General features: G+C 45.2%; 2 protein-coding genes across 3 annotated transcripts; one reads left to right on the top strand and one right to left on the bottom strand.

The window, feature by feature from the left end:
• Positions 1 to 31,396: 31,396 nt before the first annotated feature.
• Positions 31,397 to 35,687, top strand: LOC123150058 (nucleoside diphosphate kinase 3). Its single transcript, XM_044569849.1, has 7 exons — positions 31,397 to 31,692; positions 31,830 to 31,970; positions 32,065 to 32,102; positions 32,233 to 32,283; positions 34,668 to 34,835; positions 34,927 to 35,039; positions 35,297 to 35,687. The coding sequence occupies exons 1-7, from the start codon at positions 31,581 to 31,583 to the stop codon at positions 35,418 to 35,420; spliced, it is 747 nt and encodes a 248-aa protein (XP_044425784.1). The 5' UTR covers positions 31,397 to 31,580; the 3' UTR covers positions 35,421 to 35,687.
• A 495-nt stretch (positions 35,688 to 36,182) lies between these two features.
• LOC123150041 (uncharacterized) lies at positions 36,183 to 40,636 on the bottom strand. 2 transcript variants are annotated; one of them, XM_044569846.1, is made up of 4 exons: positions 39,782 to 40,636; positions 37,641 to 38,147; positions 36,820 to 36,978; positions 36,183 to 36,722 (listed from the first exon to the last, which is right to left on the bottom strand). In XM_044569846.1, the coding sequence occupies exons 1-4, from the start codon at positions 40,043 to 40,045 to the stop codon at positions 36,627 to 36,629; spliced, it is 1,026 nt and encodes a 341-aa protein (XP_044425781.1). In that variant the 5' UTR covers positions 40,046 to 40,636; the 3' UTR covers positions 36,183 to 36,626. The 2 variants fall into 2 exon arrangements, with proteins under 2 accessions (XP_044425781.1, XP_044425777.1); XM_044569842.1 differs by having other exon boundaries at positions 36,820 to 36,981; positions 39,782 to 40,437.
• Positions 40,637 to 72,089: the final 31,453 nt, after the last annotated feature.

Below are 72,089 nucleotides of genomic sequence, written 5' to 3'. Positions count from 1 at the left end.
TTCCTTCTGCTCCTCGTTGGGTTCGACACTCTTACTTATGGAAAGGACTATGATAGATCCCCTACACTTGTGGGTCATCAAGACTCTTTTCGGGCTCCGTTGCCGGGGAGTGTAGCGCTTTTGGTGAGTGGAACTTGGTAAGGAAACATTTATATAGTGTGCTGAAATTGTTTGTTACTTGTTACTATGGAAACTAATCCTTTGAGGGGCTAGTTCGGGGCATCTTTGCCCCGACCAATAGAGCAAAGAGTTGCTCCTCAACCTACTGAAAATGTTCACTTGAAATTCCTTCGGGTATGATAGAGAAACTGCTAGCTAATCCATTTGCAGGAGATGGAACATTGCATCCCGATTTACACCTTATCTTTGTGGATGAAGTTTGTGGATTATTTAAGCTTGCAGGTATTCCCGATGATGTTGTCAAAAGGAAGGTCTTCCCTTTATCTTTGAAGGGAGATGCATTGACATGGTTTAGGCTATGTGATGATACGGGATCTTGGAATTATAAGCGATTGAAGTTGGAATTTCACCAGAAGTTCTATCCTATGCATCTTGTTCATCGTGATCGTAATTACATATATAATTTCTGGCCTCGCGAAGGAGAAAGCATCGCTCAAGCTTGGGGGAGCCTTAAGTCAATGTTATATTCACGCCCCAATCATGAGCTCTCCATAGAATGATTATTGAATTTTTTTATGCTCGGCTTTCTCTCAATGATCGCACCATGCTCGATACTTCCTGTGCTGGTTCTTATATGCTGAAGACTATTGAATTCAAATGGGACTTATTGGAAAGAATTAAACGCAACTCTGAAGATTGGGGTTCCGACGATGGTAAGGAGTCAGGTATCACACCTAAGTTTGATTGTGTTAAATCTTTTATGGATACCGATGTCTTTCGTGGATTTAGCGCTAAATATGGACTTGACTCTGAGATAGTAGCTTCTTTCTGTGAATCTTTTGCTACTCACGTTGATCTCCCTAAGGACAAGTGGTTTAAATATAATCCTCCCATTAAAGTAAAAGTAGTTGCACCTATTAAAGTTGAAGAAAAAACTATTACTTATAGTGATCCTATTGTTCATACTACTTATGTTGAGAAACCACCTTTTCCTGTTAGGATAAAGGATCATGCTAAAACTTTGATTGTTGTTCATAAGAGTAATACTAGAACTTATACACCTCCTGAGCAAATCAAAGTTGAACCTAGTATTTCTATGGTTAAAGATCTCTTGGATGATAATTTAGATGGGCATGTCATTTACTTTTGTGGTGAAACTGCTAATATTGCAAAACCAGATGCTAAGATACATAGACCCGTTGTAGGCATGCCTGTTATTTCTGTTAAAATAGGAGATCATTGTTACCATGGTTTATGTGATATGGGTGATAGTGCTAGTGCAATACCCTATGATTTATATAAATAAATTATGCATGACATTGCACCTGCTAAGTTAGAAGATATTGATGTTACTATCAAGCTTGATAATAGAGATACTATTTCATCATTTGGGATTGTTAGAGATACTATTTAAGTGTTACTGATTTTCTTGTTCTTACTTCCCCTCAAGATTACTTTTGTCCCATTATATTTGGTAGACCCTTCTTGAAAACTGTTAAAGCTAGGATTGATTGCGAAAAGGATGTTGTTACGATTGGCTTGGATGATATGACTCATGAGTTTAATTTTGCTAAATTTCATAGACAACCCCGTGATAAAGAATTACCTAGTAAAGATGAAATAATTGGTCTTGCTTCTATTTCCATGCCTCCTACTGATCCGTTAGAACAATATTTACTAGACCATGAAAATGATATGTTTATGAAAAAAGAAGGGAAATAGATGAGGCATTCCTTAAACAGGAACCTATTCTGAAACATAACCTTCCCGTTGAAATTCTAGGGGTTCCCCCTCCACCCAAGGGTGATCCCATGTTTGAACTAAAACCATTACCTGATAATCTTAAATATGCTTATCTTGATGAAAAGAAGATATATCATGTTATTATTAGTGCTAACCTTTCAGAGCAGGAAGAGGAAAGATTATTGAAAACTCTGAAGAAGCACCGTGCTGCTATTGGATATACTCTGGATGATCTTAAGGGCATTATCCCTACTCTATGCCAACACAAAATTAAAGTGGAAAAAGATGCCAAACCAGTTAGAGATCCTCAACGAAGATTAAATCCTAAGATGAAAGAAGTGGTAAGAAAGGAGATACTAAAGCTCCTTGAGGCAGGTATAATTTATCCCGTTGCTGATAGTGAATGGGTAAGCCCTGTCCATTGTGTTCCTAAAAAGGGAGGTATTACTGTTGTTCCTAATGATAAAGATGAATTGATTCCGCAAAGAATTATTACAGGTTATAGGATGGTAATTGATTTCTGTAAATTAAATAAAGCTACTAAGAAAGATCATTACCCTTTACCTTTTATTGATCAAATGCTAGAAAGACTATCCAAACATACACATTTCTGCTTTCTAGATGGTTATTCTGGTTTCTCTCAAATACCTGTATCAGCGGAAGATCAATCAAAAACTACTTTTACTTGCCCTTTCGGTACTCTTGCTTATAGATGTATGCCTTTTGGTTTATGTAATGCACTTCCTACCTTTCAAAGATGTATGATGCCTATATTCTCTGACTTTTGTGAAAAGATTTGTGACGTATTCATGGATGATTTCTCCGTTTATGGATCTTCTTTTGATGATTGCTTGAGCAACCTAGATCGAGTTTTGCAGAGATGCGAAGACACTAGTCTCGTCTTGAATTGGGAAAAGTGCCACTTTATGGTTAACGAAGGCATTGTCTTGGGGCACAAGATCTCCGAGAGAGGTATTGAAGTTGATAAAGCTAAAGTTGATGCTATTGAAAAGATGCCATGTCCCAAGGACATAAAAGGTATAAGAAGTTTCCTTGGTCATGCCGGTTTTTATAGGAGGTTCATTAAGGACTTTTCTAAAATCTCTAGGCCTCTGACTAATTTCTTGCAAAAAGATATTCCTTTTGTCTTTGATGATGATTGTGTAGAAGCATTTGAAATACTTAAGAAAGCTTTGATCACTGCACCTATTGTTGAGCCACCTGATTGGAATATACCTTTTGAAATTATGTGTGATGCTAGTGATTATGCTGTAGGTGTTGTTCTAGGGCAAAGACTTGATAAGAAATTAAATGTTATCCAGTATGCTAGTAAGACTCTTGATACTGCCCAGAGAAATTATGCTACTATTGAAAAAGAATTCTTAGCAGTTGTGTTTGCATGTTGCTAAATTTATACCACCTAGTTTCACATACCAACAAAAGAAGAAATTCTTTTATGATTTAAGACATTACTTTTGGGATGACCCACACCTTTATAAAGAAGGAGTAGATGGTGTTATTAGACGTTGTGTACCTAAGCATGAACAGGAACCGATCTTACGCAAATGTCACTCTGAATCATATGGAGGACACCACACTAGAGACAGAACTGCACATAAGGTATTGCAATCCGGTTTTTATTGGCCTACTCTCTTCAAAGATGCATGTAAGTTTGTCTTGTCTTGTGATGAATGTCAAAGAATTGGTACTAGTAGTAGACGTCAATAAATTCCTATGAATTATTCTCTTGTTATTGAACCGTTTGATGTTTGGGGCTTTGATTATATGGGACCTTTTCCTGCCTCTAATGGTTATACACATATTTTAGTTGTTGTTGATTATGTTACTAAGTGGGTAGAAGCTATTCCAACTAGTAGTGCTGATCATAACACTTCTATTAAAATGCTTAAAGAAGTTATTTTTCCGAGGTTTGGGGTCCCTAGATATCTTATGACTGATGGTGGTTCACATTTTAGTCATGGTGCTTTCCGTAAGATGCTTGCTAAGTATGATGTTAATCATAGAATCGCATCTCCCTATCACCCACAGTCTAGTGGTCAAGTAGAGTTGAGCAATAGAGAGCTCAAATTAATTTTGCAAAAGACTGTTAATAGATCTAGAAAGAATTGGTCCAAAAAACTTGATGATGCATTATGGGCCTACAGAACTGCATATAAAAATCCAATGGGTATGTCTCCATATACGATGGTTTATGGAAAAGCTTGCCATTTACCTCTAGAACTTGAACATAAAGCATATTGGGCTATTAAAGAGCTCAACTATGACTTCAAACTTGCCGGTGAGAAGAGGTTGTTTGATATCAGCTCACTTGATGAATGGGGAACCCAAGCCAATGAGAATGCCAAATTATTCAAAGAAAAAGTCAAACATTGGCATGACAAAAGAATACAAAAGTGTGAGTTTAACGTAGGTGATTATGTGTTATTATTCAACTCCCATTTAAGATTTTTTGCAGGAAAACTTCTCTCTAAATGGGAAGGTCCTTACGTTATCGAGGGCGTCTATCGTTCCGGTGCCATAAAAATCAACAACTTCGAAGGCACAAGTCCAAGGGTGGTGAACGGTCATTATATTTCAGGTAATCCTATCAACGTTGAAACTAATATTATTGAAATCGTAACCCCGGAGGAATACATAGGGACACTTTGCAGAATGTTCCAGACTCCAAAAAGGAATAGGTATGTGGTACGGTAAGTAAAGTGACTCCAAAACAATACTAAAGGCAACTTTTATCAGTTTTGGAATATTTAAGAATTTTAGGAAGAAAGAAGTAGTCCGGGGAGGACACGAGGCCTCCACGAGAGTGGGGGGCGCGCCCACCCTTACTGAGCACGCCCCCCTGTCTCGTGGACACCTCGTGTGCCTCCTAGACTCCGTCTTCTTGCACGTTACGTATTCTGGTCGGTAAAAATTCATTATATAATCTCCCGAAGGTTTTGACCACCGTATCACGCAAATATCCTCTGTTTTCGTTTCGAGCTATTTTTCTGACAGATCTAGAGCACCATGGCGTCACCCTCCTTCAACAATGAAGACAAGGATGCTTGGCTATTGAAGATAGAGCTGAAAAGAGAAGAACCGGAAGAGATCAACAAGGATGAAGGGATCAAAAAGGCCATGGAGGTTCAAGCTCCGGCAGTGAAAGAAGAAGACATCCCTCAACCCTTACCTAACCTCTTTACTCCAACTGAGATTGAAGCTTTCAATATGATTGAGTTAGCTCGCATACAGAATAAGTATCTCACACAGGAGAATATTTTGTTGAAGGATCATATCGCCGGACTCAAGGGCATTATCCGCAAGTTGGAGGAGCTTTTACGCTCAATGTGCGATTATCCACCATCATCATCACCACCTCCATCACCTCCGAGGACATAATCACATGGGTATGGGCACTCCCCTTGGCAACTGCCAAGCTTGGGGGAGGTGCCCCGGTATTGTATCACCATCACACTCCTATCTTTACCGTTTTATTTAGTTCGATCCTTTTAATAGTATCTTGATCTAGTAGATTGAAGTTTTGATATCAAGTAGTTTTGAGTTTGCTTTGTGATCTCTTTATGTAATTGAGTCCGTGAGCTTTCTATAATAAAGATTAGTGTTGAGTCAAGGGCTTTGCTTTCTTGCTATGATCTTGAGAAAAATAAAATGAATAAAATGAATAAAAGAGTTCCTATGGATCTTATGGATAGTGATAACTTCACACATAGAAAGTATGAGGCATAAAAGTTGTTGGAGGTTGATAAACATAGTTTTGGTCATCGTTGCAATTAATAGGAAGTAATAAGGAAAGAGAGGTTTCACATATAAATACACTATCTTGGACATCTTTCATAATTGTGAGCACTCATTAAGTATGACATGCTAAAAGAGTCGATGTTGGACAAGGAAGACGACGTAATGGTTTATGTTTCCTCACATCTCAGTTAAAGTATATTGTCATTGACCTTCCGAACATGTTGAGCTTGCCTTTCCCCCTCATGCGAGCCAAATTCGTAGCACCAAGTAGAGATACTACTTGTGCTTCCAAATATCCTTAAACCCAGTTTTGCCATGAGAGCCCACCATATCTACCTATGGATTGAGTAAGATCCTTCAAGTAAGTTGTCATCGGTGCAAGCAATAAAAATTGCTCTCTAAATATGCATGACTTATTAGTGCGGAGAAAATAATCTTTATACGATCTTGTTATAGAAGCAATAAAAGCGACGGACTGCATAATAAAGGTCCATACACAAGTGACATATAAAGTGACGTTCTTTCGTACTAAGATTTTGTGTATCCAACCCTAAAAGCGCATGACAACCTCTGCTTCCCTCTGCGAAGGGCCTATCTTTTACTTTATATTCCTACTTTATGCTTTTTAGTTTCTGCTTGAGTCAAGGTGACCTTCACCTTTCCCTTTTTCATTTTATCTTTTGGCAAGCTCCTCGTGTTTGAAAAATCATGATGTATATATCCAATTGGATGTTCGTTAGCATGGAATGTTATTTTTGACATCACCTAAAGGTGAATACGTCGGGAGGCAACACAATAAGCCCCTATCTTTCTCAGTGTCCAGCTGAAACTCTATAACCACAAGTATTGCATGAGTGTTAGCAATTGTAGAAGACTATATGATAGTTGAGCATGTGGACTTGCTGAAAAGCTCTATTCTTGACTCTTTGTGATGTTATGATAAATTGCAATTGCTTCAATGACTGAGATTATAATTTGTTAGCTTCAATGAAGTTTATGAACCATGCTTGACATTGTGAATTGATTGTTACTTGAGCATAAGAATTCATATGACAATATATATATGTTGCTGTTATAAGAATGATCATGATGCCCTCATGTCCGTAGTTTATTTTATCGACACCTCTATCTCGAAACATGTGGACATATTTTTCGATTTTGACTTCCGCTTTAGGACAAGCGAGGTCTAAGCTTGGGGGAGTTGATACGTCCATTTTGCATCATACTTTTATATCAATATTTAGTGCATTATGGGCTGTTATTACATATTATATATCAATACTTATGGCTATTCTCTCTTATTTTGTAAGGTTTACCATGAAGAGGGGAATGCCGGCAGCTGGAATTCTGGCTGAAAAAGGGAGCAAACATTGGAAACCTATTCTGCACTGCTCCAAAAGACCTGAGACTCCACGAAACTTATTTTGGGAATTAATAAGAATTATTGAGTGGAAGAAACACCTCAGGGGGCCCACACCCTGTCTAGGAGGGTGGGGGCGCGCCCACCCCTACTAGGCGCGCCCCCTGTCTCCTGGGCCCCCTGGTGGCCTCCCGGTGTCCATCTTCTGCTATATGAAGGGTTTTATCCTGAAAAAAATTGTGGGCAAGCTTACGAGATGAAACTCCGCCGCCACGAGGCGGAACCTTGGCGGAATCAATCTAGAGCTCCGGCAGAGCTGTTCTGTTGGGGACACTTCCCTCCGGGAGGGGGAAATCATCACCATCATCATCACCAACGACCCTCTCATCTAGAGGGGGTCAATCTCCATCAACATCTTCATCAGCACCATCTCCTCTCAAACCCTAGTTCATCTCTTGTATCCAATCTTGTATCCAAAACCACAAATTGGTACCTGTGGGTTGCTAGTAGTGTTGATTACTCCTTGTAGTTGATACTTATTGGTTTACTTGGTGGAAGATCATATGTTCAGATCCTTAATGCATATTATTACACCTCCAATTATGAACATGAATATGTTTTGTGACTAGTTACGTTTGTTCCTGAGGACATGGGTGAAGTCTTGCTATTAGTAGTCATGTGAATTTGGTATTCGTTCGATATTTTGATAAGATGTATGTTGTCTTTCCTCTACTGGTGTCATGTGAACGTCAACTACATGACACTTCACCATTATTTGGGCCTAGAGGAAGGCATTGGGAAGTAATAAGTAGATGATGGGTTGCTAGAGTGACAGAAGCTTAAACCCTAGTTTATGCGTTGCTTCGTTAGGGGCTAATTTGGATCCATATGTTTCATGCTATGGTTAGGTTTACCTTAATACTTCTATTGTTGTTGCGGATGTTTGCAATAGGGGTTAATCATAAGTGGGATGCTTGTCCAAGTAAGGGCAGTAACCAAGCACCGGTCCACCCACATATCAAATTATCAAAGTAACAAACGTGAATCATATGAGTGTGATGAAACTAGCTTGACGATAATTCCCATGTGTCCTCGGGAGCGCTTTTCTCGTTATAAGACATTGTCCAGGCTTGTCCTTTGCTACAAAAAGGATTGGGCCACCTTGCTGCACCTTATTTACTTTTATTATTTATTACTTGCTACAATTTATCTTATCACAAAACTATCTATTACCTACAATTTCACTGCTTGCAGAGAAAACCTTACTGAAAACCGCTTATCATTTCCTTCTGCTCCTCGTTGGGTTCGACACTCTTACTTATCGAAAGGAGTATGATAGATCCCCTACTCTTGTGGGTCATCACTCTTCCTTGGTAAGTTCACCTGCCTCCAAATACACCAGTCCAATATTTTTGAGAGAGCCAAATCTATCATCTGGTTGAGCCTTGAGTTCAATGTGGTAGAACCAAAGCCCTTCAGAAGCGCTCCCAATGTATTTAGCAGCATGGTGAGATTGTTGTTTAGCAGGGCAACCACTAACCTCATGTCCAGTACTCTTGCAAATGAAGCAGACTTTTGGCACTAAGCAAGCAGTCTTGTGATGCCCAGGGTCACCACAATTGTAGCAAACTACATCAGCATAACCATCAACCTTAGGCAAAGAAACAGGTGCAGGCTCATTAGCTTTAGGGGCAGCCACTTGACTACCTGTAGCATCAGCAGGATGCTTAGGTTTTTGCTTCACCGGATTGTTCCTACTGTTCTTCTATTTCGCCTGTTGATGATGGGATTGCTGAGCGTGTTGCTGGTTTTGTTGCGCCTGACTAGGGAAGAACTGTTGTTGCCCTTGCCCAAACTGTTGCTGCTGAGGCGGGTACCCAAAATCCTGGTTCTTCCATTGAGACACACCCTGGATCGATTGCACAGGCCAATTCCCTTATAGGTAGGGGGGTCACACCTCCTGGGAACTGAGGGAATCCCCAAGGGGGTGCTGGACCCTGGAAGCCGAAGGCAGGGTTGAAGCCAAATGGCACCCCGGGATGGCCTGCAAGCGGTGGGAACTGCGGTGGCTGTTGAAGATCACCACCTTGGGAGCCACGGCCTTCTCCCCCACACCCTTTCCCCCTCCCCCTACCTCCCTCCCCCATATCTGGAAGGTTTTGTTGGTGAAGTGTAGGCGATGGGGGTGTGGCTGGGGAGTCGTCGACGATTGTGGCGGGGGTCGGGGTCACAATCAGATCGCGAGGACGGAGCAACTGTTTCTGCGCAGCTATAACCCTAGGCACCGGGGTAGTATAGCAGTGCTTCTCGGAGGCGTCTTCTCCACAAAGTACGTCTTCGAAAAAGTGGTTGAAGCTAGTTTTACGAAACGCGCTTATGACGTCACCACAATTTTGAAAATCCTCTGCTCCACGGCGGTGTTGGCGGTCCGGCGGGCTCGGCAGGGGCGAATCCTCAAGATGCAGCAGCAGCGAGGGTGCTGAGACCCGGAATAGAGCTCTTCTAGCCGCTGGTGTCCTGGGAACCGCACTTGTTGCTGCCGAGCCCCGCTGAATCTCCTCAGCCAGCACACATCTGATCGAGCCAACGAGCACCTCTTCTCCCAAATCAGACGAACTCACCAATGTACATGAAGGCATCTCTCCCTCTCTTCGCGGATCTGATTTCAGCATTTCTGAGAGGCTCTGCAGCTCCCCATCAATGGCACGGCGGTTGAAGAGACCAGAAGGCCTTCCACTTGGCCCACTGCTCCAGAGACTGTGAGGTTGTTTCCGCCCGTGCCCACACAATAATCTCATCGGCTGAAGTGTTGTCCTCCGGGCACGCCCTTGCCAGTTCCTCCTCTGAGGCCTCGACGCAGATCCTGGTCACCAGCTTCCGCACTGAATCCCTATTGAGCCTGGGAAGCCTCATGGTCCTCCGCATCCTCTGCTGGTGCATCTCCGTCCACACCTCTTCCACCGAAAGGGAACGGCCTCCGCTTCTCCAATCCATCACGTCGCCGCGCGGGGTGAGGAAGGCAAGCATCGAGGAGGCCCTCCTTGTAGGTTACGAAGCAAGGGGAGGGGCGGCGGATGGAAGAAGTGGAGGAATGGCGGGTGGCTGTCCGGCGAGGGGTGGGTGGTGGTGTAGATCTGCCGAGCGAAGCGGTGGAGCGGAGCGGTGCTGTAAGGGCATATTTATCCCTAAGGTGTTTTGGTGATTGATGACAATGCTTTTGTGGACTAATCGTGTGCCTTGAGTATCTCAGACAATTCGTCACTAGGCACAAGACGGTTTGGTGCTTGAGGGAGTCCCGGATTAGGGGATGTCCGGATGACTGGACTATGACCTTTGGCCGGACTCCTGGACTATGAAGGTACAAGATTGAAGACTTCATCCCGTGTCCGGATGGGACTTTCCTTGGCATGGAAGGCAAGCTTGGCGATACGGATATGTAGATCTCCTCCCATTGTAACAGACTCTGTGTAACCCTACCCTCTCCGGTGTCTATATTAACCGGAGGGGTTTTAGTCCATAGGATGAACAACAATCATACCATAGGCTAGCTTCTAGGGTTTAGCTCTCTCATCTCGTGGTAGATCTACTCTTGTACTACCCATATCATCAATATTAATCAAGAAGGAGTAGGGTTTTACCTCCATCGAGAGGGCCCGAACATGGGTAAAAACATCGTGTCCCTCGTCTCCTGTTACCATCTGCCTAGACGCACAGTTCGGGACCCCCTACCCGAGATCCGCCGGTTTCGACACCGACATTGGTGCTTTCATTGAGAGTTCCTATGTGTCATCACCTTTAGGCCCGATGGCTCCTCCGATCATCAACAACGATGCGGTCTAGGGTGAGACTTTTCTCCCCGGACAGATCTTCGTATTCGGCGGCTTTGCACTGCGGGCCAATTCGCTTGGCCATCTGGAGCAGATCGAAAGCTACGCCCCTGGCCATCAGGTCAGGTTTGGAAGTTTGAACCACACGGCTGACATCCGCGAAGACTTGATCTTCGACGGGTTCGAGCCAGAGCTGAGCGCGCCGCACTATCACGATGGGCATGACCTAGCTTTGCCGCCGGACAGTGCCCAAGAGGCTGCCCCAGTGTCCGCTCCGACCCTTAGCTCGGAGCCGACTGTGCCAATCGAGGACGGGTGGCTGGATACCGCCTTGGGGGCTGCAATCTCTACAGCGATCGAGCCTAACACCGGCCTTGTCCTTCGTGAAACTCATGACTCCAAGGTGCCGGACTCCTTTCCAGACTCCGAGCCTTCCGCACCCCTGCCGATCGAACCCGATTGGGCGCCGATCATGGAGTTCGCCGCCGCGAACATCCTTCAGCACTCGCCCTTCGGCGACATTCTGAATTCACTACAGTCTCTCTCTTTATCAGGAGAGCCCTGGCCGGACTATGGTCAGCAAGGTTGGGACGCGGACGATGAAGAAATTCGAAGCCCACCCACCACCCACTTCGTAGCCATTGTCGATGATTTAACCGACATGCTCGACTTCGACTCCGAAGACATCGAAGGTATGGACGCCGATGAAGGAGACGACCAAGAACCAGCGCCTACAGGGCACTGGACAACCACCTCATCTCATGATGTATACATGGTGGACACACCTAAAGGAAATGACGACGAGGAACAAAGGGGCGCAACGAGGGATCGTTCCCTCGAAAAGCAATCAAGGCGGCGGCATAAGCGCCGCGCCAAACCCCACCTCGACGGAGACCCCACCATAGAGCAGGGCGAACCGGCGGACGACGAACATGCCATCGAGCAATCGTCCGAACAGGGCAACTTGGGTAAACAAACCGAACAACCCATCCCCGGCGAAGATAATAGTCTGGACGACCTCACGCCGGACAAGTTGCTGGAGCAGAAGAACCTCCACCAAAGGCTCTTCGCCACCGCGTGTAGCCTGAAAAAGCAGAAGTGGAAGCTCAAAGCAGCGGAAGATGCACTCAGAATTAGATGGGGCAAAGTACTCAACACCGCAGACAAATACGGTGACAGTCGCCACACAAAGAGCTATCTGAAGCGAAAATTACTACCGGAATTTGATGAGGAGGCCTTAGAGCCCCCGCAATCAAAGAATAAGGAAAACACCCGGTCGGATAAACAACCCCACGGCCAACATAGAGTGGCAATGGGCGCCACACTCAAGCCGGCACGCGATCCGCACAAGGACTCGCATCAAAAAGACGGCCCAGCCAGATCTATCTACGGGCCAAGAAAGCAAGCTCTAGTAAGCAATGCAACATAATAAGTATCCGAACATCACGGCACACCCAAATACAGGGGTGCCGCACACCCCCTATGTTTCACTGATGAGGTGTTGGACCATGAATTTCCAGCGTGATTCAAACCCGTAAACATAGAGGCATACAACGGAACAACAGACCCTGGAGTCTGGATTGAGGACTATATCCTCCACATACACATGGCCAGAGGAGATGACCTCCACGCCATAAAATATTTACCCCTCAAGCTCAAAGGGCCAGCCCGGCATTGGCTTAAAAGCCTTCCCGAAAACACCATAGGAAGTTGGGAAGAGCTCGAGGATGCTTTTCGGGCAAATTTTCAAGGGACTTATGTCCGACCTCCGGATGCAGACGATCTAAGTCATATAACTCAACAACCCGGAGAGTCAGCCCGGAAACTCTGGAACAGATTTCTTACTAAAAAGAACCAGATAGTTGACTGTCCGGACACCGAAGCCTTAGCAGCTTTCAAACATAGCGTTCGAGACGAATGGCTCGCCAGACACCTCGGCCAAGAAAAGCCAAGAACAATGGCCACATTAACAAGCCTCATGACCCGCTTTTGCGCAGGAGAAGATAGCTGGTTGGCAAGGAGCAGCACCAGCGATCCAAGTACATCTGAATCTAGGGATGGAAACGGGAAACCGTGACGTAGCAAGGACCAGCGCCGGACCAAGGGAAGCAGCCTGAAGAGCACGACAGTCAATGCCGGATTCAAAAGCTCTCGGCAGAATTAGAAAAAGCCGCCCCCCCCCAAGGATAACAGGGACGAGCTATCTAACTTCAACAAAATCTTGGACAAAATATGCCAAATCCATAGTACTCCCAGAAGGCCTACAAACCATACCCACAGAGATTGTTGGGTCTTCAAGCAATCCGGCAAACTCAATGTTGAACACAAGGGGCTCGACATACCAAGCGGGGACGACGATGAACCCCACAAGCAGAGCACCGGAGAACAAAAGAAGTTCCCGCAAGAAGTCAAAACAGTAAATTCACTTCACGTGACAAAAGGGAAAAACAGAGTGGCGCCTATGGAGGTACGCGCCATACGGCCTGTCCCAGAGGAGTCCCGTCACTGGTTGTTACAACCAATCACCTTCGACCATCAAGATTACTCTAGAAGTATCCGAAACGCAGGCTGGACTGCCTTGGTATTAGATCCAATAATTGACGGACTCCACTTTACACAAGTCCTAATGGACGGCGGCAGCGATCTAAACCTGCTATACCAGGACACAATCCGCAAAATGGGGATAAACCCAACAATAATTCGCCATGGCAACACTTCCTTTCAAGGGGTAACTCCAGGCCCAGATACCCATTGTACGGGTTCCCTCTTGTTAGAAGTTATGTTCGGCTTCCCCGACAACTTCTGAAGCGAAAAGCTAACCTTCCACATTGCCCCATTCACAAGTAGCTATCAAGCACTACTGGGACGCGAAGCTTTCGCCCTCTTTAACGCAATACCGCATTATGCATCCCTTACACTTAAAATGCCCGATCCGCGAGGCATCATCTCATTAAAGGGAAATATCGAGTGTTCCTCGAGCGCGGAAGATTGTGCGGCTGCCTTGACAGCAACACACTAAACCAGCTTTACTAGTCAAAGCACCTAAAAGGTCGTTCAAAACCCCGGACATGGCTAGACGAGTCCTACGTAAACATACAAAGGCTTACTAGCCGCATACCCCTGTACAAGGGGCTCCGCGCGTATACAACAAGAGACAATAAAGCTCAACTCTACCCATTTTTGAATTGTACTTTGTTTATTTAATGTAACATAGATTTTTCGCACGATTGTTTTCAACTAAGTTCCTCTCTTTTACAAATGAACACCATGCTACACCCGTCCAGGATACGGCACAACAGAGACACAGGCGCAGACGTGCAGTAGGGACCCATTCCAATGATTCTTTTCAGATTAAGACCCTGCGTAAACCTTTTTTACTATCTCGTGTTGATAACATCCCCCGGTTTTTTGTTATAACCGAGGAGGAGGCTGGCGTCTTGGCATGTGGCCACGTCAGAATTTTGCGCGTACCTGGACACCAGGGGCTTCTTACCAAGGGCTTTTGTTCAGCCCATTTTCATGAAGAACGAATACCTTAGGGAGTGTTCGGTGTCGCGAGTTTGGCCTTATATGCATCAGCTCCGAATCATGTCTTTGGTCAAATGTTGGGTTTGCCCGGCTCCTGTGTTTTGCTGCCTTACGTTCCGCTCTATCGGCTAAGGTGGCACCAGGAGAACTACTGCGATTGTGCCCCGGTTCGGCCAGGCGAGCACCTCAGTAGAGAAAGCCGAAAACTGACTGTCATGATATAGCGTGAGACTAGTCAACCACTCGATGACCCGCCGGAATCTCTAGGATTCCTCCGCATTAACGAAGGGCCGTTTCCCGGTCAGGCACACACACGCCCCGAATTCGGGTGAGCTTGGTGCCCTTAGGGGCTATATAGTAGCCCCACTGTCAAACTCCTATGGCTAAGTGAAAGTGATAAAGCATTATAGTCCGGTTGCCTAGTTCGATGCGCTATCACCTCCTTAATAGGACCAAGACATTGGATCAAGTGTGAAAATGCGCCTTCTGCGAACACCCCCGCATTATATGCGTGGGGGCTGAAGCCGAAGACTGCCATCTTTCAGGTTATATACACATATACATTAACGGCCGCACAGGAGGTATTCTAATTCTTGAAAGCACAAGTATAAAAAGCTTTTATATTCCATCGAAATATTGTTTTTCAATAATACATGTTATTCGAATATAACATCCTTCGAGCACTGCGTCTCTATTAAACGAGCGCCTTGCAGAACTTCCTGAAAATAGTGCTCGACATGTACTCGGCTCTCGTCCGAATCTTGGGATGCAACGGCAGTGGCCGTCATATCCGCCCATTATGTCTTCACACGGGCAAGAGCCATCTGCGCACCCTCTATGCATGCTGACCTCTTCATTGCATTAATATGAGGCACCGCACCGAAGAACTGCTGCACCAAGCTAAAATAACTTTTCGGCTCGGGCCTTTTCGGCCACAGATGACTCACGACATGCTTCATGGCGAGTCCGGATAACCTGTTCAGCTCCGCCCATGCGGCCAAACGATCGGATACAAAAAGTGGGCCCTCTGGATTGTGGAACTGCGACCAAAAAAGTTCTTCCACTTCGTGGTCATTTTGATCCCGGAAGTGTTCGGTCGCGTCCGTGGCACTCGCCGCCAAGTCCAGATAAGTGTTCGCCGCACTCCACTTCCGGTCCAACGAAGCATATTTAGGATCCCCGGACTTCATCCGCAGCATATAGGGCTTTCCAGCCGTGATATCTCTGGCCTGACGTAGCTCCTCCTTCATAGCTCTCATTGCAGAGCGAGTATCCTTGGCCTCGGTAGTGACCTTCTCTAGGTCCTTCTGTGCCACACGATCTTCTTTTTCAAGAAGCTTGCAGCGGTCGGCGGCATTCTTCAACTTTACAGCCATCTCGGCCATTTCCTTCTTGCTTTGACAGTGAGCAGCCTGTTTGGCTTTCAACTCTTCAGCCGCCTTTAAGGCAGCCGCATCGCTTATCCTGGTCTACTCCTTGGCTCGGGCAAGTTCTGCCCGAAGGTTCTCCATGGCAGCGGCACCATCTGCATCCAGCACACATGTTATAAGGTATGGGCATCAGGCTCCTCTTACCAGGTGTCTTTGAAATTACATACCTTGTGCCTCGTCTAGCCGCTTGTTGACAAGCGCGATGTCGGCATCTGCCACGTCAAGTTGCCGCTTTAGCTCGGCAAATTTATCAGTCCGGCTAGGCACCGAACACTTCGCCACCTACATAGGAAAGGCGACATATCATACCTGGGATTATGATCCTCGGCGCGCCGTCATTTTTGACACCACACCGAGTCTCGGGGGCTACTATCTATACGGGGCACATTTTATATATGCGGATCTGTCAAAAGGTACATCATTTCGCGTACCTCAAAGCCTGTCAGCAAACTCCTGGCGGCTTCATACAACCCGCTCTCCGCGGATGAAATTCTTCTAATCACCGTATCCATCAACGCACGGTGTTCTTCTGAGATAGACGCTCGGCCCAGCAGATCCTTCAGCTCCTCCGACCGTGCACCGGACGGTGCCGGACTAGTCCGATGGCCTCTTTCGAAGGCCGGACACGGAGGGCCTTGGGGTGCAATACGGCTGCCTTCCGGCCCTGTCGGATTCGGAGAAACCCTCCGTGACGACACCTCAGGGTCGACCGCCTCGCAAGGCGGTACGGCAGGGGGAGGCGTTCCGCTCTCCATCATCTTCGGACGAAGATCCCCTGAATATGAGCTCTGCTGAGAAGGGCTGAGATCCGAACTACAAGATAAATTTTCGGTTATCTTCCTCAGAAATAGAACATGATGTCTCTCATTTTTAAAAACCCCTCTTTACTTACGGCTCGGTGGAGAGCTGATCCCCACGGGAGCGCAAAGCAGCCGAGGCATCCCTCAGCGCCGGACCCTCTGACGAAGATTTCTTCCCCCACTTTGAGGCCATGGCCTCCGGGTCTTCAGAGGTGGTCCTTTTCTTCCCCTGGTTAGAGGAATTCTCGATTCCTCCTTTCTTGACAGCCTCCTTCAGGGAGGCGGTACCTTCCTCATTCCCCTCTTCACCTTCTTCCAAAGGCGCAACTTCCAGCATCCTAGTTAACACGGGATCTGGCGTAGTCTCAGGGAGGGGGGCCGGACACCTGATAACCTTTGCTTTCGCTATCCACTCCTATTTAAGGGACAACTCTTTAAAGGGCAATTTCATGATGAATATACGGATGGCGTGTCCGGGTTCAGGGCTACTTACTTGGGTATCTGGGCGATTGCAGCTCAAACCTGCATCCTCGGACGAGTCCGGACACATTGCTCGTGATCCGAAGAATAATTTGTACATCTCCACGGGCGTCGCACCCATAAAATCTTGGAGGGCTCGCGGTCCTTCCGGATTAAACTCCCACATGAGGAGGGGGCGACGTTTGTAGGGCAGGATGCGGCGAATCAACATAACCTCGTCACTATGGCCAGAGTGAAATCTCTTTCTAGGAGATCCCGAACACGGCCCTGCAACAAGGGCACGTCCTTGGACGACCCCCAGTTAAGTCCTTTACTGACCCATGACGCTAGCTGTGGTGGGGGACCCGAGCGAAAAGCAGGTGGCGCTACCCATTTGGTGCCCCTGGGAGCTCTGATATAAAACCACTCTCGTTGCCATAAGCCGAACTCCTCCTGAAAAGAGCCCTCGGGCCATGGAGTGTCGGCAATCTTGCTTATAACAGCACCTCCGCACTTTGCGTGCTGCCCCTCGATTATCTTCGACTCTACCTTGAAGGTCTTAAGCCGCAATCCGAAGTGAGGAGTAATATGGAGGAAGGCCTCGCACACGACAATGAACGATGAGATATGGAGGATGGACTCCGGAGCCAAATCGTGAAATTCCAGCCCGTCATAGAACATGAGCCCCCTCACGAAGGGGTCCGACGGGAAGCCTAGCCCCCGGAGGAAGTGGGACGTGAACACCACGCTCTCACCAGGCTCGGGAGTGGGAATAACCTACCCTTGAGCAGGCAGCCTATGAGAGATTTCGCCGGTTAGATACCTGGCATCTCTTAGCTTTAGCACGTCTTCTTCCGTAACGAAGGAAGGCATCCACCAGCCTCGAAGGTCGGAGCCGGACATCATTGGAGGTCCGAAGCGCCTGAATCTGGAGCTTTGGGTGTTGGAACTCAAGGCGAGAGGCGGATTTGATCGGGATTGAAAGAGAGGAGTCGAGCCTTGGTCTCTTTATAAAGAGGTTGAATACCAAGAGCCCTCCCCGTGACTGTTTGGGACTCACTTTCGATTAAGGAGACATACCAATGGCACGGTTGGGTTACCCACGCCCGTATTGATGAGAATCCCGGAATAAGGGGACACGATCTCTTCTTTGACAAGACGTGCCAAGGAAACCGCCTCGCTAAACGCACTGAGGTGGGACAGTAAAACGATTCGAATAAAGGCTTGGCCATGGCATGATGTCACGCTGCAAAATACGTCAGCAGATTAGATTTGTACAAATATTATTCTCTCTACGATGGTATGTGGAACTTATTTTGCAGAGCCGGACACTATCCTTGTGTTCAAACATCTTCTATGAAGTATTCGGAGGAGGAACCCGCCTTGCAATGCCGAAGACAATTTGCGCGCCGGACTCGTCGTCATTGAAGCCTGGTTCAGGGGCTACTAAGGGAGTCCCGGATTAGGGGGTGTCCGGATAACCGGACTATGACCTTTGGCCGGACTCCTGGACTATGAAGATACAAGATTGAAGACTTCGTCCCGTGTCCGGATGGGACTTTCCTTGGCATGGAAGGCAAGCTTGGTGATACGGATATGTAGATATCCTCCCATTGTAACCGACTCTGTGTAACCCTAGCCCTCTCCAGTGTCTATATAAACCGGAGGGGTTTTAGTCCGTAGGACAAACAACAATCATACCATAGGCTAGCTTCTAGGGTTTAGCCTCTCTGATCTCGTGGTAGATCTACTCTTGTACTACCCATATCATCAATATTAATCAAGCAGGAGTAGGGTTTTACCTCCATCGAGAGGGCCCAAACCTGGGTAAAAACATCGTGTCCCTCGTCTCTTGTTACCATCCGCCTAGACGCACAGTTTGGGACCCCCTACCCAAGATCCGCCGGTTTCGACACCGACAGTGCCCCTCAAAGACTATTGAAGACGGTGTTTTTCTACGGTTCTTTTCAGTGGTTTGAGTCGTAGGATAGCTGTACTATTAAGAGGGGGTCTGCGTTGGAAAGGTTCGGGTGGAATCATCATGTACACGTTTTCTTCCTTTTCACCGCCTTTCCCTCCGCGCTTTGGAGCATCCTCCGTCGTCTTCATATTTTGCAAAAAGAAGGATTCCTAGTGTTGTTGTTCTGAGGCATGCGGTAGTACTCCTCTTAGGAGCGGTAGTACCGCAGGCCACCGTGGTAGTACCGCACGCCGTTGCGGTAGTACCGTAGGTGCCTACGGTAGTACCGCTCTTAAGGAGCGGTAGTACCGTGGCCTCGGACCAGACCCAGCCGCTCGTGCTGCTGTAGGGGTGGATGTAATTTTTTTACATTCGCGCCTTACACGGTAGTACCGCCCCATGCGCGCGGTAGTACTGTGGGTCCTGATCTAGCATAGCAACACAAGCGGAAGTAGGGGCGGATGTAATTTTTTTACATCCGCTCCCTGCGCGGTAGTACCGCACGCCAGGTGCGGTAGTACCGTGTCGGATTTTTGCACCATCTAATTTTCAGCGGAAGTAGGCATGGATGTATTTTTATTCATCCGTGCCCTTCCCGGGCTAGTCCATTCCAGCCTTGCGGTAGTACCGCAAGGGGGAGCGGTAGTACCGCGCCAGTGGCAGTACCGCTCTCAGCCTTTGCAGCTCTGGCCTGGACTAGCGCCTGCCGTAGCAGCGGTAGTACCAATGTCCGCCGTGGTAGTACCGTAAGCCCTTGCGGTAGTACCGCTGGTCTGGGGCGGTAGTACCGCAAGTCACGGGCTGGTTAAGTGGATAACGGTTGGATTTATCTCTCCACTATATAAGGGGTGTCTTCTTCCTCTAGTTGACTACCTCTTCCAACCCTAAGCTCCATTGTTGCTCCAAGCTCCATTTTCGCCCGATCTCTCTCCCTAGCCAATCAAACTTGTTGATTTGCTCGGGATTGGGTGAGAAGGCCCCGATCTACACTTCCACCAAGAGAAATTTGATTCCCCCCACTAATCCCTAGCAGATCTTGTTACTCTTGGGTGTTTGAGCACCCTAGACGGTTGAGGTCACCGCGGAGCCATAGTCCATTATGGTGAAGCTTCGTGGTGTCGTTGGGAGCCTCCAATTAAGTTGTGGAGATTGCCCCAACCTTGTTTGTAAAGGTTCGGTCGCAGCCTTCAAGGGCACCAATAGTGGAATCACGGCATCTCGCATTGTGTGAGGGCGTGAGGAGAATACGGTGGCCCTGGTGGCTTCTTGGGGAGCATTCTGCCTCCACACCGCTCTAACGGAGACGTACTTTCCCTCAAAAGGAAGGAACTTCGGTAACACATCCTCGTCTTCACCGGCTCCACTCTTGGTTATCTCGTGCCTTTACTTGTGCAAGCTTATTTGTGTTGTATCTCTTGCTTGCTTATGTGCTAGTTGTTGTTGCATCATATAGGTTGCTCACCTAGTTGCATATCTAGACAACCTACTTTGATGCAAAGTTTAATTTGGTAAAGAAAAGTCTAAAAAGTGTTAGTTGCCTATTCACCCCCCCCCCCTCTAGTCAACTATATCGATCCTTTCAATTGGTATCAGAGCCTCGTCTCTTTATTAAGGACTTTGCCATCCGAAGAGTATGGTTGACACCGTAGACGGTGTGGAGGAGCACTCTGGTGTGAATCCGGGCTCGTCTACGGCCAATGGGGGAATCATGGTCTCTCGTGAGGAATTCAATGTGGCTTTGAACACATTGAAAACCTCCATGACGACCAAGGTTGAAAACATGTTTACTAAATTCTTAGAAGGACTTAAACTATCTACCTCGTCGATGAAAGTGGGTGATCCCACTAACAAGGTGACGGATGCTAACTCCTACAAAGGGGAAGCTAATAGTGAAAAGGGTCCTTCTACTAGTGGTAGAAATGGCACCGGCATGTTTGCCCATGTGGAACCTCCAACTTCTGGAGGACCGATTCCCTCTACTCATTTAAATCATGCCGGTCTCTCCTCCTAAGATTGTGAAAAATGAGAATTTTGATTCTTGGGTGTATCGCTTCAAGTGTCATTTAAATCATGTGAATACTAATCTTTGGAGAATCATTGAAGAAGGTTTCTATCCACATGACCGAAGCAACTTCACCCCTAGAGAAGCCGTGGATAATCAATTCAATGAGAATGCTCTCTTCATCATCCAAGATGCTATTCTCCCCGAAGATCTCCCTCATCTTCGACCCTACGTCATGTCCAAAGATGCATGGCATTGCGTTATGTCTCTCTATCGGGGAAGCGCAAGCATTCAACGTTCCAACTATGAAGTGGTGCAAGATGAAGCCTTTGAGTTTGCAATGAAAGAAGATGAAGAACCTCGTGAGCTCTTTCGGAGAGTAACCAAACTCGCGGTCTCACTCCGAGATCATGGGAGAAAGGACACGGATGACAATTGGATCAAGCGCAAGTTCCTCAAGGCCATGATGCCCTACAACAAGGCCATGTCCTCCGTCATCCGCCAAAGACCGGACTTCCACTCCGTGACCTCAAGTGAAGTGTTGGATGAGTTTGTTGCAATGAGCATCTTGGACAAGACCGCCGACAACGCGGTGCTCCGTTCTCAAAGAACAAAGAAGTCCAATCTTGCCTTGAAGGCCAAGGTCATTGTGGAAGAAGAGGAAGAAGAGGAAGATGAGGAGGGCAATCCTGAGGATACAAAATATGATTATCATGAGCACATGGCTCTTGCTTCAAGGCAATTTTGGAGCAAGAAGAACACAAGGCCCAATTTCAACAAGAACAATTCAAGTGGGTTCAAGGGCAAGCAACGAGTGAGAACTTGTTACAATTGTGGCAATGTGAGTCACTTTGTTGTGGATTGTCCTTACGAGAAGCGGGAAGACAATGGTGGCAAGCTCATTCGAAAAGACAAAGCCAAGTCCTTCCCCAACAAGAACAACTTCACCAAAAAGACTCCTACTCGAGGGTTAGTGGTCCAAGAAGAATACCATGAGGATGACGATGATGATGAAGATGGAGAAGCAATGGCCATGGCCTCCGTTGCCATTGCCACAACTCCCCGGGTGTCTCTCTTCGATTCACCCAACGAGAACATCACCGCCAAGTGCCTCATGGCTAAAGCCACTAACAAGGTAACCCCCAACATCAAAACCACCATCATTACTAATCCCTCCTTGACGGATTGCATTGATGAAAATGAGGGGTCTAATGAAGAGATGAATGAATTTGAGTCTTTTATGAGTAAACTCAAGGGCAAATCCAAGAAGCACTTTGTTGCTCTCTTGGAACAACTTGGTGAAGCCAATGACATGATCGAGGCTCATGAAGAAACCATCTCTAAGATGGAAGGTCATAGTCGTGACTATGCCGATGAGATATCGGATCTCTCTAACGCTCTTGAGGAAGAGTGTGGTCATCGTTTGGCTCTTGAGGAGTCACACAACGTTGACCATGCTAAATTAAAGAAAGATCTTGATCATGCTCTTGTTGTCTCTCGTGTGTTAAACTCCGAGAAGGCTAAACTTCGGGTTGACCTTACTAGACTCAAAGAGGAGTTTGATTTACTTGACAAGGCTCACAAGGCTTTGAAGGGTTCTCATGCTAGCCTCATGGAGTCTCATGTTCAACTCCAAGTGAAGCTAACCAAGGAGAAAGCCACCTTTCCTCATATGGTCTTAATTGATAACGCAAATGCTACTAACCCATGTTGTGAGCATGTGCATCTTGTGGAGGAAAATGCTCAGTTGAAAGAGCAACTGAAGAAAGGCCTTGTGACATGCATTCAAGGTGAGAAAAACCTCAATGACCTTTTGAGCAATCAAAAGGAAGTTGTGGCCAAGGAGGGAGTTGGGTTCGCACCCAAGCCCAAGAACAAGAAGAAGAATGAGAAGACCAAACGACCTCCTCCTCTCAAGCAAACGTTTGTGAAGGATGGAGAGGGTGCTCCTAAGGAGAAGAAGAACAATTTGAAGGGTGGTGATGTCAAGAAGGGCAATGCCACCCCTTCCAACAAAGCTGACGACTTTAACCCTTCTTATGTGTTATGCCGTGCTAGTGATGGGCATGTTTATGCTAAATTTGTTGGTTCTCCTTATGAGTACATTGAATGGTCTATTTGGGTTCCCAAGACCCTTGTTACTAACATCAAAGGACCCATTACTCAATGGGTACCTAAAACCAAGCATTGATTTCGTGTAGGTGTTTGCTTCTGGTGGAGGATCATGGTTGCTCGATAGTGGAGCAACAAATCATATGACCGGAAGCAAGGAGTTGGTGGTGGATGTGCAAAGGATTCCATCTATGCCCACCAACGTCGAGTGGGGTGATGCCTCGTCCTCTAAGGTATTGGGGCTTGGCAAGGTTGTCATTTCTCATGTTCTCACGATCGAGAAAGTCATGCTTGTTGAGTCCCTTGCTTACAATCTTCTTTCCGTTTGTCAACTTGCACTCATGGGATTTGCTACTTTCTTTGATGTTGATACCGTGGCCCTCTTGTGGAGCAAGACTCTTAAAGTAGCCTTCGTTGGGCATGTCGAGAACGGTCTTTATGTGATTAACTTTCCGGAGCGACCCACTAAGATCGCGACATGCCTAATGGCTAAAGTTGATGTGGGATGGCTTTGGCATCGCCGTTTAGCCCACGTCAATATGAGATCTTTGCAAAACCTTCTCAAGGGGGACCATGTCCATGGACTAACAAATGTTAGTTTTGCCAAAGATCGTGCTTGCAGTGCTTGTATCGAGGGAAAGCTTCATGAGACGGCTCACCCTCCCACGACTATCATCTACTCGAAGAGACCCTTGGAGCTCCTTCACATGGATCTCTTTGGTCCTCCATCATTTTATAGTCTTGGGGGTAGGAACTATTGCTTGGTGATTGTGGATGACTATTCAAGATATACTTGGGTATATTTCTTCAAGAGAAAGAGTGAGACTCAACAAACCGTCATCGACTTTGCAAATGAAGCTCAATGGCGACATTATGCAAAGATCTTGATCATAAGGAGTGACAATGGCACCGAGTTCAAGAACTACACCTTGGATGAGTTTCTCAGTGATGAGGGGATCAAGCATCAGTATGCCGCACCTTACACCCCTCAACAAAATGGTGTAGCGGAAAGGAAGAACCGGACGTTGATGGATGCGGCAAGGACCATGATGGCGGAGTTCAAGTCTCGTTATAACTTTTGGGCCGAAGCCATCAACACAGCATGTCATGCATCAAATCGGCTTTACCTCCGCAAAGGCTTGAACAAGACTCCCTATGAAATACTTACCGGTAACAAGCCCAACCTCAAGTACTTCCGGGTGTTCGGGTGTAAGTGTTTCATTCTCAAGAAAGGTGTTCATTTGTCTAAATTTGAGGCTAGAGCTTATGAGGGCATATTTGTTGGTTATGCTACAAACTCTCATGCTTACTGTGTCCTCAACAAGTCCACCGGACTCATTGAGGAGACATGTAACATGGAGTTTGACGAGAATAACGGCTCCCAAGTGGAGCAAAGTGGTACTTGTGATGTAGGTGATGAAATTCCTCCCCAAGCCATAAGAAGAATGGGTGTTGGTCATATCCTACCCATTGAGGAACCCCTTGTGGCCGAAGGAGAAGGATAATGCTCCACTCAAGTGGAGCCATCACCAACCCAAGACCCACACGCTTCTGAAGAACAAAGTGAAGGCCCTCAACCTCATGAAAATGATAAAGGCCAAGATCAACCTCAAGATGATGGTGCACCACCAAATGATGCCCAAGGTCAAGCTCTTCCCTTCGAGCAAGTTCAAGATCAAGGGCAAGCTCAAGATGAAAGTTACCCCTCCTCTCTTCACATCCAAGGAGGATTTAGAGCGTCGTGCCGCGAAGATCGCCTCCAAGCTCACCACCAAAGGTCATCTTATGGAGAATGTGGTTGGAAGCCTAAGAAAGGGGGTAAGCACTCGTAGACAATTAGCAAACTATTGTGAACATCATGTGTTTGTTTCTTGTGTCGAACCCCAAAAGGTTTATGAGGCGCTCGAGGACCCGGATTGGCTTAATGCCATGCATGAAGAACTCAACAATTTCGAGCATAACCAAGTGTGGAAATTAGTGCCAAGGCCAACCGGGAATCATAATGTCATAGGCACCAAGTGGATATTCAAGAACAAGCAAGATGCTCATGGGATAATTATTCGCAACAAGGCTCGCTTGGTGGCACAAGGCTACTCCCAAGTCGAGGGTATCGACTACGGTGAAACCTTTGCTCCCGTTGCTCGCCTTGAATCTATTCGTTTTTTGATTGCTTATGCTTCTCATCATAATTTCACGTTGCAACAAATGGATGTGAAGAGTGCTTTTCTTAATGGTCCCATTAATGAGTTAGTGTATGTCAAACAACCCCCCGGGTTCGAAGATCCCTACTTCCCCGATCATGTGTACCAACTCCACAAGGTGCTCTATGGCCTTAAACAAGCCCCATGTGCGTGGTATGAGCATCTTATGGAGTTGTTACAAGATTGTGGGTTCGAAATCGGGAAAATCAACCCCACTCTTTTTACTAAGAAGGTCAAAGGGGAGTTGTTTGTGTGCCAACTATATGTTGATGATATTATTTTGGTTCCCCTAACAAAGCTTTCAATGAAGAATTTGCCGCACTCATGACCTCAAAGTTCAAGATGTCTATGACGGGAGAGTTGAAGTTCTTCCTCGGGTTCGAAATCAAGAAAAGAAGAGAAGGAACCTTCATCAACCAAGCCAAATACACTCAAGACATGCTAAAGAGATTCAAGCTAAGTGATGTCAAGCCGGCTTCACCCCAATGCCCACCAAGTGCCAACTTGACATTGATCCAATGGTAAAGCGGTGGATCAAAAGGTATTTCGCTCCACGATTGGCTCCTTGATTTACCTTTGTGCATCTAGACCGGATATCATGTTGAGTGTGGCAATTTGTGCATGGTTTCAAGCCGCGCCAAAGGAAATTCACTTGGTGGTGGTCAAGCGAATCTTTCGATATTTGGCTCATACCCCAAACTTTGGCTTATGGTACCCAAGAGGAGCAAACTTCAAACTTGAGGGATATTCGGATTCCGATTGGGCGGGAGACAAAGTGGATAGGAAGTCCACTTCCGGAGGGTGCCAATTTCTTGGTTGCTCTTTGGTTAGTTGGTCTTCCAAGAAGCAAAGTTGTGTGTCTCTCTCGTCCACCGAAGCGGAGTATGTGGCGGCCGGTAGTTGTTGTGCACAACTCTTCTGGATGAGGCAAACTTTAAAGGATTACGATGACATTTGTGACAAAGTGCCTCTTTGGTGTGACAATGAAAGTGCCATAAAGATTTCTCTCAACCCGGTGCAACACTTCAAGACGAAGCATATTGAGATTCGGTATCACTTCATCCGGGATCATATTAGGCGAGGGGAGATCGAGCTCAACTATGTCAACACTCATGATAACCTTGCAGATATTTTCACGAAGCCCTTGGATGAAGCAAGATTTCGCGAGTTAAGGAATGAGCTAAATATCATTGATTCGAGCAATGTGACTTGAACCCTTGCACACCCCACCACTCTCAACTTGTTGTCTAGTTTAGGTGTAGGCATGAACATAGGGGGAGTGTTGTTCTCTCAATGAACTCTCCCTCCCCCCATTATGCATAAATTGATCAACTCTTTCACATTCGCCATTCTTGATGGTACTTGTGCTTCAAGGACGAGTTTTAGTCATGGGCCCAAGGATAATTCTTCGCGGTGCCATACCAATCGACTCAAACATAGGTGGCTCCGGCCACCGCCCTCTCTTTGGAGAGGTCGGTTCTTGTTTTTTGGTCCTTGTTGTCTCTTGTTTTTTTTCTCTTCGTGCCTAGCTTGTGCTTGTCGTGCCTCGTTCGTCAGCTCGTTGGTGTGTTCGTTCGCTTGAAGGTTCCGTGCAAAGCTGTTTCTTCCTTTGGTTGAAACTGTATTTTCTTGGGTTCACGGTACTACCGTGGCATTCCATGGTACTACCGCAAGGACACGGTACTACCGCAACCAGCACGGCAGTAATTTTTTATTGCCGCTGGTGGAGCAGTACTACCGCCCGCGGCGCGGTACTTCCGCCCGGGTGGTACTACCGTGAGGACGCGCGGTACTACCGTGGAGTAGCGAGCGCGGGGGGGTTAAGAGCGGGCAGGGGGAGTTCCAACTCCCCCATACCCATTCACCCTTTCTTCCCCATTCCGCCTCTCTCTCTCTCCTGCCCACGAACGGCGCCGGAGGCCCTCGCCGGATCTTCGTCCCCAGCTGCTCTCCTCGGATTCCGACCGGTGGGATCGTTCTCCTCTTGCCATGGACCAAGGTTTCTCCCCAAATCCCTCTCTTGTTGGTTTGTTCTTGTGCTTCTAGGTTTTTGGGGAGATGCATGCGGTTCTTGAGATTTTAGGCTAAATCTGTGCAAGAGTAGGATGTAGGAGAGTAGTACTGCGTAGAGATAGTACTTGATATGTTGCCCCGTGGTAGATTTCATCGACCATAGTACCGCTTTGCTGCTGCGGTAGTACTCAGATCCAGTGGAAGTTTCGGATCTGAGTCTGTGCGGTACTACCGCACCTCCCGCGCGGTACTTCCGCCAGATCGGTACTACCGCATCTGCAGCGCGGTACTACCATGACTTGGAGCGACACTATTTTTTTAGTACCGCACGTACAAGCAGTGCTACCGTTGTTGTCAAACCTCTCATGTGGCAATTATCAAGTGCTAGTTCTACTTGTTTCACAGCTTTGTTGTGTTCTTTGCATTGATCATTCTCATTTTTTGTGCGTGTTCTTGTGCTTTGTATCTCTGGTGGTGGCTCCGGTGGCTCTGCTCGCCGTTCCAATCCAAGCCGTGACACGGGCTCCAAGCGTCTCTGCAATCAAGATGAAGCTCCAGAGGGCTCCAGTGCCCCCCAATGCAGGACCAAGTCCACCGCCACCAAGGACAAGGAACCCACCATGGGTATGGATGAGATACCACTTGCTGAGTTCATCTCTCGAAGGAGGATCAACCCCTATGTGAAACCTCGTGCCAACTTTCGAGGGAATGATTTGTTCGGGACCAAGCAGTAGAATCTCATTTATCTGGATGTGATCAAGGCCAAGCGGAACATCTATGTGGACGTGCATTGGATCGACATGCATCATCTGAGGAAGCAAAGCACCGGGACTACTTTGGTGAGGCTCTGGATCTTGTGGAGCAATTTGGCATTGAGCACATCATCTCTTTCCACAAAGACTATGATCCTGAGATTGTGGCTCAGTTCTTTGCCTCGGCGTACTTTCATCCTAATGAGGAACGGACTATGACTTGGATGACCAATGGTCAGAAGCTGACTGCTACTTGGAAGGATTTCATGACTTTGCTTGGTGTTCAGGATGAGGGGCTCGCCACACCCCAAGACGCTCGTCCTCATGCCAATCCTGAGTCAGCCAACAAGAACAAGCTTCAGCCCTTCTATGTTGAGAAGTAGCTCTCCAGTGGCAAGTCATTTTGGGTGCTCAACTCCTTCCTTGACATCATGTACCGGATCTTCCGCAACTCTCTCTTTCCTCGCATTGGTGACAAGGACAAGGTGCATGCTTATCTGGTGGGCATGCTACTTCTGTGTGAGGAAGCGCGCAACTCTCAGTCGCCACCACTTGATGTCTCTCATATCATGTGGTGTGAGCTTCGGTTTGCGGTATTCAACCGCAAGGTCCCCATCTATGGACCTTATCTGTTTCATTTGATCTCGGCGACTTGGGAGAAGCAGTTCCCTCAGGAGGAGTTTGAGGCCCCTAGTTGGATTCGACACGAGTCCATCAGGCTCCATGTCAAGACTCAGTGGGCTAACACCACTTCTCGTGCTGAGGCCGCGGCTGCCATGGATGTGGATGCAGATGAGGATGAGGAGGAGGCAGAGGACGAGGTCAGCTCTAAGGGTTTCATCCCTCCCACTTCTCAGCCATCTTGGGTTAAGAGGCTGAAGAACAAGATGAAGGCTCTAATCTGTATGCAAGCTCAAGGGCAATATCGGACTCACGTTGCTTCCAAGGAGAGTCGCCGCCAGAACAAGAAGCTTATGAGGCTGTGTGGAGAGGATGTTTCTGGCGGTTCTGAGGAGCGCATCACTCCAGCGGCTGAGTGGATGGCAAAACAGAGCTTCAAGTGGACCGATTCCGAGGAGGACAACGAGGAGAACGTTCCCACTGCCGAGTCTGACGAGGAGCGTGCGTTTGATTACTCTGCTTGAGCCACCACTTGTGTTTTAGGTGTCCTCTCTGCCTTTTTAGCGTCTCGATGCCAAAGGGGGAGAGAGTGTAGGGATTTGCGAGTCTTGTGTTGTGCTTGTGTTTTCTTTGCTCGCGTTTGTTCCGTTAAACCTTGCTTGCTTTGGTTTAGTTTGCTCGTATGACTTGGTCTATCATATGGTGTAAGACATATGCACCCTATCATACCTTACTTGAGCTTATGTTTTATTTGCTATTTATGTTATGCTCATATTTATCATCTTGTCTAGTGTTAGCCTTATTGTTGCCTATATGCTTTGTTTACAAAATATAGGGGGAGTGTTGATCCTAGTATACGTGTCGTGCAGTCCAAAGCACTTATCTAGATAGCACGCATCTAGGGGGAGCTCGTCTATATTTTGGAGTTGTGGGGTTTGCATATGTTCTATATTGTTTCCCTTTGTGCAAATCCCGTATTGTCATCAATCCACCAAAAAGGGGGAGATTGTAAGGGCATATTTATCCCTAAGGCGTTTTGGTGATTGATGACAATGCTTTTGCAGACTAATCGTGTGCCTTGAGTATCTCAGACAATTCGTCACTAGGCACAAGACGGTTTGGTGCCCTCGAAGACTATTGAAGACGGCATTTTTCCACGATTCTTTTCGGTGGTTTGAGTCATAGGATAGCCGTACTATTAAGAGTGGGTCCACGTTGGAAAGGTTCGGGTGGAATCATCATGTACACGTTTTCTTCCTTTTCACCGCCTTTCCCTCTGCGCTTTGGAGCATCCTCTGTTGTCTTCATATTTTGCAAAAAGAAGGATTCCTAGTGCTGTTGTTCTGAGGCATGCGGTAGTACTGCTCTTAGGAGCGGTAGTACCGCAAGCCATCGCGGTAGTACCGCACGCCGTTGCGGTAGTACCGCTCTTAAGGAGCGGTAGTACCGTGGCCTTGGACCAGACCCAACTGCTCGTGCGGTTGTAGGGGCGGATGTATTTTTTTACATCCGCGCCTTACGCGGTAGTACCGCCCCATGCACGCGGTAGTACCGTGGGTCCTGATCTAGCACAACAACACGAGTGGAAGTAGGGGCGGATGTAATTTTTTACATCCGCTCCCTGCGCGGTAGTACCGCACGCCAGGTGCGGTAGTACCGTGTCGGATTTTTGCACCATCTGATTTTCAGCGGAAGTAGGCACAGATGTATTTTTATTCATCCGCGCCCTTCCCAGGCTAGTCCATTCCAGCCTTGCGGTAGTACCACAAGGGGGAGAGATAGTACCGCGTCAGTGACAGTACCGCTCTCAGCCTTTGCGGCTCTGGCCTGGACTAGCGCCTGCCGTAGCAGCGGTAGTACCTTGAGCCTTTGCGGTAGTACCGCAAGTCACGGGCTGGTTAAGTGGATAACGGTTGGATTTGTCTCTCCACTATATAAGGGGTGTCTTCTTCCTCTAGTTGACTACCTCTTCCAACCCTAAGCTTCATTGTTGCTCCAAGCTCCATTTTCGCCCGATCTCTCTCCATAGCCAATCAAACTCGTGTGATTTGCTCGGGATTGGGTGAGAAGGCCCCGATCTACACTTCCACTAAGAGAAATTTGATTCCCCCCACTAATCCCTAGCGGATCTTGTTACTCTTGGATGTTTGAGCACCCTAGACGGTTGAGGTCACCGCGGAGCCATAGTCCATTGCGGTGAAGCTTCGTGGTGTCGTTGGGAGCCTCTAATTAAGTTGTGGAGATTGCCCCAACCTTGTTTGTAAAGGTTCGGTCGCCGCCTTCAAGGGCACCAATAGTGGAATCACGGCATCTCGCATTGTGTGAGGGCGCGAGGAGAATACGATAGCCCTAATGGCTTCTTGGGGAGCATTGTACCTCCACACCGCTCTAACGGAGACGTACTTGTGTGCGCTGATGTGTCGGATGGTTTCGTTCCTCGGGGCTCGAACGATCTGCGACGTGGTGACGCAATGAACATCCGCCGAAGAAGAAGAGGAAGAAGAAGAAGAAGGGGGAGGAGGAGTTGGAGAAATGCAGATGAGGGGAGGGGAGGGGCCAAAGGAAGGGTAACTAACTAAGAATAACAAGACAGCTCTACGTGCCGTGCGCCGCTCAATTGAAGGGAAAGGGAAGGGACGAGAGGGCATCAGATTCAGATCTGATCTGAAGTAAAGCAAAACCAACCAACCAACAGAGAGGCGCAACGGCAATTCCTTCCATTCCTTTGTTCGGTGCCACTGTAGGAGGAGGAGGAGGAGTACATAATAACCACCCATCACTAGCAACAAATCCCTCCCACATCTCTCCCCCTCTCCCTCTCCTCTCCTCTCCTCTCCTCTCCTCTCCCACACAAGCAAGCAAGGAAGGTTCTCAGGCCGCCGCCGCCGCCACGATGAGCTCCTCCTCGAAGCTCTTCCAGTCCGCCTGCAAGGCCGCCAGGTCCTTCCTCGCCTCCTCCTCCGCCCCCGCCGCCGCCCCGCGCGCCGCCTCCTCCGTCCTCGCAGGTCAGTCAGTCACGAAACGAATCGGATCAACCACCATTCCATTCGATCCAGATCACAGCAGATCAGAGCAGATCAGATCAGATCAGGTCAGGTCAGGGATTCATCCAGATTTCCATTCCGATTGCGTTGCATTGCAGACGGGAGGAACGCCGCGCTCGCCACCCTCGCCAACCTCGGCAGGAACTCCACCCTCCCAGCCGCATACGCCCACCACCTCCACACCAACGCCGCCGCATCCTCCCACGCCTACGCATGGCTCGCCGCCATCCCCGCCGCAGGTCAGTCACTCCTCTCCATCTTCTCTCTAACCGCTTCCGATAGATTCGTAGATCCATAAGGCCTACTAACCCAGCATCCCTTGGTTACAAACAGTCTACATGCTCCAGGATCAGGAGGTGCATGCTGCCGAGGTACCGACCCACACCCTTCCCCCCACTCCTCTATTCTACTGCATCGGATATCTGTATTGTATTCCCTTTGATTTGAATCAAATGGAACCACCATGTCTAATCCTACCATTCTCAATCTGCCTGCCTGCAGATGGAACGCACCTTCATCGCCATCAAGCCTGACGGCGTCCAGAGAGGCCTCGTGAGTAGTACCAACCTATACTTTCTACACATATCTCTGCTCTGCTCTGCTCTGTTATTAATCATATCATATTCGCCCTACACCATTCATACCATACACTCATTGTTTGTGCATGGCTGCTCACTGGTTATGTTTTTACTGTGCTCTAGTTGCAGTTGAGGCCCCCTCAGTCGAGGACGTCTTTTGCACTTGTCCCATGCCCGTACATACACGCATACAACTATACAACAAACGAATCGTGATTCCATTTTGTTGAATACAAATGCTCGCCTATTCTATTCAGCCCCCACACAGCATACATTGTCAGTTCAGATCTGTCCTAGGCCAGCCATTAACAATTTAATCTCCTACTCTTAGATCCCAATTGGGTCTATACCAAGATTATAGGATAAAATATCAACATCTACACTACAAGAATAAATAAAATATGAAAAATACTTTTCATGATGGATATAATGATATGAATTTGGTATTTCAGATATTGATACTGTTTCTTTCTAAAAACTTGGTCAAACTTGGACATGTTTGACTTCTTTTTAAACTAATACTACACCTTATATATTGGAACGGATGGAGTATAATAATAGTGCCACTCCACCTAGCTAGGATTTTTCTTTTCGGGTTTTGGAAACAAACCTTACTCTTCTATAGTAGTAGAGGCCTTGTGAGTACCAACCAACACTTGCATCTCTGTTCTGCCCTGCCTTTTATCAATAATAATACTACTAGTCCTACAACATTCATACAATACATATTGGTTCAGATCAATCAGTTCAGTATGTATGCCCCTGGCCCTGCCTTTGGTCACACTTGATGTCTTGTGCTATTTTGTACTACCTCCGTATCAAAATATAAGACATTTTTTTTACACTATGACAGTGCCAAAAACGTCTTATATTTTGATACGGAGGAAGTACATAATACACGTATATACAAGTACAGATCCGTCGTCGACTAGGCATATTCTATTTTTTCGCGCACCGACATTGTCCTTGAGATCTCTTCTCAGCTAACAATTAACAACTAATCTCGTTCATACTCTTGGATCCCATTTGCATTTTTTTTTCTATTACTTCGGTTGCATCGATAAGTAGGCGTGCAGGATGCATTAGCCTATTATGCTTCAAAAGCATGATCTGGCACTAGTGCTAGGCTTGCTTCTAGCTACAGTTAGGCTCATATGCAAATCCACCTAAAACCAAAATATATATGCAGCCCATCACAACCCCTTAAAACCAAAAATATGCAGTCCATATACGAATAGGTCAATTGAATTGTAAACGCATTCCTGGACTTGAAATGCTAACATGACATATTCTGTTTCGCGCACCGACAGCATTTTTCTTGAGATCTGTTCTAGACCAACCATTAACAACTAATGTTGTACCTGCCCTTGGACCCATTTGGATCTATCTGTATATTATATAATAATAAAGGCACACCACTTAGCTAGGAGCCTAGGACAAGCTTGGGGGTTTGGAGAGAAACCTTACTCTTTTATCTTGTCGGACCCTGTCTGCCTTTCCTTATTTCGGTAGCATCGGTAGTAGGGGGCCACTAGCCCATTATGCTTCACAAACAAGGTTTGGTAATAAGGCTAGGCATGCTTCTAGTTACAGTCATGCTGATGTGCAAATCCAGTTCCACCATTCAGCCCATCACAATTCCTTAAATCCAAAATGCAAAAATAGGCAGCCCATCACAATTCCTTGAAACGAAAATGAGCAGTCCATCACAATCCCTTGAAACCAAACTGCGCAGCCCATCACAATCCCTTAAAACCAAACTGCGCACAGCCCATCACAATCCCTTAAAACCAAAAATGCACTGCCCATCGCAATCCCTTAACCAAACTGCTCAGCCATCTCAATCCCTTAAAACCAAAAATGCACAGCCCATCACAATCCCTTAAAACCAAAATGCACAGCCCATCACAATCCCTTTAAAACCAAAATGCACAGCCCAATGCAATCCCTTAAAACCAAAATGCACAACCCATCCCAACCCCTTAAAACCAAAATGCACAGCCCATCACAATCCCTTAAAACCAAAATACACAGCCCGTGCCCATCACAGTCCTGTAAGACCAAAATATGCAGTCCATCACAAGTTTCTACTGTTTAGTGTTCTCCCCCATGTCAGGTGTTCAGTAGAAGATGTTGCTGTTATGCAGTGAGGGTCACAGTTTGTTTCAAACCTCTTTTATCCTTTGCTGTAGGGCTGTTAGCCAACAAGGGCTGTGACATTTTGGTTTCATTCTATGAACAGAGCCAGGGAAATACCCCTGATTTTCGGGATACAAAAAGTGTTCTCTCCATACACATGTCTTTAATTTGCTACTGTATGATGATGGATGTCTCTGTATCTTTTCTCTCTGGCAACAGATTTCTGAGATAGTGTCCCGATTTGAGAGAAAAGGATACAAGCTTGTTGCCATCAAGCTGGTGGTTCCATCCAAGCAGTTCGCCGAGAAGCACTACCATGATCTCAAGGAAAGGCCTTTCTTCAATGGACTGTGCGACTTCCTCAGCTCCGGTCCCGTGCTTGCCATGGTAATCAAATCCTCCCATCTTTTGTCCGTACACAAATAACCCTGTGTTTGCCGCCAAGTTGCAGTTTATTAATCTGTTCCATATTCTGAAGGTATGGGAAGGAGAGGGCGTTATCAAGTACGGGAGGAAGCTGATCGGTGCCACGGACCCATCGAAATCTGAGCCAGGAACCATCAGGGGTGACCTTGCTGTTGTTGTTGGAAGGTATGCTTCATTCTCTCTTCAGTAGGCCCAGCTAGCGATGATCCATTATTTGCACTCATTCAGAAAAGTGTGTCCATGCATCTAATCATCCATCATTTGCACTCATCACTGCTTAGTTCCAGTCTTTTAGAATAGACAGACTGAAACAAAAAAAGAAAGGCCTGATGTAGGTTCGATTCCGCATTTTCTTGAATGCCATGATGCACTCCCAGAATAATTCCGTTGTGCTCACATTCATTCCGTCGTCTGAACGTCAGGAACATCATCCACGGGAGCGATGGCCCGGAGACAGCCAAGGACGAGATCGCGCTCTGGTTCCAGCCCAAGGAGCTGGTCTCTTACACCAGCAACGAGGAGAAGTGGATCTACGGTGTGAACTAACCGCCGCATCGTCTTCAGAAGAGCCAAAGAAGCTCCAGTCCCTTTCCGTAATCGCCTCTAGACCATGGCAGAGTGCAATAACACCGCGACCCGGGCGACCTTTCAGTCGGTGTCGCCCTTGCCCTTGTCTCATCGTGATGCAATAAGGCCCGAAGAAATTTAAAGAGTTTGTTTGTACCTTTGAATATTATAGAGCGAGCAATCGTGATGTTCAAATCAAACCGTCGCCTTCAGGCGCTTGATTTTGATGGATGCTGTTTGTTTTCATGTGTTGCCCAAATTCAGGCCTACATTCTCTGCACTTTTCACTGTCACTGTAGCTGAAGTCCATTTTAATTATGTTTTCGTACTTTGGCGTGTGATTGATTGCGAGATGCTTTTGGGGGGGCTATATGATGATGAGTTTTATTCGGCCGCTTTCACCTTTCAAAGTCTTTGAGGGTGCAATTTTCGCTGTCGTTTCCTTAAAATTGACACTAAAATAGCGACGGATTATGATAGCCGCCTTTTGCCTGTTTTATTGTTTGCTTGGACCAACTTTTATGTATTTTGGTTAGTTTTCTACAAAGATTTATACTAAAAAAGAAATTTGAGAATGCTTGTGGACATAAAAGGACAAGAGTTTTGGTTTGAAAACTAGGGCCCTGAGACTGATAGGTCAGTTTGTTTTGAAGAGAAAACTCTCTTCTTTATTGACAGCAAACACTTCACCAACCATCATCATCATCATCAGAATTATTAATAGCAACAACAACATGATTATTTTTACATGGGAAGCAAGAGAGGAGCCTGGGTTTTATTTATTTAGTAGTACCAACTTCAAGTTCAAGCCTTTGTACACAGAAGAAGAAGAGGAGCCTGCCTGGCTAGGGCTCTCCACTCTCTTGCACCGCAGGGAGGAGGACCATCATCATATTATTATCACTACTACTACTACAAACGAACGCAGAAAATAGAAAATGTCACCCATAGGAACGGAACGGATTTGATGGAGCGACTGAAATGAATTCCGACGGGCGGCGCAGCGCGGCACGGCAGCCATGACCCTAGAAGGCGGTGCCGCCTCACCTAGAAGCTTCTAGACGCCAACAAAGCCACTGGCAGCATCTCCCAGCAGCAGCAGCAGCAGCAGCAGCATAATTCCCTCCTGGCAACAACCTTTGTCTTCCCTCCTCATCGGCTTCGCGGCGGCCTCCATGGCCCCGTCTACTTCCTCGGCTTGAGCATGTCGCCGTCGTCCATCTTGGCGAACCTCCCTCGCACCCTCGGCTGGCTGTCCGCCAGAGCCTTCCTGCAAGCATACTGCAACACACAGAATCGAAAACATTCATCATTCTCTGATATTGCATCTTGTACTCGTAGAAGAAGAGAAGTAAGAGAGATTTGTTTGTTTGTGCACCTTGATCTTTCTGCCAAAGTTCCTCTGGATCTTCTTCTTCCTGTACCTGTTGAGCTTCTGCTTCCTCTCCTCGCTTTTGAGGTCGCTGATGGTCACAAGCCTCTCACCAGATGCCTGCACATTTGCCGCGATCCCAGGCCGAGGGGTATTGGCACCAAGCTTCTGTCGAAAAAAGAGGTAAACATGTTAGCCTTGCAAATTGCATATCCTCATACAAAAATTGAACTTTACATGATGATCCTATTCCTACCTAAACACATGATCAGGAAGAAAACATATTACTAGCATCTCGCATGTCGAAAAATCTAAGCATCTTGAAAGATACCACACAGTAAGTAGCTAGACTGGTGCTGAGTGTGCAGGGTAGGCATATATGCGCTCTAGTATCAGCTAAAGCAGTGAGGAGGCCGTTAAGGGAAAGGGTGGCTTTGGGCAGAATTAGCAACCTCTGAGATCACATCACTACCTAGCTACCTAGTGCCTCTCCTTCCTTCATATCATAGCTTTTATCTTCTATATAGTATAACGGAACGGAACGGCATTTTCATGTTGAGCAAAGCACTACACTGCACACCATTTTAGTACAACTACAGTGAGGTTTTTGTGGAATGCCATGAGAAAGCGACGCCTTTTAGGTTTGTCTCGTGTACTTATCGTGTCTCTTGTCGACAGCTGTGCTCAGTTAGAGACACAAAGGCGAAAGGTCGATCAGTGGTGCTTGTCACAGCAATAATTCCATTTTCCATCTAGTGTTGTGTTGTGTTGTGCAGTGCAACAGGGAGAGAGAGAGAGAGAGATGATCATCACCATGTCATACATACCTGAATGTCACCCTCGCTGTAGGCTCGCCGGAGCCCGAAGGCGGCCTCGAAGTCGAGCCCTTGGAAGTCGAGGAAGTTGGGCCTCACCGCCGACCCGTTCATCCAGTCGCCCGAGTTGAGGCACCCGGAGCTGACGCTCTTCTGGAGCGAGCACTCGCCGGTGCCGGCGGCAATTGTCGATGACGAGGAGGCCCTGAGCTCCCCGGGCACGTCCTCGACCTGCAGCATGGGGATCTTGACGTCCAGCAGCTCGGATATGGTCTCCTCGATGGCCGACTTCTCCATGAGCTCCTTCTCGCACTCGTACAGCACCTCGCTCAGGCCCATGTCCGAGACCTTGATGCTGTCGTCCATGGCGTTGTCGCCGCCGGACATCATGGAGATGGCGGCGGCGACGGGATCGAGGGCCAGCAGCGGCTCCTCGATTATGGGCTCCGGGGCCTTGAACAGGTCGCCCTCTGCTCCAAGGTCATACTCTGATATCAGGGATGGCTGCCCCATGTCTCCCTGTTATTTATTTATTTTTACATAGATGCATGAAACAAAATATTAGATAGAGCTGATTTAATCATACTACAAACACTTAATTTCTGGAAAATACAATGAACTGAAGAACAGAAGTAAACAGCAGGGCAATTCATTCATTCAGTAAATAAAATAAAAAGGAGTAGAAGAGTAAAAATAAAAAGGCAAGTGGTAGTAGTAGAGAATAGTTTTGATGAGTGGGGGGTAGCATCTATGGCCGCATGTACTATTCGTTGTTGTATTCTAGCGTGGGCGCACATGTGAACTGACGCCAAGTCCCTGTCATGCTTTGCTATTGCTATTGCTATTGCTACCACCACACCACACCACACCACATGAGAGCAGAGAAGAGCATATGCTTCCCATGGACAGTGGCATCTCAATTTGGCCAAAAACTCGACCTAATTCGATCCCTCTCCTCAAATTGGCAGCTAAAGCCTAAAGGTGACCAAGTGTTAAAAATATCTGAGCCCCTCCCTGTGACCTGTGACCTGGCAGCTAAAGCCTTTGTGTGGGAAGAAGAAGATTCAAAGTTGGGAGGCAACATGAGCAAGTGTTGTTATGTGGGATCTTTCTTTACATATAAAAATAAAATAACAAAAGTGAGGGTCATATAATCTGCCAAGGTGCATGTGTCCATGAGTAGGAGGATTTATGGCATGGTGCTGCTAAATTAGGACGGTTTGAATTAGGCCAAAATTAGGAGTGAGTTTGATGGATGCTTTTTGTATGGCAGTGCCGTGCTGATGGACGTTGACGAGTACTGTATTAGTACAAATATATTAATTATAGGAAGAGGACATGATAAGCAATCTTTGTCTATCAGTAGCTAAAAATGTGCAGGCTGCAGCTTGACAGTGTGATTGATGCATGTTGATGACAAGTAGTACTAGTGCAGTAAAGTAAAGTAGTAGTACCACTAGTCTTCCCTTGTGTGCAGATATTAGTATTATCTTTGCAACAAGGAAAGTAAAGCAAAAGGTGGAAGAACCAATGAGTGCTTAAAGGTGGGCTTGTAGTAAGTATTAGACATGTTGTGTTTAATTAGTGGAGGGGTTTTAAAAGTGGGAGATGAATGAATCTGATTAAAAGGGAGGGAGGGAGGGAGGTTGTTTCTAGTCTAGTCTAGTCTAGTCTAGAATAGTTGACACCTCCTCCCTTTGATGAACTGTACAAAATATAATACTGCATAGTTGATAGTGTTTGCAGGAGGGTGGGGCTCGGAAACAACAAGGGAGAGAGAAAGCGACATTATTATTTTTGTCTCGACGGCAAGGAGAGGAGAGGAGAGGAATTGGCGGCGGCGGCGGCCGTGGTGCAGGAAGCAATTTGAGAGAGAGCACCTTGTATCTTATTGACCTCTAAAATTGAATTGAATTGAGTTGAATTGCGGCCAAGAAGCAGAATCAGAGTGAGAGAGAGGAAAAACTAGTGTTGGGGTTAATTTTTTATTTTGATGCAACAGGAAAAGAAGAGCCAAGCAAGTGCTGGAGGGAGTTTGATGTGATCTGAGGAGATTGGTTGCAGTGCAGTGGCATGCATGTGCATGTATGCAAGCTAAGACTAATAATGGAGCAGAAGAAATGGGAGGGAGGTGGAGAAGTAGTACTACTCACCAGGTGGTGGTACATGGCGGCGGAGGCGTCGTCGTCGTCGGGTGCAGCGGCGGCTTGATGTTGTTGGTGTTGCTGGTGCAAGAGAGGGAGAGGGAGAGGGAGAGGGAGTTGCGGCGGTTGCGCCGGAGCAGCGGTGTTGGGGGCAGAGGAGAAGGAGGAGTGGTCGGGGTAGGGGTGGGAGAAGAGCGGGGGCGAGTATGAGTAGCCCTGCGGCTGCGGGGAAGGAGAGTAGGCGGAGAAGCTGAAGCCGGCGTCGGCGAACATCTTGCTTCTACTTGTCTGCTGTGCTGGATCTCTCTCTGCTCTGCGCTGCTTTGCTTTGCTTGTAGGAATGAAGGAAGGATGGAAGGATGGAAGGAAGGTAGGTATATGTGATGGGTGGATCTCCGGTCCGGATGGGTGGTCCGGCGGGCGGTGGCGCGAGGAGAGGAGAGGAGGGGAAGGGCTGGACCTAGGCTAGCTGCTGGTCTGCTCTGGTCTGGTCTGGTCACTTTCTTCCCCACACTATATCTCTTCTCTACGTATGAGATGAGATGAGTAGGCCAGATGGGTAGGGGAGGGGAGGGGAGGGGTGAATGAAACAAGGAATGGAGTGGGTTGGGAGAGATTGGAAAGGATGGAGGCCTCCGGGGGCAGGATTTATAGGACAACAAAGGAGCAGAGCAGAGGAGAGGAGGAAGAAAGAGCGGCGGGCGGGCGGAGGAGGAAGAAGAAAGGGACAAAAGAAAGAAAGAAAGAAAGAAAAACAAAGCGTCCATAACATCACATCACACCGCCAACACGGTGCTGCTGGGCTGGCCTCAAGACTCAAGAGAAGAAGAGCCTCACCGGTTGCTCGAATGCTCTTGCTCTTGGTTGCTGCCTGCTGGTGCCGGTAAACAACAGGGAAGGAAGCAACCCGTCTGCTTGTGCTGCATCTCACTCTCCTAAACTACTACTTCCCTTATTACTGCCAGATGCTTACTACTTACTGTCATCTCTCTACACCCAATTGTTATTCTTCTTCTTCTTCTTCTTCAATCAGTGAGGCAGCAGTCCTTCACCTCCTTGCGCAACGCAATCAACACAGGCCACACCCACACACGCCTCTCTCTCCCCACAAGTCTGCGGCTACAGTGCTTACCACTAGCAGCCAGCCAACAAAAATAACCTACACTGCTCCATTCCTACAGTGCCACCCATGTTCCTTCCTTCCTTTATTTGTTTCTTTGTTTGTTTGTTTCTTTGTTTTACCTTTACTTCCTTTTGTATTCATATAATACAAGTGAAACAACCCAGAAACCATACTACAACAACACTGCTAACGCTGGCCGGGTGCAACATAACTAGTACTAGTAAATACTAATACAAATAGCGAACCAACCCGTGGTTGAGATGGTTAGGTGTTCAAATCCTGATGCTCGCATTATTTCTGGATTTATTTCAGGATTTCCGGCGATGCGCTTTCAGTGGGAGGATGACTTCGTAAATCTCAAGATGATATGCCGGCTCAGTCTTTCGGAGGTGCTCATAGGGGTAGGGTGTGCGTGTGTGCGTTCATAGGGATGAGTGTATGCGCGTGTATATGAACGCTTGTGTCTGTACTGATGCTCAAAAAATAGTAATACAAATATTTGCATGGATCTACTAGTACTGCTGCTAACCGGTTCACATCCACCCACTCCATCAATCATTCCTCCATTTCTTCCACTTCTACTTCTACTGCTTCCTCCCCCTCCTAGCTTGCCATCCATCCCCATCTACCCGTCCTAATCACCAACCACATATGCCTAATAAACTACCTTAGCTAGTATCCTGCGTCAAGACCAAAATCTAATTACTTAATCCCAAAATCTAATGACAGGCAGTCAAGACACAAGACGACATCACACACTCCCACCAAGTTTTATTTGTTTCTTTGGCTCATTGCATCAACCTGCAGCTGTGGCTCGCCCCTACGGTCACCTCCGGAGCTCCTTCCTTTTATTGCACCACGCTGCCTCCTTCCTTGCTAATCACACCCAAGCTAACTAGCAAGTTGCATGTACTCCACGACCGCCATCCATTCCACTCGCTCACATTAATCCCGATTCGCCCTCCCCTAATTAAATCATCAGAGTATTCTCCATATGTTAGTTTGCGAAAATGTCTTATATTATGAGACGGAGGGGGTATTTCTTTCTGTATCATCACTGTGCCTTCCTCCTTCATCTCCACTCGCCCGTGGCTAGCGATGTCGCATCGCCATTTCGACCGCGCACTTGGTAATTCCCCTTAGTATGACAAAAGGTGAAGAAGCACTCGAATGTTTTTGGACCCGTGGCCAGAGTGCTTTTTGTAGTCAACCAGACAACGTACACCCTTATTGTGGTCATGTACAAGGAAATAAAAGAATACACTCTTATGTAGGGGCATACACCCACCAAGTCTATCCACTCACATTAATTGGAATTCATCCTCGATTAGTCGTCCACTAAATTACCTTCGCCTTCCTATTATTGTATATATATTACATATAAGCAACTTTTAAAGAAAATAACGACCACCTGCCATCCACCTAGCTAGCTGCCTGGTTGGTTAGTTGTTTATACGCCGCCAAACTCTTTGCCCATCTGTTTTTGTCATTCATTTTCATCTTATTTATGTGTCTCAGATAACCATCCATCGAAGGGCGAAGATAAGCCCCATGCACGCCAGGGTGTGATGGTCACGTGCCCATACACACTATTTTTTATCCGACCACGCTAATAACAACTCGCTACCTTCCACCTAGCTAGTAGGTCGATTTATGTGTCTCAGATAACCATACACACTGTTTATACGCCACCAAGCCCTTTACTCGTCCGTTTTTTGTCATTCATTTCATCTTATTTGTGTGCCTCGGGTGACCATCCATCCAGGGGCGAAGATAAGCCCCAGGCACACCGGGGTGTGACAGCCACATGCTCGTACACACTATTTTCGATTTGAGCGCATAAATTACAACCTGGTACCTTCCACCTAGCTAGCAGGTCGATTTGTTGCCTGTTTATACACCGCCAAGCCCTTTACTCATCACTTTTTGTCGTTTATTTTCATCTTATTTATGTGTCTCAGATAACCATCCATTGAAGGGCAGAGATAAGCCCCATGCACGCCGGGGTGTGACGGTCACGTGCCCATACACACTATTTTTTGATCCGACCACGCAAATAACAACTCGCTACCTTCCACCTAGCTAGCAGGTTGATTTGTTGCCTGTTTATACGCCACCAAGCCCTTTACTCATCCGTTTTTGTCGTTCATTTCATCTTATTTGTGTGCCTCGTGTGACAATCCATCCAGGGGCGAAGATAAGCCCCAAGCACACCAGGGTGTGACGGCCACGTGCTCGTACACACTATTTTCGATTTGAGCACGTAAATTGCAACCCGTAACCTTCCATCTAGCTAGCAGGTCGATTTGTTGCCTGTTTATATGCCACTAAACCCTTTACTCACCCATTTTTGTCGCTCATTTCATCTTATTTGCGTGCCTCGGGTGACAATCCATCCAAGGGCGAAAATAAGCCCCAGGCATGCTGAGGTGTGACGGCCACGTGCTCGTACACACTATTTTCGATTTGAGCACATAAGTTACAACCCGCTACCTTCCACCTAGCTAGCATGTCGATTTGTTGCCTGTTTATATGCCACCAAACCCTTTACTCGTCCATTTTTGTCGCTCATTTCATCTTATTTGCGTGCCTCGGGTGACCATCCATCCAGGGGAGAAGAGAAGCCCCCGGCACGCTGAGGTGTGACGCCCACGTGCTCGTACACACTATTTTCGATCTGAGCACGTAAATTACGACCCGCTATCTTCCACCTAACTAGCTGGTTGATTGGTTGCATGTTCATATGGCCCTAAACCCTTTACTCATCTGTTTTTGTCTTTCATTTTCTTCTTGCCTCATGTGACCATCCATCCAAGGGAAGAGATAAGCCTCAGACACGCCGAGGGTGTGACGGCACGTTCTCATACACACTACCCAACATGCAAATTACAACCCGCTACCTTCTACCTACCTAGCTGATCGATTGGTTGCCTGTTTATATGCCACCAAATCCTTTATTTCCATTTTTGCCGTTCATTTCATCTTATTTGCGTGCCTCGGGTGACCATCTATCCAGGGGCGGAGATAAGCCCCAGGCACACCAGGGTGTGACAGCCACGTGCTCGTACACACTATTTTTGATCTGAGCACGTAAATTACAACTCACTACCTTCCACCTAGTTAGCTGGTTGATTGGTTGCATGTTTACAGGTGACCATCCATCCAAGGGCGGAGATAAGCCTCTGGCACGCCGGGGGTGTGACAGCCACCATCTTGTACATACTATTTTTGATCTAAACACGTAAAATTACAACCTGCTACCTTCCACCTAGCTAGTTGGTTGATTGGTTGCCCTTTTATATGCCACCAAACCATTTAGTCATCCTTTTTGTCGCTCATTTTCATTTGTGTGCCTAAGGTGATCATCCATCCAAGGGCAGACATAAGCCTCATGCACGCTGGGGTGTGACGGCCACGTGCTTGTCCACACTATTTTCGATATGAGCACGTAAATTACAACCTGCTACCTTCCACCTAGCTAGCTGGTCGATCGGTTGCCTGTTTATTTGCCACCAAACCTTTTACTCATCCATTTATGTCGTTCATTTTCATCTTGTTTGCATACCTCAGGTGATCACCCATCCAGGGGCAGCCCCAGTCACGCCGCGGTATGGCGGCCACGTGCCCGTACACACTACATTTTATCTGAGCACCTAAATGACAACCCGCTACCTTCCACCTAGTTAGCTGGTCGATTGGTTGCATGTTTATATGCCACCAAACCCTTTACTCATCTGTTTTTGTCGCTCATTTTCATTTTGTTTGCATGCGTCAGGTGACCATCCATCCAGGGGCGGAGAGAAGCCCCAAGCATGCCGGGGTGTGATGGCCACATGCTCGTACACACTATCTTTATCTAAGCACGTAAATTACAACATGCTACCTTCCACCTAGCTAGCTGGTCGATTGGTTGCCTATTTATATGGCACCAAACCCTTTACTCATCTGTTTTCGTCATTCATTTCATCTTATTTCACCTTGGGCCAACCTTAACCCTATCTATCTTCTATCTGAAACCGCCTTCCCACATCGTTGCATCCTATTTGTTACCGCTATGGACATTACCTTGATTCCTATATTTCTCTGCATGCTGCGGTGGATAGATCTGTGGTAGCCTCCCACAACATTCATTAGAATCCCTTCCTCCTTCGTCTAGACCCACCCACAGCTAGTGGTAACACATCTCCATTTTGATCACACCCTTGGTTATCCGTCTTAGCATGGCAGATGGAAAGAAGCGCGCGACTGTTTTCTTCCAAAAACAATCATGTGCAGTGTGGCCAATCAGACAACATATAATCTCATCATGGTCAAACAAAAAGAAAGAGAGAATATACTGTTATATAATGGCATCCACGCATGTAAATATTTATTTATTGCTTAAGTCCTTGCCGACTAATTCTATATTAGAACTCTTTGTACTCTTTTTTTCATTGGCCATGTTAATGATAGCTTAATTAATTAGCACTATTGGGCCCTTGTTGCTTACTCTACGGTATCTCCTTTTGCTATTCATGGTTGAGTAGGCATGCAGTTGACCTATATTACATAAACATAAATTATTTCATGCGTACTAGTCTGGTGCAACACCAGAGCAAATATCAACAAAAACACGACAAAAAGGAAAATGCATTGCCCCTGGCTGAAATGACTTAAATCAATCCAGCATAGATAGAGACACACGAGAATCGATTGAGCCGTCATCATATTGACAGAGACGCCAATGATATATTTTTAATACCAAGTTCTATACTTTTAATGAACAACTTGTTACCAGTAAATAACTTTTTCAACTGTAGCCACTGATATCAACCCGCACGTTAAATTGTTTTTACTAATCGACATCACTGTCATATGTCATCTCTAATCAGATATATATGTTACCTAAGGTGCATGATGTAGATGCATGGCTCCTTTATTCCTTCCTCCCGGTATAGTATAAACGAACAAAACAAAAGTAAACCATGAGCTAGCAGCTAATTCCTTCCTAATCTCATAATATAAAAGTAACTGAGCGTCATCAGGGAGGCATCATCTATCGCCAAGTCATGCGTCCACCCATCAAGTTGCACTGTTTGAGGATGTATATGTTACTCCATCCAAGGCACCTAATCATCATCTTGTTGGCCAAAATAACATGCATGTCACGATTGCAGAAGTGACCAGAGATTTTTTTTAATATTAAATAGGGTATGATTAGTTTGGGAATGAGCCGAACTATCTATAGTGTATGGTCGATTTTGGTAGCTAGTTAGTTTTCCGTATAGGGTGAGAGCATGGGCATTGTCACTATATATGCATTAAATTGAGAATAAATTGTGGGTTGGTGCATTTGTTTGTGTGTGAAAGAAGTCATAACAGATATACTAGTTTAATTTGCAAAACAACATCACTTTTGAAAAGATGTTTCGCAAACTCTACGCACTCGCATATCTGAATTAGAACAACTTCTCCACACTACTGCAAAACTGATAACATCTATTGAAAGCTCATGCTTACAAAATTATTGTGGACTTGTTTTTACTCGTTGTAATTTTATTTATATCATTCTGGTTATTTAACTAAAACAAATTTCAACTCATAATGTACATAGAACATGGACCGGAACATTGGATGTACAAAGAAGAGGGCCGTTTAACCAAAGCGTACATTGATCGAATCTTTAGATCCATGATAGGCGCCATGATGGAATGCGGAGGAAACCGCCCACCAAACGGAGTATGTTCCGTCCATGTCGTGATTGTGAAAATATCATGATTTTTAAGAACCACCGGCAAGTCAAGTCGAAACACAATTGGTTAGAAGGGATTTCATGGAGGGCTATATGCATTATTGGACAAGGCACAACTCAATTGACACAATGGAGCAAGATCAAGATAACACATGCGCCAACCTTTGGACTGTATGTATATATTAAATCCATTAAAGGCACCTAACCATGGTCTTGTTGGGCAAAATAACATGCATGCCACAATGGTTTAAGTGATCGGAGATATTCTTTAACATTTAAAATAGAGTATGATTAGTTAGGAATGAGCCAAACTAGCTAGTAGTATATGGTGGAATCTGGTAGCTAGTTAATTTTCCATATAGGGTGAGAGCCTGATGCATGTAAATTATGAAGATATGTTTCTTAAAAAATAGAGTACGATTATAACAGGAATGAGCCAAACTAGTGTCTGATCACGTTTGGTAGCTAGTTAATTTTCCAAACAAGGTGAGGACGTACTGTCTTTGGCATCATATGTGGATTGATTAAGAAGATCTTGGGGGTTGGTGCGTGTTTATGGGAAGGAACTCACAATATGTACTACTAGCTTAATTTGCATTCTTTTATCTTTTCAACAATGTCGTTTTACAAACAAACTCTTAGAGCCGGCTCGCATTTCTGAATTAGAATGGATTGATAATTTCTCCGGCTCACAACTCAGAATCGAAATTCTCTCTTCACGCGGCGGCGGCGGCGGCCGGTGGTGCACGAGTGGCCGGACCAGATTCTTGGGGAATTAAAGGCAGACATCAATCCGGTTGGTTGGCAACACAAATTGTCTTGCAAAAAGGAGACGCGTGATGTAGGGTTCAAAGTACAGTATGCTTGCTTTTTGCAAAAACAAAAAGGAAAAAAGAACATGCCTGTACACAGCTTGCAGCATGTTATTCACTTGGAATATGCATCCATCCTGTCCTCCTCCAACATTTCAATTCATCGATCACGCGGCTTTCAACAATTTGTTCGGATTCCATATGTGCATCACCCGACCTATCAATCTATCTAGCTAGAGGCCACTCGCAGACCCATGGCGAAAACGACCCAAATAATAATTTCTTAAAAAAACACATATTTGTATAGCTGGCTATTGTGTATTTTTGGTAAATGAATGAGGCGTGCAACATGTGATAAACAAGGAAAATGTTTATCAAATTGTTGTTCTAGATCATGTGTGAGCAAATTAAGGCCAGCAGATGGGACTGCCCCAGCTGATTAATTTTAGTAGGGCCTTTTGTGTGTATGAATCTATGACATGTTCATGTGGATGCACTGCACCTGCACGGTGTACAACAGTAGTGCAATTTTGTGCACAATACTGTGAGTATGAAGAAAACAAAAAGGCAGCACGAGCGAGTTGGATTCTATTTGTTGGCAAGGGATCTCAAGGAGAGAGGTGAGTGATTGAGTGGGAATCTTTGTGTGGTGGTGGGCACTCACTCTAGTGGCGCCTTCTTCACTCCTATTTTATTTTCTCTCTCTGTCTCTCTCCGTGTCTTCACACACACAACAAGCTAGTGGCTAGCTAGCAACAAGAGGCCAGGGCCGGGTCTCCCTCTCAGCTTGTCAATTTGTGAGTGTGATGTGCAGTGCATGGCCTTTTCACACACGCCAACTGCTGACGCTGGCTACCTAGCTGCAACTAGCTTGCTTGCACCAATAATCGGCGGGGTGGGTCCCACATGTCATCTTTCTTATATAAAGGTTCCCTTTTGCTTACTTTTTAATCTTGTTGGTAAAACACACAAAGTCTCCTTTACTTACTGGCAGCTTGCATCAGGCATCTGCTTCATGCTGGCTTTGGTTGACAGATTAGTTAGGTTATTATTTCATGGGGGTGATATGTATGATAGCTACTTGAGCTTGGGATAATTGCATTAGCTGTTTAATTTAATCTCAGTGTGTGTCTAGATGCATCCATGCATACTAAAGCGCTTGCACATCTAGATGCACCATGCATGCATCGACCCATGAGAAACACTGCACTCCTACACAAAGTCATCGCTAGCTACTGGCTAGAAGCTACTTCACTATAAGTATTTTACTGGTTCCCAATCTCCATATATAGGTGTGCATGCCATGCCATAAAGAAAAGAGAAGAAAAGAAAAGAAAAGAAAGTGTTGAAGAAAGAGAAGATGCACTCGGCCGGTTGGTTTTCTACTAGTGGAGACCCAACATCTTTTGTGGAGGCACCCATTGTGTCTTGTACGTCTACGCCTTTTAGAGGCAAACAATGGACAACCCTTGTTCCTTAACCGGCAAGGTTTTTCCTTTCTTTTGGTCAATTGCAACAACATCATTGGCCGGCCACTGGCCGTCTAATTAACCACCCATAACCAATTGCTATATATGGTAACACATTTTTTGTTCCTTTGGGGAGGGCCTTTGGTAGTGAGATCAAATCACCTAGCTAGGTCATTGATTCCATGCATCACCGCCACTTCGATGGCTAGTTTTTTCTTAACAACTGAGTCATTAATTAGTTCACAAATATGCTACTACCTCCGTCTCGGTGAATAAGTCATTCGCGTAGTTCTAGGTCGATGATTTAACTATCTAAATATGTATTATATGTGACAAAAATATATATTTAGAAACTACATCCGTGTAGAAATCTAGTGATATGTTTTCATGATATATAACATATATTTAGAGCATGTTTGGGACTGCTCTACTCCTTAAAATTCAGCTCCGCTCCAGAAAACGCAAGCCAAACAGGGTAGCTTCACGATATGCCACTCCGCAAAAAAACTAGAATTCAGGGTACAACTCCCAGTTTTTTAGGAAGCTCTTTAGGGGGTGCTCCAAAAAACTCTGGAAGCTGGAGTTGGGTGGAAATTACCCACCACTGCCACCAGTAAGTGGATACCCCTTCGCTTCTCCCCTCTCAATCAATCAAATAGTTTCTTTCCACCAAATTTCCCATTCTTGAAGCTGGAGCTAGATGGAAGCCAAGCATTCTCTTTGGTAGTGCTACAACTTCTATATGAAACTGCTCCAAAGTGAATTTAGTGGAGCGAAGCTGATTTTGGTGAAGCGGAGTAGTCCCAAACAGGCCCATAATTTCTCAAATCGATGACCTAGAACTACGCGAATGACTTATTCACCTAGACGAAGGTAGTACATATTCTCGTCGTATGTATCATAGAAAAGTGATGCTTTGGACATGTCTTCGGTCAAGCTTTTAAAATTTTGACTGTTAATATCATGTGAATAGAGGACCTCCTTGTATTGAGGAACTCTTGCCTCTTAAAAAACGTTTTGTAGGGGGTGTGTATAGTATAGTATAGGTGTGCATGGCTCTACGTGTCTATGTTTTGATGTGGTATCTAGCTTTAGGGCCGCCTTGGTATCTTTATGGTTGGGTGGAAGTATACATGTCAACCTTGTTCTTCCGATCGATGCATGCATGGTGGTGGTGGTCTAGCTAGCCATGAAATATAAGAAGCCAAACTAGCTGCCTAGCTACTGATAAAACAAAACAAAACAAACTAGCTGCCTAGATGGATGTACTCTACGTGTAGTACACGTCAATCAAAATTCAACCATAAACGAAATGAATTTTTTTCATAAGTTTGAGCCACATGACTGGCGCATCAATCACCATCTACGTTCCACTAAACAAGTACTAAAACAATTGAAATTGCATTGGAGTATACAATAACCACTGGATTTGCAAAAAGTAATAATAAAGAAACTGAAACAAGCCCACCTGCGTAACTGCACAGTCATTCAAGCACCGATATGTACTTATAAAATAGTATATTTTTTCATTCAAAACATGAGTGTGGTGGCCACTTTGCTTGTTTGATTGAGCTGGGTGTAGAGACAAGTTCTGCGGTTTGAGGCTCCCCGCCTGCATTATTTTTTATTTTATTTTTTCTAACCAAAAAGATTTGATGGGTTCTAGGTGGATGAATAAGATTGAAATGGAGTGGAGGGCGAACTTTTTAAAGCCAGCTCCAGTTGGAAGTGGAGTTTCTACACACAGTTGCTCCTGGTGTGAACAGTAAAAAAAGTCAAAAAATTCTGATTTTTTTGTGTGGCATACTTATACAATTGTTTGTTGTGCATGTAAAATTCATCACGAAATCACATTGGTGGAAGGTGTGGTAAAAAAACAAAATCGATACTCTGAAAATGTTACTTACAAAGCAGTTTGGAGCTTTGATTTTGTTTTTTTTCGGCACGACTTCTACGAATGTGATTTCGTGATGAAAATTTTCATGCACAAGAAACACTTGTGAAAGTATGTCACAAAAAAATTTCAGAATTTTTTAAATTTTATTTTATTTTTTTGATTTTACGGTTTACATTAGAAGCATTTGCTCCTGGGTGTAGAATGGTACTTTCGGCTCCAGTTATAAGATAAGGGTGTGGCAAGATCCTAGTACCCAAGTGACAGAACATATAAAAAAAAGAAAGAAAGAATTTAATTATTTTACACAGAATATAACATCGACTGAGACTTGGTTAAGTTTTAGTCGACTGAGATTTAGGAATCCCAATAAGATAAAGATGCCGATCAAATGGTTAGGATTAATCGGCAAACTGTTGGTTGGATGTTACCTGGGGTTTGACTTTGTTTATTTGACCTGAAGGGTTTAACTAACTGGATTGCATACTGACCCGTGCGTTGACCTGTAATATACAAGTATGTGTGGAGTAGTTGCGGTGCAGCTAGCTACAGATAGATCACACACGTGCAGTGCGTGTTGGGTTGTAGCGATGGATGTGTGGCCAAGTTGGAATGGAAGTGTGCCGCCGCTTATATGCACCGTACGTCTCGACTCTGCTGCAGCTTTGGCTTGCTTTCATTTCATTTCTAGGGCATCTCCACCTACAGCTTCTTCGATCCTTCCTGCTCCATCGCTTTCTTTCTTTCTTTCTTTCTCCCTCGTCTCTTTACAGTCTGGGATCGATCCATACAGCCACGCATGGAGCTGCCTAGCTAGCTATGCTCATCGGTCCAGCTGCCTAAGCTCCATCGGTGCTGATATCGACTAGGTTGTTTCTTTTTAACCGACTACAACAAAACAAAAGTGTAACCACACTTTCGAAATAGGCTTTCAACCCCGCTTTATGGCAGTAAAATGCACAGAACCATCACATTAACGTCATAGTTCTCGTAAAACCAACACTTTACAAAACGTGACACTTTGCACCGCAGTGAAGAATTGATAGTGCCAAAAAAACTGAATGCGAAAATGATACCGTTTTGAAGTGGCCAACCGCGCACTGGCCAACAGCGGGGTACGGCGCCGTTAACTGCCGCTAACTGCCGTTGACACGGCTCAGTCGGAAGCGGCCGTTCGAGCTCTCTCTCTCTCTCTCTCTCTCTCTCTCTCTCTCTCTCTCTCTCTCTCTCTCTCTCTCTCTCTCTCTCCTCTCTCTCTCTCTCGCGCGCGCGCGCGCGCGCGCGGGGGGGGGGGGGGGGGGGGGGGCATGGCAGCGGCTCGATATGCAGAAGGCGGACTCGGATGCATCAGCGATGAGGGGAAAGAGCCGAAAGAGCGGATGGGGCCGGATGGCGGCATGACAGGGAGCAGGCACGGCGAGGAGGAGATTTGCTATAGCAGCAACTTGTTTCGTTCCTTGCCGGGAAGAGAGTCGTCAACGGATGTCACCTGTAGGGTGGAGGAGGAGCTACCCACTGCAAAAGCCCCCCCCCCCCCCCCCCCCACGTGATCTACATTCAAATCTTGAGCTATCCCATCCCCGAATGTTGTTGTTTCAGATTTGCAATGCTAGTTGTTTGATATTGTTGTTCAGTTCTTATTAATTGTTAGTTGTTTGATGCTCCTACTGAATGTTTCTCAATTAACTAAATGTTGATGCCATATGTTCTATGAATTCATTCAACTACTGAATGTTTCTAAAATATAGTTGAATGTTGCTGCAATATGTTTTACTGAATGTGTTGTAAGTGTAATACTGAATTTTGTACTCAATTTGAACTAACTGAATGTTGCTGCCCCATTTTGGACAGAATGTTGTTTAGTACCGAATTTTTAGATGATGAACTAACTGAATGTAGCCGCCTCTGACAAAGTTTTTCCCAGTCGCCTTCCCGAAATCCATGCGGGAATGGCATAAGTACTAGTTCTATGCTTCCAGGCTCGAAGGTGACCTCCTGGCCTTCATCGATGAGCCCTCAAAGAAGCCAGGGTCATGGGCTCCCCTCAACAACCTATCGAAGAGCACCTGGGAACTTTCTGACACCACCAACTCATCTGAAAGGCATCAAGGGAGAGTTGGGTGTCGCGTCATGTCCTCCCGTTCGCGGCTTGGGAGGTCCCGATGTATATGTACACATGGCAGGAGGAGCCGACGCGGGTGGCTAGGAATGAGCTCGCACTAGTCGAGGTCAGGCACCGCATCAGCATCCTCACCGGCCTGGAGCCAGAGAAGGTCCCCATGGAGGTCGTAGTGGAGCCCTTCCATGTTGGGAACCCGCCGAGCGATGTATGTTATTCTTGACTCTCTTGTTTTTGTACTAAATTTTCACCTTCATCTTCCGGATCTCTTCCTGTTTGTAGGGGTTCAAGGCCTTTGTGGCTTACAACTTGGAGTCCCTGCTACCAGGCCATAATCTGGACTCGACTATAGCAAAGCTGCTCAAGCCAGTGCCATCGGAGGCCCCCAAAGCCGGCAAAGCCTCTGCCAAAAAGATGGAGAAGGCCATGGAGGAAGAGCCAGAGGTTGAGGCCTTCAGCGATGAAGACGAGACCACTGTGTCTCCTTGAGAGGAGGAAGGCGAAGCTGCCACTGTCCGTGTCAAAACCGGCGGATCTCGGGTAGGGGGTCCCAAACTGTGTGTCTAAGGCTAATGGCAACAGGAGGCGGGGGACACGATGTTTACCCAGGTTCAAGCCCTCTCTATGGAGGTAATACCCTACTTCGTGCTAGATTGATCTTGATGATATGAGTATTACAAGAGTTGATCTATCACGAGATCGAGGAGGCTAACCCTAGAAGCTAGCCTATGATTATGATTGTTGTTGGTCCTACGGACTAAACCCTCCGGTTTATATAGACACCGGAGGGGGTTAGGGTTACACAGAGTCGGTTACAAAGAAGGAAATCTACATATCCGAATTGCCAAGCTTGCCTTCCACGCAAAAGAGAGTCCCATCCGGACACGGGACGAAGTCTTCTATCTTGTATCTTCGTAGTCCAATAGTCTGGCCAAAGTATATAGTCCGGCTGTCCGAGGACCCCCTAATCCAGGACTCCCTCAGTAGCCCCTGAACTAGGCTTCAATGACGATTGAGTCCGGCGCGCAGATTGTCTTCGGCATTGCAAAGCGGGTTCCTTCTCCGAATACTCCAAAATAGATCTTGAACACAAGAATCTTGTCTAGCTCTGCAATAACAAATTCCACATACCACCGTAGAGAGTATAATATTTCACGGATCTAATCTGCTGACAGTTTACTAACAGCGTGACATCACACCATTATTATTCGAAACGTTTTATTAGCCTCCCACAACACGATTTACGAGGCACTTTCATTGGCATGTCTTGTCGAAGCAGAGATCGTGTCCCCTTATCACGGGATACTCATTAATACGGGTGTGGGTAACTTATGTGTCCATTTTGCATCATGCTTTTGTATTAATATTTATTGCATTATGGGCTGTTATTACACATTATATCTCAATAATTATGGCTATTCTCTCTTATTTTACAAGGTTTACCATGAAGAGGGGGAATGCCGGCAGCTGGAATTCTGGCTGGAAAAGGAGCAAATGTTGGAAACCTATTCTGCACAACTCCAAAAGTCCTGAAACTCCACGAAACAACCTTTTGGAATTAATAAGAATTTCGGAGCGAAAAAATACACCAGAGGGCCCACACCCTGTACAGGAGACAGGGGGCGCGCCTCCTATAGGGCGCCCCCTATCTCCTGGGCCCCCTGGTGGGCCTCCGGTGTCCATCTTCTGCTATATCATCACTTTTACCCTGGAAAAATTCGTGGGCAAGCTTACGGGACGAAACTCCGCCGCCACGAGGCGGAACCTTGGCGGAACCAATCTAGGGCTCTGGCAGAGCTGTTCTGCCGGGGACACTTCCCTCCGGGAGGGGGAAATCATCACCAATGTCATCACCAACGATCCTCTCATCGGGAGGGTCAATCTCCATCAACATCTTCACCAGCACCATCTCCTCTCAAACCCTAGTTCATCTCTTGTATCCAATCTTGTATCCAAAACCACAAATTGGTACATGTGGGTTGCTAGTAGTGTTGATTACTCCTTGTAGTTGATACTTATTGGTTTACTTGGTGGAAGATCATATGTTCAGATCCTTAATGCATATTATTACACCTCTGATTATGAACATGAATATGCTTTGTGAGTAGTTACTGTTGGGGAACGTTGCAGAAATTCAAAATTTTCCTACGAGTCACCAAGATCAATCTATGGAGATTCTAGCAACGAGAGAGAGGAGTGCATCTACATACCCTTGTAGATCGCTAAGCGGAAGCGTTCAAGAGAACGGGGTTGAGGGATTCGTACTCGTCGTGATCCAAATCACCGGAGATCCTAGTGTCGAACAGACGGCACCTCCGCGTTCAACACACGTGCAACCCGGTGACGTCTCCCACGCCTTGATCCAGCAAGGAGAGAGGGAGAGGTTGGGGAAGACTCCGTCCAGCAGCAACACAACGGTGTGGTGGTGATGGAGGAGCGTGGTATTCCAGCAGGGCTTCGCCAAGCACCGCGAGAGATGAGGAGGGAGAGAGGTAGGGCTGCTCCAGGGAGAGGTCAAAACTCATGTGTTGGCAGCCCCAAAGACCTCAACTATATATAGGGGAGAGGGAGGGCGTTGCACCCCCTCTAGGGTTCCCACCCAAAGGGGTGCGGCAGTCCCTAGATCCCATCTAGGGTGCGGCCAAGGGGGGGGGAGGGGGAAACTTGCCCCTCAAGCAAGGTGGAGGCGCCCCCTCCCCAAACCCTAGGCGCCTTGGGCCCTGGTGGGGGGGGGGCGCACCAGCCCACCTGGGGCTGGTCCCCTCCCACACTTGGCCCATGCAGCCCTCTGGGGCCGGTGGCCCCACTTGATGGAACCCCGGGACCCTCCCGGTGGTCCCGGTACATTACTGATAGCACCCGAAACTTTTCCGGTGACCAAAACAGGACTTCCCATATATAAATCTTTACCTCCGGACAATTCCAAAACTCCTCGTGACGTCAGGGATCTCATCCGGGACTCCGAACAACATTCGGTAACCATGTATATCTATTCCCTATAACCCTAGCGTCATCGAACCTTAAGTGTGTACACCCTACGGGTTCGGGAACCATGCAGACTTGACCGAGACGTTCTCCGGTCAATAACCAACAGCGGGATCTGGATACCCTTGTTGGCTCCCACATGTTCCACGATGATCTCATCAGATGAACCACGATGTCAAGGATTCAATCAATCCCGTATACAATTCCCTTTGTCTAGCGGTATAGTACTTGCCCGAGATTCGATCGTCGGTATGCCGATACCTTGTTCAATCTCGTTACCGGCAAGTCTCTTTACTCATTCCGTAACACATCATCCCATGATCAACTCTTTGATCACATTGTGCACATTATGATGATGTCCTACCGAGTGGGCCCAGAGATACCTCTCCGTCACACGGAGTGACAAATCCCAGTTTTGATTCGTGCCAACCCAACAGACACTTTCGGAGATACCCGTAGTGCACCTTTATAGCCACCCAGTTACATTGTGACGTTTGGCACACCCAAAGCATTCCTACGGTGTCCGGGAGTTGCACAATATCATGGTCTAAGGAAAAGATACTTTACATTAGAAAAGCTTTAGCAAACGAACTACATGATCTTGTGCTACGCTTAGGATTGGGTCTTGTCCATCACATCATTCTCCTAATGATGTGATCCCGTTATTAATGACATCCAATGTCCGTGGTCAGGAAACCATGACCATCTGTTGATCAACGGGCTAGTCAACTAGAGGCTCACTAGGGACATGTTGTGGTCTATGTATTCACACATGTATTGCGGTTTCTGGTCAATACAATTATAGCATGAATAAAAGAAAATTATCATGAACAAGGAAATACAATAATAACCATTTTATTATTACCTCTAGGGCATATTTCCAACAGTCTCCCACTTGCACTAGAGTCCAGAATCTAGTTCACATCACTATGTGATTGTAAAGAATCAACACCCATGGGGTTTGATCATATCTCGCTTGTGAGAGAGGTTATTAGTCAACGGATCTGAACCTTTCAGATCCGTGTGTGTTTTGCAAATTCTCTATGTCATCTCCCAGATGCAGCTACCACGCTCTATTTGGAGCTATTCCAAACAACTGTTCTACTATACGAATCCGGTTTACTACTCAGAATAATCCGGATTAGTGTCAAAGTCTGCAACGGCGTAACCCTTTGCGACGAACTCTTTTACCACCTCCATAATCGAGAAAATTCCTTAGTCTACTAGTTACTAAGGATAAGTTTGACCATTGTCATGTGATCCATTCCTGGATCACCCTTGTACCCCTTGACTGTCTCATGGCAAGGCACACTTCCGGTGCGGTACACAGCATAGCGTACTATAGAGCCTACGTCTGAAGCATAGGGGACGACCTTCGTCCTTTCTCTCTCTTCTGCCGTGGTCATGTCTTGAGTCTTACTCAATACTCACACCATATAACACAGCCAAGAAATCCTTCTTTGCTGATCTATTTTGAACTCCTTCAAAATCTTGTAACGGTATGTATTCATTTGAAAGTACTATTAAGCGTTTTGATCTATCCTTATAGATCTTGATGCTCAATGTTCAAGTAGCTTAATCCAGGTTTTCCATTGAAAAACACTTTTCAAATAACCCTATATGCTTTCCAGAAATTCTACATCATTTCCGATCAACAATATGTCAACAACATATACTCATCAGAAATGCTATAGTGCTCCCACTCACTTCTTTGGAAATACGAGTTTCTCATAAACTTTGTATAAACCCAAAATCTTTGATCATCTCATCAAAGCGTATATTCCAACTCCGAGATGCTTACTCCAGTCCCTAGAAGGATTGCTGGAGCTTTGCACACTTGTTAGCATCTTTCAGGATTGACAAAACCTTCTGGTTGTATCACATACAACCTTTCCTCAAGAATATCGTCGAGGAAACAATGTTTTGACATCCTATCTACAAGATTTCATAAATCATGCAGTAATTGCTAATATAATTCCAACAGACTCTTAGCATCGCTACGAATGAGAAAGTCTCATCGCAGTCAACTCCTTGAACTTGTCGGAAAACATCTTAACGACAAGTTGAGCTTTCTTAATGGTGATATTTACCATCATTGTCCGTCTTCCTTTTAAAATCTATCTGTACCCAACAGCCTTATGACCATCAAGTAGTTCTTCCAAAGTCTATACTTTGTTTTCATACATGGATCCTCTCTTGGATTTTATGGCCTCGAGCCATTCATCGGAATCCGGGCCCACCATCGCTTCTCCATAGCTCGTAGGTTCATTGTTGTCTAGCAACATGACCTTCAAGACAGGATTACTGTACCACTCTGAAGTAGTACGCATCCTTGTCACCCTACAAGGTTCGGTAGTGACTTGATCCGAAGTTTCATGATCACTATCATCAGCTTCCACTTCAATTGGTGTAGGTGCCACAGGAACAACTTCCTGTGCCCAACTACACACTAGTTGTAGTGATGGTTCAGTAACCATATCAAGTCTCCACCATCCTCCCACTCAATTCTTTCGAGAGAAACTATTCCTCGAGAAAGGAACCGTTTCTAGAAACAATTACTTTTGCTTCCGGATCTAAGATAGGAGGAATACCCAACCATTTTGGGTGTCCTATGAAGATGTATTTATTCGCTTTGGGTTCGAGCTTATCTGGCTGAAACCTTTTCACATAAGCGTCGCAGCCCCAAACTTTTAAGAAACGACAGCTTAGGTTTCTCTAAACCATAGTTCATATGCTGACATCTCAACGGAATTACGTGGTGCCCTATTTAAAGTGAATGTGGTTGTCTCTAATGCCTAACCTATAAACAATAGTGGTAATTCGATAAGAGACATCATGGTATCCCCATATCCAATAGGGTGCATCTATGATGTTCGGACACACCATCACACTATGGTGTTCCAGGCGGTATTAGTTGTGAAACAATTTCCACAAGGTCTTAATTGTGCACCAAACTTGTAACTCAAACATTCATCTCTATGATCATATCATAGACATTTTATCCTCTTGTCACGAAGATCTTCAACTTCACTCTGAAATTACTTGAACCTTTCAATAATTTAGACTTGTGTTTCATCAAGTAAATATACTCAACATCTACTCAAAAACATCTGTGAAGTAAGAATATAACGATATTCACTGCATGCCTCAGCACTCATTGGACTGCACACATCAAAATGTGTTACTTCCAACAAGTTGCTATCTTGTTCCATCTTACTGAAAAACGAGGCTTTTCAGTCATCTTGCCCATGTGGTATGATTTGCATATCTCAAGTGATTCAAAATCAAGTGAGTCCAAACGATCCATCTGCATGGAGTTTCTTCATGCGTATACACCAATAGACATAGTTCGCATGTCTCAAACTTTTCAAAAACAAGTGAGTCCAAAGATCCATCAACATGGAGCTTCTTCATGCGTTTTATACCAATATGACTTACATGGCAGTGCCACAAGTAAGTGGTACTATCATTACTATCTTATATCTTTTGGCATGAAAATGTGTATCACTACGATCGAGATTCAATAAACCATTCTTTTAGGTGCAAGACCATTGAAGGTATTATTCAAATAAATAGAGTAACCATTATTCTCCTTAAATGAATAACCATATTGCGATAGACATAATCCAATCATGTCTATGCTCAACGCAAACACCAGATAACAATTATTTAGGTTTAACACCAATCTCGATGGTAGACGGAGCAGGCGATGCTTGATCACATCAACCTTGGAAACACTTCCAACACACATCGTCATCTCACCTTTAGCTAGTCTCCGTTTATTCCGTAGCTCTTTTATTTTGAGTTACTAACACTTAGCAACCGAACCGGTATCTTAATACCCTGGTGCTACTAGGAGTACTAGTAAAGTACACATTTAATTCAATTTATATCCAATATACTTCTGTCAACCTTGCCAGCCTTCTCATCTACCAAGTATCTAGGGTAGTTCAGCTTTAGTGTCCGTTCCCTCATTACATAAGCACTTAGTCTCGGGTTTGGGTTCAACCCTGGGTTTCTTCACTGGAGCAGCAACTGATTTGCCGTTTCATGAAGTACCCCTTCTTGCCCTTGCCCTTCTTGAAACTAATGGTTTCACTAACCATCAATAATTGATGCTCCTTCTTGATTTCTACATTCGCGGTGTCAAACATCGCGAATATTTCAAGGATCATCATATCTATCCCTGATATGTTATAGTTCATCACGAAGCTCTAGTAGCTTGGTGGCAATGTCTTTGGAGAAACATCACTATCTCATCTGGAAGATTAACTCCCACTCGATTCAAGTGATTGTTGTACCCAGACAATCTGAGTACAAGCTCAACGATTGAGATCTTCTCCCTTAGTTTGTAGGCTAGAAAACTCATCGGAGGTCTTATACCTCTTGACGTGGACATGAGCCTGAAATCCCAATTTCAGCCCTCAGAACATCTCATATGTTCCGTGACGTTTCAAAATCATCTTCGGTGCCTCAATTCTAAACCATTTAACATTACTAAACTATCACGTAGTCATCAAAACGTGTATGTCAGATGTTCGCAACATCCACATACGACGTTCGAGGTTCAGCACACCGAGCGGTGCATTAAGGACATAAGCCCTCTACGCAACAATGGGGACAATTCTCAATTTACGGACCCAGTCCGCATAATTGCTACTATCAACTTTCAACTATATTTTCTCTAGGAACATATCTAAAATAGTAGAACTAAAGCGTGAGCTATGACATAATTTGCAAAGACCTACTGACTATGTTCAGGATAATTAAGTTCATCTTATGAACTCCCACTCAGATAGACATCCCTCTAGTCATCTAAGTGATTACATGATCCGAGTCAACTAGGCCGTGTCCGATCATCACGTGAGACGGACTAGTCATCATCGGTGAACATCTTCATGTTGATCGTATCTACCATACGACTCATGCTCGACCTTTCGGTCTCTTGTGTTCCGAGGCCATGTCTGTACATGCTAGGCTCGTCAAGTCAACCTAAGTGTTTCGCGCGTGTAAATCTGGCTTACACCCGTTGTATGTGAATGTTAGAATCGATCACACCCGATCATCACGTGGCGCTTCGAAACAACGAACTTTCGCAACGGTGCACAGTTAGGGGGAACACTTTCTTGAAATTTTAATGAGGGATCATCTTATTTACTACCGTCGTTCTAAGCAAATAAGATGCATAAACATGATAAACATCACATGCAATCAAATAGTGACATGATATGGCCAATATCATTTTGCTCCTTTTGATCTCCATCTTTGGGGCTCCATGATCATCATCGTCGCCGGCATAACACCATGATATCCATCATCATGATCTCCATCATCGTGTCTCCATGAAGTTGTCTCGCCAACTACTACTTCTACTACTATGGCTAACGGTTAGCAATAAAGTAAAGTAATTACATGGCGTTGTTCAATGACACGCATGTCATACAATAAATAAAGACAACTCCTATGGCTCCTGCCGGTTGTCATACTCATCGACATGCAAGTCATGATTCCTATTACAAGAACATGATCAATGCATACATCACATATCATTCATCACATTCTTTTTGGCCATATCACATCACATAGCATACCCTGCAAAAACAAGTTAGACGTCCTCTAATTGTTGTTTGCATGTTTTACGTGGCTGTTATGGGTTTCTAGCAAGAACGTTTCTTACCTACGCAAAAGCCACAACGTGATATGCCAATTGCTATTTACCCTTCATAAGGACCCTTTTCATCGAATCCGATCCGACTAAAGTGGGAGAGACTGGCACCCGGTAGCCACCTTATGCAACAAGTGCATGTCAGTCGGTGGAACCTGTCTCACGTAAGTGTACGTGTAAGGTCGGTCCGGGCCGCTTCATCCCACAATGCCGCCGAATCAAGATAAGACTAGTAACGGTAAGCAAATTGAACAAAATCAACGCCCACAACTACTTTGTGTTCTACTCGTGCAAAGAATCTACGCATAGACCTAGCTCATGATGCCATTGTTGGGGAACGTAGCAGAATTCAAAATTTTCCTATGAGTCACCAAGATCAATCTATGGAGATTCTAGCACCGAGAGAGGGGAGTGCATCTACATACCCTTGTAGATCGCTAAGCGGAAGCGTTCAAGAGAACGGGGTTGAGGGAGTTGTACTCGTCGTGATCCAAATCACCGGAGATCCTAGTGCCGAACGGACGACACCTCCGCGTTCCACACACGTGCAGCCCGGTGACGTCTCCCGCACCTTGATCCAGCAAGGAGAGAGGGAGAGGTTGGGGAAGACTCCGTCCAGCAGCAGCACAACGACGTGGTGGTGATGGAGGAGCGTGGTAATCCAGCAGGGCTTCGCCAAGCACCGCGAGAGATGAGGAGGGAGAGAGGTAGGGCTGCGCCAGGGAGAGGTCAAAACTCATGTGTTGGCAGCTCCAAAGACCTCAACTATATATAGGGGAGAGGGAGGGGGCTGCGCCCCCTCTAGGGTTCCCACCCCAACGGGTGCGGCAGCCCCTAGATCCCATCTAGGGTGCGGCCAAGAGGGGGGGAGAGGGGGAAACTTGCCCCCCAAGCAAGGTGGAGGCGCCCCCTCCCCAAACCCTAGGCGCCTTGGGCCCTAGTGGGGGGGCGCACCAGCCCACCTGGGGCTGGTCCCCTCCCACACTTGGCCCATGCAGCCCTCTGGGGCCGGTGGCCCCACTTGGTGGAACCCCGGGACCCTCCTGGTGGTCCCGGTACATCATCGATAGCACCCAAAACTTTTCCGGTGACCAAAACAGGACTTCCCATATATAAATCTTTACCTCTGGACCATTCCGGAACTCCTCGTGACGTCTGGGATCTCATCTGGGACTCCGAACAACATTTGGTAACCACGTATATCTATTCCCTATAACCCTAGCGTCATCAAACCTTAAGTGTGTACACCCTACGGGTTCGGGAACCATGCAGACATGACCGAGACGTTCTCTGGTCAATAACCAACAGTGGGATCTGGATACCCATGTTAGCTCCCACATGTTCCACGATGATCTCATCAGATGAACCACGATGTCAAGGATTCAATCAATCCCGTATACAATTCCCTTTGTCTAGCGGTATAGTACTTGCCCGAGATTCGATCATCGGTATGCCGATACCTTGTTCAATCTCGTTACCGGCAAGTCTCTTTACTCGTTCCGTAACACATCATCCTGTGATCAACTCTTTGATCACATTGTGCACATTATGATGATGTCCTACCGAGTGGGCCCAGAGATACCTCTCCGTCACACGGAGTGACAAATCCCAGTCTCGATTCGTGCCAACCCAACAGACACTTTCGAAGATACCCGTAGTGCACCTTTATAGCCACCCAGTTACGTTGTGACGTTTGGCACACCCAAAGCATTCCTACGGTGTACGGGAGTTGCACAATCTCATGGTCTAAGGAAAAGATACTTGACATTAGAAAAGCTTTAGCAAACGAACTACACGATCTTGTGCTACGCTTAGGATTGGGTCTTGTCCATCACATCATTGTCCTAATGATGTGATCCCGTTATCAATGACATCCAATGTTCATGGTCAGGAAACCATGACCATCTGTTGATCAACGGGCTAGTCAATTAGAGGCTCACTAGGGACATGTTGTGGTCTATGTATTCACACATGTATTGCGGTTTCCGGTCAATACAATTATAGCATGAATAATAGACAATTATCATGAACAAGGAAATACAATAATAACCATTTTATTATTGCCTCTAGGGCATATTTCCAACAGTTACGTTTGTTCCTGAGGACATGGGTGAAGTCTTGCTATTAGTAGTCATGTGAATTTGGTATTCGTTCGATATTTTGATGAGATGTATGTTGTCTTGTCCTCTAGTGGTGTCATGTGAACGTCGACTACATGACACTTCACCATTATTGGGCCTAGAAGAGGGCATAGGGAAGTAATAAGTAGATGATGGGTTGCTAGAGTGACAGAAGCTTAACCCTAGTTTATGCGTTGCTTCATTAGGGGCTGATTTGGATCCATATGTTTCATGCTATGGTTAGGTTTACCTTAATACTTTTGTTGTAGTTGCGGATGCTTGCAATAGGGGCTAATAATAAGTGGGATGCTTGTCCAAGTAAGGGCAGTATCCAAGCACCGGTCCACCCACATATCAAATTATCAAAGTACCGAACGTGAATCATATGAACGTGATGAAAACTAGCTTGACGATAATTCCCATGTGTCCTCGGGAGCTCCTTTCTCATTATTAGAAATTGTCCATGCTTATCCTTTGCTACATAAAGGATTGGGCCACCTTGCTACACTTTATTTACTTTGTTTACTTGTTACTTGTTACTATTTATCTTATCACAAAACTATCTATCACCTACAATTTCAGTGCTTGCAGAAAACCTTACTGAAAACCGCTTATCATTTCCTTCTGCTCCTCGTTGGGTTCGACACTCTTACTTATCGAAAGGACTACGATAGATCCCCTACACTTGTGGGTCATCAAGACTCTTTTCTGGCGCCGTTGCCGGGGAGTGTAGCGCTTTTGGTGAGTGGAACTTGGTAAGGAAACATTTATATAGTGTGCTGAAATTTTCTGTTACTTGTCACTATGGAAACTAATCCTTTGAGGGGCTTGTTTGGGGTATCTTCACCCCAACCAGAAGAGCAAAGAGTTTCTCCTCAACCTACTGACTTTATGAAAATATTTATTTTGAGATCCCTTCAGGTATGATAGAAAAAACTGCTAGCTAATCCATTTGCAGGAGATGGAACATTGCATCCTGATTTACACCTTATCTTTGTGGATGAAGTTTGTGGATTATTTAAGCTTGCAGGTATTCCCGATGATGTTGTCAAAAGGAAGGTCTTCCCTTTATCTTTGAAGGGAGATGCATTGACATGGTATAGGCTATGTGATGATACGAGATCTTGGAATTATAAGCGATTGAAGTTGGAATTTCACCAGAAGTTCTATCCTATGCATCTTGTTCATCATGATCGTAATTTCATATATAATTTCTGGCCTCGCGAAGGAGAAAGCATCGCTCAAGCTTGGGGGAGGCTTAAGTCAATGTTATATTCATGCCCCAATCATGAGCTCTCTCGGGAAATGATTATTCAAAAAATTTATGCTCGGATTTCTCTTGATAATGGCAACCTTCTCGATACTTCCTGTGCTGGTTCTTACTGAAGATTATTGATTTCAAATGGGACTTATTGGAAAGAATTAAACGCAATTCTGAAAATTGGGGTTCCAACGATGGTAAGGAGTCAGGTATGACACCTAAGTTTGATTGTGTTAAATCTTTTATGGATACCGATGTTTTTCGTGGATTTAGCACTAAATATGGACTTGACTCTGAGATAGTAGCTTCTTTCTGTGAATCTTTTGCTACTCACGTTGATCTCCCTAAAGAGAAGTGGTTTAATTATAATCCTCCTGTTGAAGTTAAAGTAGTTGCACCTATTACAGTTGAAGAAAAGACTATCACTTATAGTGATCCTATTGTTCCTACTACTTATGTTGAGAAACCACATTTTCCTGTTAGGATAAAGGATCATGCTAAAACTTTGACTGTTGTTCATAAGAGTAATACTAGGACTTATACACCTCCTAAGAAAATTAATGTTGAACCTAGTATTGCTATAGTTAAAGATCTCTTGGATGATGATTTAGATGGGCATGTTATTTATTTCTGTGATGAGACTGCTAATATTGCTAGGCCAGATACTAAGACATGTAGACCTGTCGTAGGCATGCCTGTTATTTCTGTTAAAATAGGAGAACATTGTTATCATGGCTTATGTGATATGGGTGCTAGTGCTAGCGCTATACCTTATGATTTATATAAAGAAATTATGCACGACATTGCACCCGTTGAATTAGAAGACATTGTTGTTACTATTAAGCTTGCTAATAGGGATACCATTAAACCTGTTGGGATTGTTAGAGATGTTGAAGTTTTGTGTGGGAAGGTTAAATACCATGTTGATTTTCTTGTTCTTGGTTCTCCACAAGATGCCTTTTGTCCCATTATATTTGATAGACCCTTCTTGAACACTGTTAAAGCTACGATTGATTGCAAAAAGGATGTTGTTACAATTGGCTTAGATGATATGACTCATGAGTTTAATTTTGCTAAATTTCATAGACAACCCCGTGATAAAGAATTATCTAGTAAAGATGAAATAATTGGTCTTGCTTCTATTGCCATGCCTCCTACTGATCCGTTAGAACAATATCTGCTAGATCATGAAAATGATATGTTTATGAAAGAAAGAATGGAAAAAGATGAATTATTCCTTAAACAGGAACCTATTTTGAAACATAACCTTCCCGTTGAAATTCTTGGGGATCCCCCACCACCCAAGGGTGATCCCGTGTTTGAACTCAAACCTCTACCTGATAATCTTAAGTATGCTTATCTCGATGAAAAGAAAATATATCCTGTTATTATTAGTGCTAACCTTTCAGAGCAAGAAGAAGAAAGATTATTGAAAACTCTGAAGAACCATCGAGCTGCTATTGGATATACTCTGGATGATCTTAAGGGTGTTAGTCCCACGTTATGCCAACACAAAATTAAACTGGAGGACGATGCCAAACCAGTTAGAGATCCTCAACGACGACTAAATCCTAAAATGAAAGAAGTGGTAAGAAAGGAGATACTAAAGCTCCTTGAGGCAGGTATAATTTATCCCGTTACTGATAGTGATTGGGTAAGCCCTGTCCATTGTGTCCCTAAAAAGGGAGGTATTACTGTTGTTCCTAATGATAAAGATGAATTGATCCCGCAAAGAATTATTACAGGTTATAGGATGGTAATTGATTTTTGTAAGCTAAATAAAGCTACTAAGAAAGATCATTACCCTTTACCTTTTATTGATCAAATGCTAGAAAGACTATCCAAACACACACATTTCTGCTTTCTAGATGGTTATTCTGGTTTCTCTCAAATACCTGTCTCAGCAGGAGATCAAGCAAAAACTACTTTTACTTGCCCTTTCGGTACTTTCGCTTATAGACGTATGCCTTTTGGTTTATGTAATGCAACTGCTACCTTTCAAAGATGCATGATGGCTATATTCTCTGATTTTTGTGAAAAGATTTGCGAGGTATTCATGGATGACTTCTCTGTTTATGGATCCTCCTTTGATAATTGTTTGAGCAACCTTGATCGAGTTTTGCAGAGATGCGAAGACACTAGTCTCGTCCTGAATTGGGAAAAGTGTCACTTTATGGTTAATGAAGGCATTGTCTTGGGGCATAAGATTTCTGAGAGAGGTATTGAAGTTGATAAAGCTAAAGTTGATGGTATTGAAAAGATGCCATATCCCAAGGACATAAAAGGTATAAGAAGTTTTCTTGGTCATGCCGGTTTTTATAGGAGGTTCATTAAGGACTTTTCTAAGATCTCTAGGCCTCTGACTAATTTATTGCAAAAAGATATTCCTTTTGTCTTTGATGATGATTGTGTAGAAGCATTTGAAATACTTAAGAAAGCTTTGATCACCGCACCTATTGTTCAACCACCTGATTGGAATTTACCTTTTGAAATTATGTGTGACGCTAGTGATTATGCTGTAGGGACTGTTCTAGGGAAAAGAGTCGATAAGAAATTGAATGTTATCCAGTATGCTAGTACGACTCTTGATACAGCCCAAAGAAATTATGCTACCACTGAAAAAGAATTCTTAGCAGTTGTGTTTGCATGTGATAAGTTTAGACCTTATATTGTTGATTCCAAAGTTACTATTCACACTAATCATGTTGCTATTAAATATCTTATGGAAAAGAAAGATGCTAAGCCTAGACTCATTAGATGGGTTCTCCTGCTCCAAGAGTTTGATTTGCACATTATTGATAGAAAGGGAGCTAAGAAGCCCGTTGCAGATAACTTGTCTAGGTTAGAGAATGTTCTTGATGACCCACTGCCTATTGATGATAGCTTTCCTGCTGAACAATTAGCGGTCATTAATGCTTCTCGCACTGCTCCATGGTATGCTGATTATGCTAATTATATTGTTGCTAAATTTATACCACCTAGTTTCACATACCAGCAAAAGAAAAAGTTCTTTTATGATTTAAGACATTACTTTTGGGATGACCCACACCTTTATAAAGAAGGAGTAGATGGTGTTATTAGACGTTGTGTACCTGAGCATGAACATGAACAGATCCTACACAAGTGTCACTCTGAATCATATGGAGGACACCATGCTGGAGATAGAACTGCACATAAGGTACTACAATCTGGTTTTTATCGGCCTACTCTCTTCAAAGATGCTCGTAAGTTTGTCTTATCTTGTGATGAATGTCAAAGAAATGGTAATATTAGTAGACGTCCAGAAATGCCTATGAATTATTCTCTTGTTATTGAACCGTTTGATGTTTGGGGCTTTGATTATATGGGACCTTTTCCTGCCTCTAATGGTTATACACATATTTTAGTTGCTGTTGATTACGTTACTAAGTGGGTAGAAGCTATTCCAACTAGTAGTGCTAATCATAACACTTCTATTAAAATGCTTAAAGAAGTTATTTTTCTGAGGTTTGGAGTCCCTAGATATCTTATGACTGATGGTGGTTCACATTTTATTCATGGTGCTTTCCGTAAGATGCTTGCTAAGTATGATGTCAATCATAGAATCGCATCTCCTTATCATCCGCAGTCTAGTGGTCAAGTAGAGTTGAGCAATAGAGAGATCAAATTAATTTTGCATAAGACTGTTAATAGATCTAGAAAGAATTGGTCCAAAAAACTTGATGATGCATTATGGGCCTATAGAACTGCATACAAAAATCCTATGGGTATGTCTCCGTATAAGATGGTTTATGGAAAAGCATGTCATTTGCCTCTTGAACTTGAACATAAAGCATATTGGGCTATTAAAGAGCTCAATTATGACTTCAAACTTGCCGGTGAGAAGAGGTTGTTTAATATTAGCTCACTTGATGAATGGAGAACCCAAGCTTATGAGAATGCCAAGCTATTCAAAGAAAAAGTCAAGCGCTGGCATGATAAAAGGATACAAAAGCGTAAATTTAATGTAGGTGATTATGTGTTATTATTCAACTCTCGTTTAAGATTTTTTGCAGGAAAGATTCTCTCTAAATGGGAAGTCCCCTACGTTATCGAGGAGGTCTATCATTCTGGTGCGATAAAGATCAACAACTTCGAAGGCACAAGTCCGAGGGTGGTAAACGGTCAAAGAATTAAACATTATATTTCAGGTAATCCTATTAATGTTGAAACTAATATTATTGAAACCGTAACCCCGGAGGAATACATAAGGGACACTTTCCAGAACGTTCCAGACTCCGAAAAGGAATAGGTATGTGGTACGGTAAGTAAACCGACTCCAAAACAACTCCAATGGCAATTTTTATCAGTTTTGGATTATTTAAGAATTTTAGGATGAAAGAAGTAGTCCGAAAGGGACACGAGGACCCCACGAGAGTGGAGCCCCCCCCCCTTACTAGGCGCGCCCCCTGTCTCGTGGGCACATCGTGTGCCTCCCGGACTCCGTTTTCTTGCACATTACGTATTTTGGTCGGTAAAAATTCATTATATATACACCCGAAGGTTTTGATCACCGTATCACGCAAATATCCACTGTTTTCGTTTCGAGCTGTTTTCTGTTACAGATCTAGAGCACCATGGCGTCACCCTCCTTCAACAATGAAGATAAGGATGCTTGGCTATTGAAGATAGAGATGAAAAGAGAAGAGCCGGAAGAGATCAACAAGGATGAAGAGATCAAGAAGGCCATGGTGGTTCAAGCCCCGACAGTGAAAGAAGAAGACATCCCTCAACCCCTACCTAACCTTTTTACTCCAACTGAGATTGAAGCTTTCTAGATGATTGAGTTAGCTCGCATACAAAATAAGTATCTCACACAGGAGAATATTTTATTGAAGGATCATATCGCCGGACTCAAGGGCATTATCCGCAAGTTGGAGGATCTTTTACGCTCGATGTGCGTTTATCCACCATCATCACCACCACCTCCATCACCTACGAGGACATAATCACATGGGTATGGGCACTCCCCCTTGGAAACTGCCAAGCTTGGGGGAGGTGCACCGGTATCGTATCACCATCACACTCCTACCTTTACTGTTTTATTTAGTTCGATCCTTTTAGTAGTATCTTGATCTAGTAGACTGAAGTTTTGATATCAAGTAGTTTCGGATTTTGCTTAGTGCTCTCTTTTTGTAATCGAGACCGTGAGTTATCTATAATAAATATTAGTGTTGAGTCAAGGGCTTTTGCTTTGTTGCTATGATCTTGAGAAAAATAAAAAGAATAAAAGAGTTCATATTGATCTTATGGATAGTAATAACTTCACACATAGAAAGTATGAGGCATAAAGGTTGTTGAGAGTTGATAAACGTAGTTTTGGTCATCGTTGCAATTAATAGGAAGTAATAAGGGAAGAGAGGTTCACATACAAATACACTATCTTGGACATCTTTTATGATTGAGAGCACTCATTAAGTATGACATGCTAAAAGAGTTGACGATGGACAAGGAAGACAACGTAATGGTTTATGTTTTCTCACATCTCAGTTAAAGTATGTTGTCATTGACCTTCCGAACATGTTGAGCTTGCCTTTCCCCCTCATGCTAGCCAAATTCCTAGCACCAAGTAGAGATACTACTTGTGCTTCCAACTACCCTTAAAACCCAGTTTTGCCATGAGAGTCCACCATATCTACCTATGGATTGAGTAAGAGCCTTCAAGTAAGTTGTCATCGGTGCAAGCAATAAAAATTGCTCCTTAAATATGCATGACTTATTAGTGCGGAGAAAATAAGCTTTATACGATCTTGTCATAGAAGCAATAAAAGCGACAGACTGCATAATAAAGGTCCATACACAAGTGACATATAAAGTGACGTTCTTTCGTACTAAGATTTTGTGTATCCAACCCTAAAAGCGCATGACAACCTCTGCTTCCCTCTGCGAAGGGCCTATCTTTTACTTCATGTTCTTACTTTATGCTTTTATTTTGTGCTTGAGTCAAGGTGATCTTCACCTTTCCCTTTTTTATTTTATCCTTTGGCAAGCTCTTCGTGTTCGAAAGATCGTGATATACATATCCAATTGGATGTTCGTTAGCATGGGCTATTATTGTTGACATCACCTAAAGGTGAATACGTCGGGAGGCAACACAATAAGCCCCTATCTTTCTCAGTGTCCGTCTGAAACTCCATAACCACAAGTATTGCGTGAGTGTTAGCAATTGTAGAAGACTATATGATAGTTGAGTATGTGGACTTGCTGAAAAGCTCTATTGTTGACTCTTTCTGATGTTATGATAAATTGCGAGTGCTTCAATGACTGAGATTATAGTTTGTTAGTTCTTAATGAAGTGTGTGAACCATACTTGATATTGTGAATTGATTGTTACCTGAGCATAAGAAATTATATAATGGAATCTATACATGTTGTTGTTATAAGAATGATCATGATGCCCTCATGTTTGTATTTTATTTTTATCGACACCTCTATCTCTAAACATGTAGACATATTTTTCGATATCGGTTTCCGCTTGAGGACAAGCGAGGTCTAAGCTTGGGAGAGTTGATACGTCCATTTTGCATCATGCTTTTGTATTAATATTTATTGCATTATGGGCTGTTATTACACATTATATCTCAATACTTATGGCTATTCTCTCTTATTTTACAAGGTTTACCATGAAGAGGGGGAATGCCGGCAGCTGGAATTCTGGCTGGAAAAGGAGCAAACGTTGGAAACCTATTCTGCACAGCTCCCAAAGTCCTGAAACTCCACAAAACAACTTTTTGGAATTAATAAGAATTTCGGAGCGAAAGAAATACACCAGGGGGCCCACACCCTGTCCAGGAGACAGGGGCGCCCCCCCTATAGGGCGCGCCCCTATCTCCTGGGGCCCCTGGTGGGCCTCCGGTGTCCATCTTCTTCTATATCATCGCTTTTACCCTGGAAAAAATCATGGGCAAGCTTACGGGACGAAACTCTGCCGCCACGAGGCAGAATCTTGGCGGAACCAATCTAGGGCTCTGGCAGAGCTATTCTGCCGGGGACACTTCCCTCCGGGAGGGGAAAATCATCACCAACATCATCACCAATGATCCTCTCATCGGGAGGGGGTCAATCTCCATCAACATCTTCACCAGCACCATCTCCTCTCAAACCCTAGTTCATCTCTTGT

The sequence above is a fragment of the Triticum aestivum genome, chromosome 1B, assembly GCF_018294505.1.
Source record: "Triticum aestivum cultivar Chinese Spring chromosome 1B, IWGSC CS RefSeq v2.1, whole genome shotgun sequence".
Taxonomy (NCBI): domain Eukaryota; kingdom Viridiplantae; phylum Streptophyta; class Magnoliopsida; order Poales; family Poaceae; genus Triticum; species Triticum aestivum.
The sequence above is the reverse complement of the archived record's forward strand: the minus strand, read 5'-3'. Positions and strand labels throughout refer to the sequence as shown.

Bases quoted from the DNA above. Each gene is read 5' to 3' on its own strand.
- LOC123150058 (XM_044569849.1), top strand. From the start codon at position 31,581: ATGAGCTCCTCCTCGAAGCTCTTCCAGTCCGCCTGCAAGGCCGCCAGG. The intron at 32,103-32,232 runs GTACCGACCCAC...GCCTGCCTGCAG, and splicing joins AGGAGGTGCATGCTGCCGAG to ATGGAACGCACCTTCATCGC. The intron at 34,836-34,926 runs GTAATCAAATCC...CATATTCTGAAG, and splicing joins CCGGTCCCGTGCTTGCCATG to GTATGGGAAGGAGAGGGCGT.
- LOC123150041 (XM_044569842.1), bottom strand. From the start codon at position 40,045: ATGTTCGCCGACGCCGGCTTCAGCTTCTCCGCCTACTCTCCTTCCCCG. The intron at 38,148-39,781 runs GTGAGTAGTACT...AATAAATAACAG, and splicing joins CCGCCATGTACCACCACCTG to GGAGACATGGGGCAGCCATC. The intron at 36,982-37,640 runs GTATGTATGACA...TTTTTTCGACAG, and splicing joins ACAGCGAGGGTGACATTCAG to AAGCTTGGTGCCAATACCCC.